This window comes from Canis aureus, chromosome 21 (genome assembly GCF_053574225.1).
Source record: "Canis aureus isolate CA01 chromosome 21, VMU_Caureus_v.1.0, whole genome shotgun sequence".
NCBI classification, from domain to species: domain Eukaryota; kingdom Metazoa; phylum Chordata; class Mammalia; order Carnivora; family Canidae; genus Canis; species Canis aureus.
The window spans coordinates 4,312,385-4,381,220 of NC_135631.1; the positions used below are offsets into that span (position 1 = coordinate 4,312,385).

General features: G+C 48.2%; 4 protein-coding genes, 1 long non-coding RNA gene and 1 other non-coding gene across 16 annotated transcripts in view; 3 read left to right on the top strand and 3 right to left on the bottom strand.

The window, feature by feature from the left end:
• The first annotated feature begins 206 nt into the window (after nucleotides 1–206).
• Nucleotides 207–10,946, top strand: SIPA1 (signal-induced proliferation-associated 1). Its single transcript, XM_077862425.1, has 16 exons — nucleotides 207–301; nucleotides 2,613–3,373; nucleotides 4,085–4,212; nucleotides 4,299–4,475; nucleotides 5,550–5,724; nucleotides 6,394–6,497; nucleotides 6,757–6,914; nucleotides 6,995–7,610; nucleotides 7,794–8,068; nucleotides 9,209–9,430; nucleotides 9,545–9,656; nucleotides 9,752–9,860; nucleotides 9,952–10,053; nucleotides 10,147–10,201; nucleotides 10,399–10,477; nucleotides 10,568–10,946. Exons 2-16 carry the CDS (start codon nucleotides 2,701–2,703, stop codon nucleotides 10,712–10,714), a joined length of 3,132 nt encoding a protein of 1,043 aa, XP_077718551.1. The 5' UTR covers nucleotides 207–301; nucleotides 2,613–2,700; the 3' UTR covers nucleotides 10,715–10,946.
• Nucleotides 10,947–12,636: 1,690 nt separating this feature from the next.
• RELA (RELA proto-oncogene, NF-kB subunit) lies at nucleotides 12,637–21,495 on the bottom strand. 5 transcript variants are annotated; one of them, XM_077862428.1, is made up of 11 exons: nucleotides 21,360–21,495; nucleotides 20,718–20,744; nucleotides 20,462–20,613; nucleotides 20,173–20,321; nucleotides 19,457–19,548; nucleotides 18,760–18,891; nucleotides 17,601–17,705; nucleotides 17,173–17,385; nucleotides 14,956–15,036; nucleotides 14,788–14,862; nucleotides 12,637–14,015 (listed from the first exon to the last, which is right to left on the bottom strand). In XM_077862428.1, the coding sequence occupies exons 1-11, from the start codon at nucleotides 21,364–21,366 to the stop codon at nucleotides 13,420–13,422; spliced, it is 1,629 nt and encodes a 542-aa protein (XP_077718554.1). In that variant the 5' UTR covers nucleotides 21,367–21,495; the 3' UTR covers nucleotides 12,637–13,419. The 5 variants fall into 5 exon arrangements, with proteins under 5 accessions (XP_077718554.1, XP_077718553.1, XP_077718555.1 ...); XM_077862427.1 differs by having other exon boundaries at nucleotides 20,462–20,634; XM_077862429.1 differs by lacking the exon at nucleotides 21,360–21,495 and adding an exon at nucleotides 21,102–21,233.
• Nucleotides 21,496–21,517: 22 nt separating this feature from the next.
• LOC144292315 (uncharacterized) lies at nucleotides 21,518–30,971 on the top strand. The gene is made up of 4 exons (XR_013359756.1): nucleotides 21,518–22,751; nucleotides 24,901–24,986; nucleotides 29,717–29,818; nucleotides 29,997–30,971. It is a non-coding gene; the product is annotated as an uncharacterized LOC144292315 (long non-coding RNA).
• Nucleotides 30,972–44,786: 13,815 nt separating this feature from the next.
• Nucleotides 44,787–44,893, bottom strand: LOC144293534 (U6 spliceosomal RNA). Its single transcript, XR_013360743.1, has one exon. It is a non-coding gene; the product is annotated as a U6 spliceosomal RNA (small nuclear RNA).
• An 18,678-nt stretch (nucleotides 44,894–63,571) lies between these two features.
• The window catches only part of KAT5 (lysine acetyltransferase 5), a 7,803-nt gene continuing 2,538 nt past the window's right edge, over nucleotides 63,572–68,836 (top strand). Inside the window, exons 1-11 of one of the 6 annotated variants that reach the window (XM_077862432.1) lie at nucleotides 63,573–63,822; nucleotides 63,922–63,988; nucleotides 64,309–64,377; nucleotides 64,468–64,604; nucleotides 64,857–65,039; nucleotides 65,129–65,203; nucleotides 65,310–65,384; nucleotides 66,256–66,504; nucleotides 66,582–66,671; nucleotides 68,051–68,191; nucleotides 68,270–68,363. In XM_077862432.1, coding sequence (XP_077718558.1) covers nucleotides 63,811–63,822; nucleotides 63,922–63,988; nucleotides 64,309–64,377; nucleotides 64,468–64,604; nucleotides 64,857–65,039; nucleotides 65,129–65,203; nucleotides 65,310–65,384; nucleotides 66,256–66,504; nucleotides 66,582–66,671; nucleotides 68,051–68,191; nucleotides 68,270–68,363 — 1,192 coding nt within the window. In that variant the 5' untranslated portion in view covers nucleotides 63,573–63,810. Of the gene's footprint in view, nucleotides 63,989–64,119; nucleotides 64,139–64,308; nucleotides 64,378–64,467; nucleotides 64,605–64,856; nucleotides 65,040–65,128; nucleotides 65,204–65,309; nucleotides 65,385–66,255; nucleotides 66,505–66,581; nucleotides 66,672–68,050; nucleotides 68,192–68,269; nucleotides 68,364–68,836 lie in introns of those variants that run through there. The other 5 variants (XM_077862433.1, XM_077862431.1, XM_077862436.1 and 2 more) reach the window with 5 other exon arrangements.
• Nucleotides 66,780–68,836, bottom strand: part of RNASEH2C (ribonuclease H2 subunit C) — a 5,924-nt gene continuing 3,867 nt past the window's right edge. For both annotated transcript variants that reach the window (XM_077862438.1, XM_077862437.1), the window contains one exon: nucleotides 66,780–68,836. This exon is cut by the window's right edge. The gene's annotated coding sequence lies outside the window, so the exon portion shown is untranslated.

Consider the following 68,836-nt stretch of genomic DNA (forward strand, 5'->3'; position numbering starts at 1 on the left):
GTAGCCCTCCCAGTTGGTCTGGAAGGCAGGTCTACGTTTTTGCGTTTCTCAGCCGACGCAGGGGACCCAACCGCGCGCTGCACTGGGCCTGGCTCGGTTCTCTTGCCCGAGTGCGCCGGGTCTGCAGTCCCCGCCCTCGGGGCTTCCCGCCGCAGACTGCTCCCAGGCCGGCCCCGCCCCCTCCGCGCGGCCCCGCCCCCCGACGAGCCCCGCCCCCGAGGCGGAGCCGGTGCTGGAGCAGCAGCGGGAGAGGCAGCGGGACCCCAGCGCGGGAGGCGGCCACCAGGCGGGAGCCCCAGAGGTACCGGCGGGAGCGGGGGAGTGGAAGCACTGCGGTCGGGCCGGACAGGGGAAAAGGCTTGGCGTGGGCCCGGGGGGTGGATGTGTGGAAGGGGGTTCCTAGCCGCGTTCGCCGCCTGCACCCTCCTAACCTCTGGGCTCCAGCTCCAGTTCCGAGTCAGCGCGTCCACTCCCCTGAGTCCGACCGGCGGCCCCCACTTCTCGGCGTGACCGCCCGGCCCGGTCCGGCCAGTGTGCGGGCGATTGGATGAGGCGGTCCCTGACTCCTCTGGGCGGCGCTGGCGGCTGCCCCTAATGCCGGCCGTGTGTGGGACGACCCCGCTGTCCCGGCGCTCCCCTTGTCGCGAGGCGGCCTCCTCCCCAGCCTTTGCGCGCCGGCCCCTAGTCTCGGGCCTGGCCTGGGAGGAAACATCTGTCGCACCCCCTGGCAGCAGAAATGGGGTCATGACCTCCAGATGTGCTGGGAAGCATCCAGCGCCTCCTCCTGGGGCAGCCAGGCCTTCCGGATCTGTGGGGGCGGGGCCGGCCCTCTCCCCCCAGTGACACAGGCTGAGAGGAATGTCCCGGCCTCAATGGACCCTGTGTGAGGCTGCCGGGTGGGGGGCAGAGCTCAAGAACACCCCCCAAGGCAGGGCCAGAGCCCAGCATTGGGCCGGAACAAGAGGCAGCTCATGGGCTGTGCACACACACATAGGCAGAGCTCAGCCCACACAGAGCAGAGGCCCACTCGGCTTCCCTCTCATGTCCCCTCCCACCCCAACACACACATCACAGCCCAGGCCGAAGAGCTCGGCCCATGGAGCGAGCGCCTGCCTCACCACCACGTCCTTAACACATGGTCAGCTTTACACTCTTGAACCTTCTTGCGGTCTCCCCATGGTGTTGGGAAAGGGCAGAAGGATTAACCCCATTTTAGAGATGAGAGAACAGAGGCTCCGGGTCCGTGGCAAAGACGGGACTCTTTCTTCTAAGAGAAACGGGAGGAGGCACTCCAAGCTTCCTGGAGGCCCACACTTGCTTGGTCCTGGAGCTTTAGATGAGGGGTACACGGAGCCCCTGCCCCCACCCTGTCCTACCCCAGCCACTCAGAGTGTCACTGGAGGATGCATGAAGACCTGCCAGCAGTTGTCTGTGTTCTTAGTGGAGCGTCCCACATCCCTTCCCTGCCTGCCCACACCTGCTGGGGTTCACTTGGGGTGGCTTCCCCTCACTTTCTCACACTACCCTTTGCACCTGCCCCTGGTCGCGACATTTCCGCATCTAGCAGGTCCCTGGGGCCTTGGGTGTCTCAGTCTTACATCCTGTGAGACTTTGAACCTCAGCCCAACCCCCACTCACCCAGCACCCACAAACAGGAGTGGGCAGGTACTGCACTGTTTAGGCCCCAAAGATTGACAGACCCCAGATCCTAGCTGTAACATGGAATTACTTCAGGAGAGAACATCCCCTTTTCTGGACCTCAGTGTGACCCTTTGTCACATGAGGTTCAGCCTTCCCTGTCAGCATCAGTGAGTCCAGGTAGGCAGAGGACCCGTGGGTCCCAGTTCCTGCAAAGGGGCTCCAGCCTTGTGACCCCTCCCCCTGCCGCCAGGCATGGCCACAGTAGCTTGCAGAGAGTGAGCCTGGGCCTGTCCTTTAGGTCAGGGTGATGGGTCCCATGACTGAGCTGGTGTGACCCCAACACCTTCCTCAGGATAAGGGGCCGGGCTCAGAGCTGGGGCCACTTCCTGTGCTGAAGGAAGTCCTCTTGCTGTTTCTGTTGCCCTGCCAGTGTCCCCTGGGAACCCCTGTGTCCTTGAGGTATTGGAGTCAGAGGGCCAGGGCACCGAGATCCAGCTTCTGGGTGCCCAGCTCCTCAGGGACCCTGGAGGAAGTGGGAGGGGCAAGTCTCTGGGGACAGGACGTCCTCCCTTTGTCAAGCGGGCAGGACCGAGACACCAGTGGCCCCATGGACAGATCATCTGTCCAACTGGGCCAGGACTTGGTGGGGACCCTTATTCTGGTCCCAGGCCAAAGCCGAGGTGTGTGAGTAGGAACCGAGGGAGCCCGGCAGCCCCAGGGCCACCCAGGTTCCCAGATCCCCAGGGCTAAGGCGAGGACAGCCCAGTCCCCAGCCCTGCCCAGCACTCCGTGGAGGAGGGGGCTGGAAACCTCAGCCTTAGGCAGACAAGGAAGTGGCCAGGAAAGCGGAAGCGGCTTTGATGGTCGCGGAGGGGGCCGGAAGCCACCCTGTGCGTGGTGGAGGACCAGGCTGGTGGCCCGGGTTCCTGTTTTCTCCCCAGGCCCCTCTGAGCAGCCCCCTCCTCCCTCAGGGCAGGAGCTGGCCTGCCACTCGGGCACCGACCACCTGTGCCCGCCAATGCGACCCGGCCCCCGGCGAGCCAGGCCCACGGCACGCCCATGTGGGCTGGCGGTGTGGGGAGCCCGCGGCGGGGCGCCGCCCCTGCGCCCACTGATGACCTCTTCGCCCGCAAGCTACGCCAGCCGGCCCGGCCCCCGCTGACCCCGCACACCTTTGAGCCACGGCCAGCCCGGGGCCCGCTCCTCCGCAGCGGCAGCGACGCTGGCGAGGCCCGGCCCCCCACACCGGCCAGCCCCCGCGCCCGTGCCCACAGCCACGAGGAGGCCGGCCGCCCCGCCGCCGGCCCTACCCGGCTCTTCACTGACCCGCTGGCCCTGCTGGGGCTGCCAGCCGAGGAGCCAGAGCCCGCCTTCCCGCCAGTGCCTGAGCCCCACTGGTTTGCCCACTATGATGTGCAGAGTCTGCTCTTTGACTGGGCTCCGAGGCCGCGGGGGACGGGGGGCCACGCAGAGTCCGCCTCTGGGACTCTGGCCTCTGCCGAGGACCGATCTGCCAGCTCGGACCTACTGCTTGAAGCGCCCGGCTTTGTGAGTGAGCTTGGGGGTGAGGGCGAGCTGGGCCTGGGTGGCGCCGTGGCCCCACCTGTGCCGCCTGCGCTGCCCAATGCGGCCGTGTCCATTCTGGAGGAGCCGCAGAACCGAACTTCAGCCTACAGCCTGGAGCATGCAGACCTGGGTGCTGGCTACTACCGCAAGTACTTCTATGGCAAAGGTAAGGGGAGGGCTTCCTGGCTGGGCAGCCGTCCCTGTCACCTGAGGAGCACACGGTAGAGCTCATGAGTTGTCCTCTCCCTGTTAAGTTCCCGGCCACATGAAGGATCAGGCTCTGCCTCTGAGGCCAAGGCTGTGCTGCGGAGCCTCGCTTTAACCACCTCCCTAAGTAAGGCCTTTGGCCTCCATCTGATTCATCCTCCTATCCCTGAGGGCTGGGGAGAGATTTCCAATCAACGTTTGTGGGAAGTGAGAACTGAGGCCTGAATACCTCTGCACCTGAGAACCTTGTTCTCGTCAGTGTCCAGAAGGGAGGGTCCAAGACATCCTGCCTCAGAATCTGGGCGTGGCGGGCACGGCCTTGCCAAGGGGGCGAGGCATGGGACCAAGCCTCCTAGGGGAGGATCTAGGCCTGGAAGCAAACAGGCATTGGTCCCCTGCGTCTGGGGCAAGGTGTGATGTGTACAGAGCCGCCAAGGCGGCTAGGCGTCGGCTGGAGTGTCAGGGAGCCTGCACGAATAGGGATTTGGCAGCAGAGGGAATGAGCCTTAGTCTAGGGTCTAGACTAGGTTGATGGTTTAGTCTCAGGAGTCATCACTAGGTGATGAAATGGGGCGTGGGCAGGGTTTAGCAATGGGTGTGGTCGAGCCCCAGTGGGACTCCCAGGGGCGCAGGACCAGTCATCCACTGCCCTGGCTCCCCTCCTCGTCAGAACACCAGAACTTCTTCGGACTGGACGAGGCCCTGGGTCCGGTGGCAGTGAGCCTGCGGCGGGAGGAGAAGGAAGGCAGCGGAGGGGGCACTCTGCACAGCTATCGAATCATTGTGCGGACCACACAGGTGGGCCAGGGTCATGGGATCAGACCGCGGATTGCCTCCTCGGAAACCTGTATGGATTCTGAGGGTCCCTACATTCCCCTCCTCAGCTCCGGACCCTCCGCGGCACCATCTCTGAGGATGTGCTGCCGCCGGGGCCCCCAAGGGGCCTGTCCCCTAGAAAGCTTCTGGAGCACGTGGCTCCGCGGCTGAGCCTGACCTGCCTGCGCCTGGGCTCAGCGTCTCCGAAGGTGCCACGCACGCTACTCACTCTGGATGAACAAGTAGTGAGTAGCCAGTGTCCCCCCACCCCCACCCTCAGCTTAACGGCTATACCTGGTTGCCATCCAGCTTGTCCAGATGGGGAGCACTGGGGAGCCATGGAAAATATGAGAGGCAGAGCAGCCCTCTGGTTGTAGTATGGGAGCCAGACTGGAGGAGCAGGGAGGCCAGGCCAAAGGCTGTTGCATTCATCCAGGCCAGACCTGGTGGTGATGATGGCAGAAGTGAAGAGGAGGTGACAGTCCAGGGATAGATAGGTGGGATGGGAGGATCCAGTGAGAAGATGAGGTGCCAAGGTGAGGAAAGGACATCTGGGCAGCTGGAGAAGGGTGTCTGGAGCTCAGAAGAAAGGTGTGGGCTGGGGGCAGAGACTGGAGTGTGTTCCCATGGAGGCAGCTCTTGCAGTCACTGAGGGCGAAGACTGTGGTAGAGAAGAGGCCCAGGCCTGAGACAACAGGGTCGCTAGGGGCTCAGGCAAAGTAAAGTTCCAGCTCCCTATGGTGAGAGTGTGCCAGGATGAAGCCATGCTGTGGGCCCTCAGGGGAAGTTGGGGTTTAGGAGCTGGAGTGGAAGTGGGGCTGCAGGGCTTAGGAGGGATGAAATGAAAGCAGGGGCTGTGCTGTAGACAGGGCCAGAGCCAGAGGGGCCAGAGCACCTAGAGCTGTGCGTGATTGACCCCAGATGAAAAGAAGCCAAAGGAGCCGAGCGCAGGGTGAGCCGAGATGGTACAGGGTCAAGGCCTCCAGGGGCTGGGCTGGGGGTGCCTGGGATTCCAGGGAGGGAAGGACAGGCTAGCCTTGAGATAAAGAGGGTGACAATGTGAACATTTATTGGGATTCAGGATCCTTTCCACCAATCACCTCCACTGTGATCATGTGAGAACTGACCGCCTCCCAGTCCCTTCCCACCTGTGACTTCACTACCTTCCTGAGCACTGGGAGCAGGCCTCTTAGGAGTAGAGACCCAGAGGCAGCATAGGGAGGGTGATGCTCAGGGCCCTGCACAGAGATAGCACAGCCACCCTGGGCATCCCCAGAAGCTGTGGGTACAGGGCCTTCTGACTGTGCCCTCCCCTGCAGCTAAGCTTCCAGCGCAAGGTGGGCATCTTGTACTGCCGCGCGGGCCAGGGCTCGGAGGAGGAGATGTACAACAACCAGGAGGCGGGACCGGCCTTCATGCAGTTTCTCACCCTGCTGGGCGACGTGGTGCGGCTCAAAGGCTTTGAGAGCTACAGGGCCCAGCTGGACACCAAAAGTGAGGCCCAGGGGCTGGGGAGTGGGGCAGACCCGTGCCGAGGGGCAGACAGCCTCCATGAGAACAAACTGCCTTGTCATTTCTCTGTCCCGCATTGTCCCGGGCCTGGGGCTGGGGTTGGAGAGCTCTTTGGGTAGGCTGAGGACGCGGGTCAAAGGCCAAGCAAGCCATAGGCTGGAAGGAGCAACTAGGGTGGTGCCCCTGCTGCCTGAGCTGCAGCCAAGGGGGTTTTGCGGGCACCACGCCTGCCCCTCAAATACACATATTCCACCAGCTCAGCTTCCTGGGGAGCGCCCCTGCCTCCCTGGTTGGAAGGGCCCCAGGGCCCCTTCTGGAGCACCGGTCTTGCCTCCCACTCTCAGCAGCTCCACACATGCTGGTGCCTGGGCCAATATCCATCCTCTCCTGGGACTTCCACCCCCTCATCCCTCATAGCAGGCCATTCCTCATTGGGTCATCATTCTCTCTCAGCAACCTCATGACCGGAGCCTGGAGGCCGGAGCCTGGTGGGGAGGGAAAGGGAGCAGCCAAATCTGAGGCCCTTAGACTTCAGGGCCTGGTGGCGTGAAGGGGTAGCCCATCTGTTGGTTGGGGTCATAGGAGCTCCAGACTGCAGGTAGAGATGGCAAGTTCAAGCAGATCCCCCCTCCTCTCCCTCTGCGGCCACAGCGGATTCCACAGGCACGCACTCCCTCTATACCACATACCAGGACCACGAGATCATGTTCCACGTGTCCACGATGCTGCCTTACACCCCCAATAACCAGCAGCAGGTGTGAGGGGGCAACGATGGGGCTGGGGGAATGCCAAGGGCTTCTGGGGGACCAGGGAGAGGTATTGTGGGGGCGGGGGCATTTGAACCTTGGCCTAAGTTCTCCTGAGCTTTAACAACCCTCCCCAAAGACAAACACCCAGACTTCACCAGGGGCAGGTCGGGGAGCCACTGATACCCAGGCTCTGCCCTGACTGAATGAGGAGGGGCCTGGGGGACAGACAGGTCCAGCTTACATCCCCCACCGTTCTAACTCCCAGCTCCTGCGCAAACGCCACATTGGGAATGACATCGTGACGATCGTGTTCCAGGAACCTGACAGCAAGCCCTTCTGCCCTACCACCATCCGCTCGCACTTCCAGCACGTGTTCCTAGTGGTGCGGGCTCACGCACCCTGCACTCCGCACACCTCCTACAGGTGGGTGCCTAAGTGCTCCTGGTTCTGCCGCTGTCAGGGATCCTCCCAGTTGCCCCTAATTCCCGCCTCCCTCCCCCCAGGGTGGCCGTGAGCCGCACCCAGGACACCCCGGCCTTTGGGCCAGCTCTGCCCCAGGGCGGAGGCCCCTTTGCCGCCAATGCCGACTTCCGTGCCTTCCTGCTGGCCAAGGCGCTCAACGGCGAGCAGGCAGCAGGCCACGCACGCCAGTTCCACGCCATGGCCACGCGCACGCGTCAGCAGTACCTGCAGGAGCTGGCCACCAACGAAGTGACCACGACGTCCCTGGACTCGGCTTCGCGCTTCGGCCTGCCCTCCCTAGGCGGGAGGCGGCGGGCGCCCCCTCGGGGCCTGGGGGCCGAGCTGCAGGCGGCGGGGGCTCTGGTGTGGGGCGTGCGAGCTGCGCCTGGGGCGCGGGGCGCGGCGGGGGCCGGGGCCGAGGCCGGCGGGCTGGACGACGCCGAGGTGCCCTGCCTGCTGGGCGTCTCGGCTGAGGCGCTGGTGCTGGTGGCGCCGCGCGACGGCCGCGTCGTCTTCAACTGCGCCTGTCGCGACGTGCTGGCCTGGACCTTCTCCGAGCAGCGGCTCGACCTGTACCACGGCCGCGGGGAGGCGATCACACTGCGGTTCGACGGGGCCCCCGGCCAAGCCGTGGGCGAGGTGGTCACGCGCCTGCAGGTGAGGCCACGCGGTGGGGGCGATAGGGCGGTAGGCGATCCGGGCCGGCCCGCCTTGGCCAAGCTGGGAAGCGGGGAGGGGGCCCGGGGCAAGTGGCGCTCTGAGCCCCAGGAGGCCCCTCTGCCTGGGACCCCGCGGGGGGCGGGGGGCTGGCGCGCCCCGCTCACGCCCCGCCGGCCCTAGGTGGTGAGCCGAGGCTGCGAGACCCGCGAGCTGGCGCTGCCCCGCGACGGCCAAGGCCGCCTGGGCTTCGAGGTGGACGCCGAGGGCTTCGTCACACACGTGGAGCGCTTCACGTTCGCAGAGACCGCGGGGCTGCGGCCCGGGGCGCGCCTGCTGCGCGTGTGCGGCCAGACGCTGCCCACGCTGGGCCCCGAGGGGGCTGCCCGGCTGCTGCGCTCGGCGCCCAAGGTCTGCGTCACCGTCCTGCCCCCCGACGAGAGCGGCCGGCCCCGCAGGTCAGGGCGGGGACGCGGGGAGGTGGGAGGAGCAGGCAGCGGCCCCCCGGAGCCTGTGCCTCCCGCGTGGCCATGAGCGTTCGCCCGAGAATACACGATCCCATGAGGAAGGCTCGCCTCCTCGGGAGAACCCCGCGTCTCTTAATCTGAGTCACATACGTGGAGTGAAGCCAATTGAGCAGGCTGTCTTCACTGCTCATTATTTAACAGCAGCCCTAACTTTTTTTTTAAGTTTAAAAAAATTATTTAGAGAGAGTGAGAGAGCGGGAGCAGGGGGAAGGGCAGAGGCAAAGGAGAGAGCCTCAAGCTGACTTCAGGCTCAGCTGAGTGCAGAGTCCACGCCAGCTGGATCTCGACCCAGAGATCACGCCCCGAGTCAAAAATCAAGACTCAGATGCTCAACAGACTGAGCCACCCAGGCGCCCCTACAACCCATCTTTTTTTTTTTTTTTAAAGGATTATCCACAGAACATACATGATTAATGACTTGCTGCCTTAAGCCAGTATATGTGAACTTTCTCTGTAAAGGGCCAGATAGTAAATATTTAGGTTTTCTGGGCTATCTGGTCTGTGCTACAGCTACACAGCTCTGCTGTAGCACAAGAGCATCCCTAGATGATTGGTAAATGCAGGAGTTGTCTTTATTCCACTAAAACTATTCGTGGACACTGAAATTTGAATTTTATTGATTTTCACATGTCATGAAATATCCTTTTTATTTCTTTCAACTATTTAACAATGTACAAACCACTCTTGGCTCACAGGAGTACAAAAATAGGCATAGCTGCTAAAACAGAAAAAGGCACAGGCTGGATTTGGTTCCCAGGCAGGTTTTAGATCTCTATACTAAGTGATTTACCTGTGTTATTATTGAAAGCTTCACAGCAAGCTATAAATCTACTCTTATCCCCATTTCACAGATGGAGAAATCAATGTTTGGAGTGAGTTGCCCAGGATACACAGGGGCAGCACTGGGTCTGGAAAAATAGCTAGTAGTCAGGCAAACATTTTCCATTGTTAGGGAGTTTGGAGAGTTCTCCTCCTGGAAGTGAGCCTCAGGCGCATTTGGGAGTAGGTTTGGAGATGCAGGACACTGGTGACTGGGGGTTCCTGCCTGACACTGCCCATTCCTCCCCGCAGGAGCTTTTCGGAGCTGTACACGCTATCTCTGCAGGAGCCCAGCCGGCGGGGGGCCCCAGAGCCGGTGCAGGATGAGGCCCTGGGGGTGGTGACCCTGCTGCCCAACACAAAGCAGCTGCTGGAAGTGTGCCTGCACGATGGTGGCATTCCCACAGGGCCTGGGGATCTGGCTGAAGAGAGGACTGAGTTCCTGCACAGCCAGAACTCACCATCACCCCACAGGTGCCGTCTTTCGGCCTTCCCTCTTCAGCCCGGTGAGGCTGGACAGGCACGGTCTGTAAAGACCAGAGCCATGGGGTGCAGCTTCTCTTGCTGAGCTATCTCTGCTCTCCCCAGCTCCCTGTCAGACGAGGCCCCAGTCCTGCCAAACACCACCCCAGACCTCCTCCTGGCCGCCACAGCCAAGCCGGCAGTACCCAGTATTGGCAGAGAGACATCCCCCACCCAGGTAAGCAGAAACAGGACTCTGGAGCCCAAAGAACAGGGGTGGGCACAGTGGTGATGGTGGACATCACTGCATCCATACTCATTAATACCGTCCAGGATGGGCCAGACAGCTCCAGTGGTTGTGAGGAGAGTGGACACCCGGCCCCCGAGCTGAGGGCCTCCTTCCTTCCACGAACCTTGTCTCTGCAGAACTCCATCAGCAAAAGTGAGTCTCAAGCAAGGTGGGGTATGGGGGTGGGGGCTCAGAGGAGCTGGCTTGGGCTTCCCTGGCTGAGCCCACCTCCTTGTGCCCATAGTCATATCCGAGGCGGGCAGTGAGACCCTGGAAGACGAGTGGCAGTCCATCTCGGAGATCGCCTCCTCTTGCAACACCATCCTGGAGTCACTGTCTCGGGATGGTAAGGCACGAGGCACTGGGGGTCAGAGCCAGGATAGGGTAGGGCTCTTTCTCCTTTTACCTACCTGCTCTAATGATCGCTGTCTCCCCACAGGACAGCCCATCCCAGAGAGTGGAGATGTGAAGGAAACTCCAAAGTCTGATGCTGAGTAAGCCTCCCTGTGGTGATCTAGCCCCTTCACTGTGCCCATGTGACCATACACGAGTTAAGCACTGTCCCAGGCAGGGCTCTGCCTTCCCCCGTATACAAGTCTGCAAACGCGCCCATCTCATTTAAGTGGGCCTGGGAGCCAGCCAGAGGTACTGCTGCCGACCTGGTCCCATGACCTGACCCTTATGTCCTCAGGCCAGAATCTGGGAGCCTGTCCGAGAAGGTCTCTCACCTGGAGTCCATGCTCTGGAAGCTGCAGGAAGACCTGGAGAAGGTGACAGGGTGGGCTGGGGGTCGGCAGGGAATTACAGGGCTGCCCTGGGAAAGGAGCCAGCGCTCTGACACACGCCTTCCACCACCCCAGGAGAAGGCAGACAGGGCAGCCCTGGAGGAGGAAGTGCGGAGCCTGCGGCACAACAACCAGAGACTGCAGGCGGAGTCGGAGAGCGCAGCCACCCGCTTGCTCCTGGCCTCCAAGCAGCTGGGCTCACCCACCACCGACCCGGTCTGAGCTGTCTGGCCCAGCTGCAGCCTGGCCACGGACCTGCTTGAAACTGCTCAGGTCATCAGGATACCTGGGCCCCCTGGGGCCCTGGGCCCTCCTCAGGAACTCTCTCTTAGCACTGCCCCCCAACTCCCCCGCTGGATACTTGGTGGTGAAGTTGCCCTTCCCCCATCCTTTGTGTGTAAATATTCTGTGGAGAAAAGGGGACTTCAGGGAGTAAAGAAGCCACTACTCTGTGTCTGTGCGGGTGTTCATGACATGACTAGGGGGAGAGGTTTTGCCCCCAGAGGCTCCAGCCAAGTCCCCAGGACCACTCAGGACAGGCCTTTGGAACACTGGCTCGGGGTTAGGTTGGCACTCACTGAGGGCTTCTCGGGTGCTAGACCACCCGTTGGCTTCTCTCACAAACACTGGTCTGTTGGGAAGCAGATGGTCACATCCCACACCTATTCTGCATTGTCGGGGGAGCCAGCCCCAGCTAGGCCCTTTTCCTGGAACCAAACGTGAGGGATGGAGATCAGGGGCAGAGGAACAGACGTGGACCTGCAGTGGACCTGCAGGGCGGGGGAGGGAGAGATGAAGTTTAGGGATGAAGGAGAGCCTGACTATGCTCGGATGTAAAGGCTCTGACTTTTTAGGCGTAGGCCCGTGCTCCCTTGGCCCCGAGAGGGGTGACTGTGACACTGGGAAAGCTAGGGAGGGGCGTGGCCTGGGCGAGAGGACGGGCTCACTCCTTCCCCTGGGGCCTTAGGCGGCGCGCACCGCTCTCGGCTGTCACCCGCTTCCTCTGGTGAGGAGCCTCCTCACCACTCGTGGTCCAGCTGCAGCCTGGCCACGGCCCGGGTGCTGGGGACCCATCGCGCCCCGCCTCTCGGGGAGCTACTCCGAAGGTTCTCAGGGGTCCTGACCTGACGACCACGCTCGGGACCGCCCATGCGCGGAAGCGCCCCAGGGCCTGGCCCCCGAGTGGCCCGCCCTACTCCAGGCCCCGCCCGTGGCTCCGCCCCCCGGGCCAGAGGCTTGGGGGACGCTCGGCGCTCCCGGCGCTCCCCGGTACCCCGACGCTCCGCGGCCCGCTGGCGTGTCCCAGGCGGCACGCTCCGTGGGAGTCCGCAGCCAGGGCCTGCTGTTCCCAGGGGACGCACTAGCTTTTGAGCAAGCTCCACTGATCACCCGCACGCCTCTGCTTCACCCTCCCACACACCCTCCTGTGCGCAGCCCAGAACTTAGATGCCGTCGGACTGTGGGTAGAGGCTTCCCCCGGGCTCCATACCGGCTTCCCCGCAGAAGGCTGTCTGCGCCTGCGCACTTGGAAGGCAGGCTAGCGGGCTGGGCCCTTTCGCGAACACGACTTTACTGCGCCTGCGTGGGGCTGAGCAGGAAGTACTAGAGCTCCGCCGCTTCGGGCTGTGGCCTGGCTTTTGTTTAGGCCTCTCTACGCTGATTTATTTCTTCGGCCCTCGCAGAACAGGATGTCAGAGCATAGACCTTTACCTGGAATCTCCTCTTCCTCAACAGATGTGGACTTTCCCTTGGCCACTCAAGAGATGAAATTCAAACCGTTTTTAAATTCAGAGTCCTTGACCTTTATAGCCTGGCCCCATCCAAGCTTTTCAAGATTGTCTCACACTGGAACGCTGGTAGCGGCTCTGTAAAGACTCTCCTGCCTCTGTTGATCTAAGACCTAAAGCTGGTATGGCCTCTGATGCCCTTCCTGAAACTACTCCATCCCCACAGCCAGTGGGCCCCACTGGGCCTTCTTCTCTATGCTGAGCCCCCACCCACATTAGTTGCCTGCCTTGACCCACGGGCTTTGATCCTCAGACTTCTAGAAGGCACTGTAAATATTCATCCAGCTCTCACTAATGTCCAGCCTGACGTGACCAGCCAAGAGTGTTCGGTTTGCTAAAAGAAGGGAAACCAACGGCCAGCTTGGCAATGAATTTATTAGTTCAGAGTAGAAAGAGCAAGAGTCCAACTGCTTTCATTCTTCAGTAAAAACCGAGCCTCTTGATTGGAGAGCTGCCAGCCTGCCCTCCCCCCTACTCTCCAAACACCTAGCCCTACTATTAAGGCACTTGAGAAAAGGGGGAACAGAAAAGTCTCGGACTGAACCTCCCTGGATCCTGGAAAGGGCCAGTGTTGTCCCACCAGTCCCCCTGGGCCACAGTTGAGCAAGGGAAGAGCTGGTAGAGACCTCTGCTGGGCCAGGGGGACAGGCCCTCAAATGCTGGTGTTAGTTTAAGGACAATGCCAGCACCACAGAGGGGCTGGTAGGGGGCATTATTTTGGCACAAGGTGAGAATGAATCCATGATTTGAGGAAGACACTTGGTGATAAGGCTCTGTGGCCTCAAAGGCCATAGCTCCAGCCCGGCCCTCTCTAGGAGAGTATTAGAAGCTGGAGGGTAGGGATGGGGGCCCCCAGAATTCCTTATAAAGAGAAGGGAGCTGAACATTAGGATAGTGGAAGAGTTTGAGTCCTCCCTGCTCCCCCCTTTCCAGAGAAGTTAATGCTTCTGCTTAAGCACCTCCAAAAAGAGAGACACTGCCAATAAAAGAATAAAATGCACCCCCCCCAAGACATCACCCAAAGAAGGTGGGGGCAGTTGGAGCACATACAACCCCCCCCGCCCCCAGAATCCGTAAGTGCTTGCTTTGGGAGGGCTTCCATCCCCTGCAACCCAGTGCTCTGAGCAGGGTAACACCCACTTAGGAGCTGATCTGACTCAGAAGGGCTGAGAAGTCCATGTCTGCAATGGAGGAGAAGTCTTCATCCCCTGAGAGGAGGCCGTTGGGGAGCCCAGAGGCCCCTACGGGAGCAGGAACTGGGTCAGGGGGCCTCTGGGACCCTGTCACCAGGCGTGTTATTGCCTCAGGGTACTCCATCAGCATGGGCTCGGCTGTGTGGGGGGCCACAGATACACCCTGGTTCAGCAGCTGCTGAAACTCAGAGTTGTCGACGGAGGCCAGGTCTGTGAACACGGCTGGGTCAGCGCTGTTGCCCAGCAGGGCCCCCAGGTCTTCATCAGCATCAAACTGCAGCTGTAGCAGGGCCTCTGTCAGCGTCCCTTCCCCGGCTTGGGTGGTCTTGGGGGCAGGGGGGGCCATGGCCTGAGCAAGGCCTGGGGCTAAGATTGGGGCAGGGGCTGGGGCTGGCGGGGCCGGGGCCAGGATTGGGGCAGGGGCAGGGGCTGATGCCAAGGCAGAGGTCTGGCTTGAGATCTGCCCCGAAGAAAAGACCATGGGGGAGAACTCCTCGAAGTTGATGGTGCTGAGGGATGGCGTAAAGGGATAGGACTGGGGAGCTGGGAGAAAGAGACAGAGAATCAGGGGCCAGAGGAAGCTGTAGAGACCCACCCCGTTGTCTGTGCCCTAGCCCCTGTGCTAGGGATTAGGATCAACACCTCCCTAGGAGCTCCCTGCCAGCACCCTCACTCCTTCCTTTTACTCCATCTGACCTGTGCAGTTCTATCCTCACCCCCTCCTGTGGGGCCCCACAAAGCTCTCCTAGCCTTTAAGAGAAAGGGATGCTGTCAGAGATCAGCTGGTAAAACTTCAAGAGACCAGGAGCCTGGACACTGAGCCCAAGTAGCATCCAGTGTCATGGCCTGAAGCAGGGCACTTTGTTACTCTTTTTTGTTACTCTGCTACCAGCTACCAGCATATACACTCTACTACATTGGAGGGGATTTTGCTTCCCTAATTCGATTGAGAGCTGAGGTCAAAGACTACATTTTTAAACTATCTCCCAAGGCATCCAATATGGGACCTAGCTGACACAGTGGCTCTCAGACCTCAGTGCTCACTAGTGCATTAGCTGCTTCCTGGGCCATGTTTCCAAAGCCTGATTGCACAGGTCAGTAAGGGGCCCGGGAATGCATGTCTTCACCACACCCCAAATGGCTCTGATGTAGTAACTAGGCCTCAAGCCCTGAGAAACATGAGCCCAACAGAGAGCAGGATTCAGACACCTGCTGGTGAAGCTGACTGCTTATCCCCCCAACCCAGAAGGTGTCTAAACCACAGGCTGAACAGATTTGAGCTTGTAGTTCTGGTGGGACAACAGGAAATCCTCACCTGGCTTGGGGACGGAAGTCGTGCTTCGGGAAGGCACAGCAATGCGCCGGGGTGGAGGCCGGGGGTCAGTGGGTCCTGTGGGGTGAGGATGGGTCAGTTCCTAGCCCCCACTTCCTCGTCCCCTTCCCCCATTGGCCACCTCTCTCATGCTCTCCACTGCCCCCTCACCATTGAAAGGACTCTTTTTCATGATGCTCTTGAAGGTCTCATATGTCCTTTTACGTTTCTCTTCAATCCGGTGACGATCATCTAGAAAAGTAATGGGGAGAAGTGGGCCTCGCTCTTTTCAGATGGATCCCCAAGGCTTTCAAAGGACCATCAGGAGGAAGAGGATGAGACAAGCTTTCCGTAAGACCCATTCTCCAAACCCACCCCACCAGGGAGAAGAGCTGCATGATACTTTGACACACAATTGTGAGACTCCCACAGCTTTCTGAGAAGGCCTGTATCAGCTGAATGTGACAGACCAAAGGCCACAGGGATGACTCCAAATGAAGCGGCCAGGCTCTAGGGAACAGGACCCCTCGTGGAGCCCTGTCTCCAGCTTCTTCTCTTACCTGCACTGCCCAGATTCTAGCTCACCCACAGCCTTGATCCAGGCCTGGCCATGATCTTTGTGCTCTGGGGAAGCTGAGGCACGACGGGCTTGCTGAAGACCAACAGAGACCCGTATTCATTTCTGATGGTTGGCTAGCTCAGTCCACAACCTCCAGGACTGCCTTTCTAAGTACTGTGGCATGTGGGGTAACCCCAAAGTACTCAACACCGTCGGTCCAAAGCCAACCTCATCATCTCACCTCAAAAACCTGGTTCTTCCTCCTCCAGTGTCCGCTCGCCACCCATCTTCCCCACCACCCGAACTAGAAACCTTGAAATCATCATCAACATCTTCCTTTCTCTCACTCCCCACTGTCCACTAACATGACACACATTCACCAAGCACCCACCCTGTGCAGGCTCCACTCTGGCCATAGAGGCTATGGCCAGGAGTAAGCAAAGCTCCTGCTCCCCCAGAAGTGGACATCCTAGCTACACGGGGCAGGGACACAACCATATACAATGATAGGAATGCTGAGGAAGAGACACAGGGTGACATAACAGAACCTGAAGTGAGGCTGGAGAGCTGAGTTTAGATGTGGCCATGGGAAGCTCATCATGTAAAGATCTGGGCCAAAGCATTCCAAATAAAGTCAAGAGCTGGAGCACAGGTCCTGAGGACGGACTGAGCTTAGTGTGTTTCAGACAAAAGGGCCTGGGGGCTCACGAGTACCTAGGGAGGACAGCAGCGGAGGGGTCCTTTGCCATCGGCTCCATGAGGTTCACAGCACTTCTCCTGAACCACTGCAGCACCTTCCACCATGGCCTTTCTGCCCTGAGTCTCTCCCTCTCAGCTCCTCTATATACTCCTGCCAGTGTGAGCTTCCAGATCCACTGATATCCCCTCCCCTTGCTTGAACCTTATGTGGCTCCCCGCTGCCTTTAGGATGAAATCTTGGATGAACGCCTCGAGTCTGACACTCAAGGCCCTCCTACCAGCGCCTGATCACTGCCCACTGACAGCTCCCACAAAGTTGCCCCCCAAACACAGTGGGCACCCTCCAACACGCCTGCACCTCCAGGTGCCTGTCCACCTGCCTGGAGAATGCACAGAATTCTGGGTCTTTCTCTACCTTAGATGCTCCCGCTCTGTGAGGCCGTCTCCAGTTCTCTGCACCACCTCCTTCCGGCTCAGGTCATTCTGTCACTTAAGAATCTGTTCTGCAGGTTTGTCTTTCTCATGTGACTGACCTTCCAGAGTGCAGGAAACACACTGCGTTCATCTTTGTATTCCCTCTACCTGCCATGGGCCTTGACACCAAGTGGGTGCTTGGTAATTATTTGTGGCAGGAAATGATGGCTGTTTCAGGGGCTGCTTTCCAAACTCTATTTGACTGCTCTGAGGGCAAGAAAACAGCCTCCGGCTAAACGATGGGCTTTGGATTGAAGATGATGCTGGCTGTTCCTAATGTGGTCAGGTGCCCAAAACCCATGATCATGATCAGATCATGACTATGTGGTAGAGACACACAGTGTGGCGACAGGACCCTAGAGCCAGAGAGCCTGGGTTTAAATACTAACTCTGCAACTATCTCTGTGACCCTGGGCCAAGTTAGATGCTATCTTCCAAAATCAGATTAATTCACTGATACGCTTGGAATAGGACCAAACAGGTAATAAGGACTCAGTAAGTCTTGGGTATTCTTCCTATCAACTGAGGCAAGAAAGAGGCAGACAGTCCCTGCCCCAGCTGCAGATATTCCTGCCCCGGCCTGGGTGTTTGACCCTCAACTACAGCCTCAGGCGTCCAGCCTGATGGCCCTGTTGCTTCCCTCCCCAGCTGTGTACCTGTGTCTGGTAAGTACTGGAATTCCATGGGCTCGCTGAGCTCCCGATCAGAAGGCCGCCGCAGCTGCATGGTGACACGCACGGGAGCCTGCAGGCTGGGGTCCGCGTAGGGAGGTGTCCGGAATACAATGGCTACTTGTCGGTGTACATCAGCTTGAGAAAAGGAGCCTCGGGCCTCCCAGCCTGGTCCCGTGAAATACACTTCAATGTCCTCTGTGGGAGATGGGGCATCAGTGTGGGTCACCACTCAACTCACACAGCTCACTGCCCCCACAATTGCCGAGACTTGTTTCCCGAGATACATCAATCTGCTGCCCCCGAGGTGTTGGTGGGGAGTGTTTAAAGCCAGCCTCCTGACACTCACCATCTCTGCTCAGCCTTGCCCCTCACCTCCTGCTCCAGAGTCTAGCCCCCTTCTGGGTGTGTACCTTTCTGCACCTTGTCACAGAGCAGGAAGATCTCATCCCCCCCGAGGCAGCTCCCAGAGTTTCGGTTCACTCGGCAGATCTTGAGCTCAGCAGTGTTGGGGGCACCTGAGGGTGTGGGGAGAAAATAAGCCCCCTTCAGAGGTCTCCAGGACCGGCCTGCAGGAGTTGCAATATTCCCTATCCATCCCACAGTCAAGGTTGTCCAGAGCTTGCTGACCATACCTCTGCAGCTGAGGTTCAACCAATCCCATGGCTCCTCACCCCCAACTTATTTGGCAACTATTTCCATACTGGTATCACTATGGACCCAGTACCATTCTAGGAACGGAGAACACGACAAAACTCAAACATCTCTGACCTCATGGAGCTTATAGTCCAGGGAAGCAGTCTGGTCACACCTCTTTCCACCAGACCCAAGCAACCTTCAAGGCCCAGTTTGTGTGGCCACAAACCCTTCCCTCCTGACCTCCACTTCATCCTGGTTTCCTGTCCTAAGGGCTCCAGAGTCCTTTTATTTTCATTCATCCTTGCTGTTTACTTGATTAAAACTACAACTGATCAACATGGGCCCAATTCATCTGTGAACTTTTTTTTTTTTTTTTAAGATTTTATTTATTCATGAGAGACATAGAGAGGCAGAGACATAGGCAGAGAGAGAAGCAGGCTCCATAGAGGGAGCCTGATGTGGGACTCCATCCCAGGATCCCAGGACTCCAGGATCATTCCCTGAGCTGAAGGCAGACGCTCAACTGCCAAGCCACCCAGGCGTCCCCATCTGTGAACTTCCTATGAGCTTCATCATTGAAGTACTACTCTGTAACATCATCTTGTTCCCGGGAGTTCATTTCCCAGAGTCGTTAGTACAGTTACGGGCACACCATCCTCCCATCACATATTCCAAGTACCTGTCTTCTATCTGACTTCCTGCCAGCCTTGAAGCTAACACCTTAAGGGCAGATCCAGGTCTTCTTTGTCTCATTAACCGCCCCCCCCCAACCCCCACCACAGCCAGCACAGAGCTGGACACAGAAGAGGTGACAAATACACTAGATGCCTGCATGAAGCCAGAGCTCCTCTAGTGGGCCATTCCCCGCCAACCCCTTCCTCCTCACAGGCTTGTCCCTCCCTCTACCCTTCCCATGGCTCCTTGGTCACTTACGGTTGTCAAAGATGGGATGGGAGAGGACAGGTGACAAGCGCAGGGGCCTGCCTGCCGGGTCCCGCACTGTCACCTGGAAGCAGAGCCGCACCGCATTCAGGTCATAGTCCCCACGCTGTTCTTCTATGGGAACTGCCACAAGAATAGACGGTCAGGGGACCGGGAGGCGTGGCAGGGGATGAGGGGGGCAGGGAGCTCTGGACCCGGGAGCATTGTCTGAGGGTGTGTCAAACAGTGGGAGTCCTAAAGGAGGAGAGAGAGAAGATTCTAGACCCATCACTGACCTGTGTGACCCACCTGTGCCCCTGGGTGTTATGCCCCCTCACTGGCTCCCAGTTTCCCCAGTGGTAAATGGGAGTGGGTACTGAATGGGCAGCAAAATTCCATCAGTACTAAGAGTCTTGGCCAATAAGGGAGGTGGCTTGGAAGAACCAGAGAGGGTGGGGGTGCTTCGGACAGGTCTCAGCCTTTGCTCCCTCAGCCCTCAACTTGTTTTTTATTTTATTTTATTTTATTTTTTAAATTTATGATAGTCAGGCAGAGAGAGAGAGAGAGGCAGAGACATAGGCAGAGGGAGAAGCAGGCTCCATGCACCGGGAGCCCGATGTGGGATTCGATCCCGGGTCTCCAGGATCGCGCCCTGGGCCAAAGGCAGGCGCCAAACCGCTGCGCCACCCAGGGATCCCTCAGCCCTCACCTTGGAAGGGGTTGTTGTTGGTCTGGATGCGCTGGCTGATGGCCTGCTCCAGGTCCCGCTTCTTTACACACTGGATCCCCAGGTTCTGGAAGCTGAGTCCCTCTCCATGTATTAGTCCCATTGTCTCTGCCCAGTCTGTTCCTCCCTCCCCTCCCCATTCACCAAATCACCACTGTGCTTCCTATTGTGCTGTAAAGAAACCCACTCTTTACCTTGGCTGACAAGCATCTGTGCCCTGCTGCCTGGGCTCCCTACCCTCAGTAACAGCCGCTTCTTTTCTGTTTCCCAAACACCCTAAACTCACCCCCACTTCAAGACCTTTGCATTTGTTCACTCTGCTTGAAATGTTTTTTCCCATGCTTCTCTGCTCTCCTCACTATTCAAGCCTTAACAGAGAGGCTTTTCCTGACCTCCAACTTGCCGACCTTCCCTCCACCAGTGGGCTATTCTTCCAACCTAACTATGTTATTTTCATCAGTGAAGTTACTTTGGGGGTTCAGAGGTTATTAGGGATCCATTCCTATCCCATGGAGCTCATATCTACTTGACAGTTGAGATGCACAGATGATTTCAAGGCAAAGAGAATCTGCTTGCAAAGCTAGGAGTGAAGAATTCTTCCCAGTGTCCAGAATGGAGTAACACTATAACAGCTACACACCCACCCAGCCTCCCGTCTCCTCACCTCACCCCCCATACCCGGCTGGTCAGGAGTTCACCTGTGGATGCAGCGGTCGGGGCAGAGCTCAGCCTCATAGAAGCCATCCCGGCAGTCTTTCCCCACAAGCTCATGGGGATGAGGCCGGTGAGGGGGGTCCTTGGTGACCAGGGAGATGCGAACTGTCCCTGGCCCCGTGTAGCCATTGATCTGTTCAAAGTACAGAGAACTTCTAGAGACTCCGGGAAGTCCAAACCTAACTCCCAGACACTGCACCCAGCCCCACCCCCCACCTGGAGGCGGCAAACCCACCCTGTGCCCCCCACACCACCACTAACAGTCATGCTGACCTTGATGGTGGGGTGGGTCTTGGTGGTGTCCGTGCTCCTCTCGCCCGGGATGCTGCCCGCTGAGCGGCCCTCGCACTTGTAGCGGAAGCGCATGCCCCGCTGCTTGGGTTGCTCGATGATCTCCACATAGGGGCCAGAGGCCTGGGCGGGCTCTGTGGCCAGACCCGGACCAGCTCCAATCAGGCGGCTGCCCTCCTCGCCCCTAACCCCAGGGCACTCCTCCCCCAATCACCGAGAGGGAAGGCGGTCCACTTACCAGCTGGGAAGATGAGGGGAAACAGGTCTGAAAGGGAGGGAGACAAGGATCAGCACAAGCCCCCTTTCCCCCTTTCCGTCCTTACCGGGGAGCGCCTGCTTCCTTACGGAGAGGACAGAGCGCCAGGCTCCCTCCCCGCCAAGGGCACTGGGGCAGGGCCCGCTCCCTGGAACCTGCGGTGAAACTAAGGGGAAGGGGTGAGGAAGGCAGAAACAGCTGTTTCCCGAGGGAAAACTGGCCAGAGCGCCTTCTCCTTACTGAGGGAAACGGAGTCAGAGGCTGTTCTACTTCCAAAAGGAAAACTACGGAGGGCACCCCCACGCCTCATCCTGAGAGCAAACGGAGTCGGATACACTTTCCCCTAACGAGGAAACGAAGTCAGACCTGCGCCCAGGGCCCCGGAGTGAAGCTGGGCCGAAGCTCCCCGCCACCCCGGAGATTACGGAGTCAAGACCCCGCCACCCAGTGGGGAAACTGAGTCAGACCCTTCAAAGCCCGCCCCGCCCCGCGCCACCATCCGGCCGGCCGCTCCCTGCGCAGCACCCGCCGGCGCAGGAAGGGGCGGAAGGCGGCGCGGGGGCTCCCGTCGCCATCCCCGCGGCCCCGACGCGCCCACCCCGCGGGGTCAGAGGGCGCCCTCACCGTCCATGGCTGGGGTCCCGGGGGCGGGGCCGGGGTCGCAGCTGGGCCCGCGGCGCGCGCTACAGCCAAGCCATTCGCCAGAGGCGGAAATGCGCCGCGCGCGCCCGCCGCCGCGTCACTGCCGGGAATCCGGCCGCGCCTGCGCGCTGCGCCACCTCCGCCGCCGCCGCCGCCGCCGCCGCAGCCCCTGCCGCTGCCGCTGCCGCCGCCACCCTGGGGCGGGGCGGGGCGGGGGGCAACTGTGCCCCGCGCCGACGACGGAGAGGCCGCGCGCCGGACGCCACGGCCCGAGGCTGGGGACAGGTTGCGCCGCTCCGGGGACTAAGAGGCTGCTCGTCCCGACGCCGCTCCGGGGCTGGCAGGGCTGCTGGGCTCCCTCCCCGGTCTGGGCTCCGTCTGGAGGGCGGGCCCGGTGATTACTCACAATGTTTTTAGGGGATTTCGGGGGCCCCCTCCCGCTGATCGGAGGAGTTTGGTGATGTCACCGGGCCCGGTCTGGAGCCCAGCCAGGACTGCTGGCTGCGGCCGCCTGCCCTGCGCAGGGAAAGGCCCGGGCCTAATTCGCCCGCAAAGGCCAGGTGACCGAACTCCACGGGGCTTCTGACCGCTAAAGGTGCCTCTTGGTGGTGGTCGCGGCATAAGCATTTTTTAATTAGCCACCCACCGCCGTGGGGGCGAAGGGGGACGACCTGATCTCTCCACCTGGCAGCGCCTGCACCGTGGGCTTTGTGGAGCCTGCTGCTCGAGGGCGACCCAGGTGGCGCCGCGTCTGCTCCCGCTGGCGAGGGGGCACCTGAGGGCTCTTAGGGTTAAGAAGCCTGTGCGTTTACGGTTCCTCCATACTGTCGGCCCTCGGGGGCGATGGATGGACAAGAGGCGCCCAGGGGTAAATCTTCGGAGCCTCGTCTCTGCAGCCAGATATCCTTCTTAGAAAGTCCGGTACTTCTGGGGCCGCCTAAACCGACAGGGTCATTCCCGCCTCCGCTCGTCTCTCCAGGGCCTACTGCTAGGGTCCAAAGCATTTCCACTAATTACCCACCAAATGACCTCTCAGCGGGTATCTTCCCCAAGGCCGAGCTCAAGGCCAGTATGCGGTGTGAGGGAGGAGGCTGGAATACCCCCCACTCCAGGCTTTTTCCTCATCCCCAAAGGAAGAAGATGCTCGGTGGCAGGCCGTATGTTCTTCCCCAGATGGAGAAAGACCGTTCTAAATTAGGGAATCATGTGGGAATTGGAAAAGACTGGAAATTCTGACTTGCTTTCCCAGGCTCTGAAAAAACAGGAAGAGAAAAGTGAAAACAGTTAACCACTCCTCCCACTCATTTCAGTTTCAACTGTGGCTGGCCCGGATTTGAAGAGTCAGCTCACTTTTTTTGAGGAGGCCGACTTCAGGTTAACAGAATGGATTAATTATAATCTTTGGTTAATGACACAATTATTAATCCTTGCGTGGTCCTCTTTTAAAAATTCACATATACTTGTGACGTAACACACTGAATTGCAGCAAACCTATTGCAAAATTTAAGGGGTTAGGTAGGTAGAACACCCCTGGGACTTGTGTCCACCCATCTGTCCTCACCTATTCATCCCCTCCTTACCCTGGTGTCCCATGTACCATCACCCAGTATTCTGTGTTATTCTCTTGACACTTCTTAAAAAAGAAAAATAATGTAATCATATACATGTCTACACAATATGTTGTTTGGTTTTGATTAGTTTTGAACTTCTAAGAAGAGAGTTATATTACTTGTCCTTCGGTATTTGCTTTTATTACTCAATATATTACTAAGATTCATCTGTTCCATAGTTCATTCACTTTTTACTGCTGTATACTATTCTGTTGTGTAAATATACAACAGTTTATTTATTCATCCTGAGAATGGCCACTTGGGTTTCTAGTTTTTTGCTATTATAAACAGTGTTATTAAGAACATCCCTTGAACGTACTCTGGTGTATGTGTATCCAGGTTTTTTTGGATATATACCCAAAAGTGGTTTATTAGGGTATAGAATTTCCCTTTAGTAATTTTCTAAATAAAGCTTTGATTCTCTAGTATCCTCGAAAATTGATCAATAGGCATTTTTTTTAAGATTTTATTTATTTATTCATGATAGTCGCACGGAGAGAGAGAGAGAGAGAGAGAGGCAGAGACACAGGCAGAGGGAGAAGCAGGCTCCATGCAGGGAGCCCAACATGGGATTCGATCCCGGGTCTCCAGGATCGCGCCCTGGGCCAAAGGCAGGCGCCAAACCGCTACGCCACCCAGGGATCCCAATCAATGGGTATTTTTAAAAAGATTTTATTTATCCACTTGAAAGAGAAAGAGCACAAGCAGGGGGAGGAGCAGAGGGAGAGGGATGAGCAGACTCTGCTCAGTGATTAGCCTGCCATGGGGCTTGATCCCATGACCCTGAAATCACAACCTGAGCTGAGATCAAGAGTCAGAGGCTCGGGCAGCCCAGGTGGCTCAGTGGTTTAGAGCCTGCCTTCAGCCCAGGGTGTGGTCCTGGGGACCTGGGATCGAGTCCCGCATCGGGCTCCCTGCATGCATGGAGCCTGCTTCTCCCTCTGCCTCTCTCTCTCTGTCTCTAAAGAATAAATAAATAAAATTAAAAAAAAAAAAAAAGTCAGAGGCTCAGGATACCTGGATGGCTCAGGGCATGACCCTAGAGTTCCTGGGATTGAGTCCCACAACGGGCTCCTTGTATGGAACCTGCTTCTCCCTCTGCCTAAGTCTCTGCCTCTCTCCTGTGTCTCTCATGAATAAATAAAATAAAATCTTAAAAAAAAAAGTCAAAAAAAATTTTTTAAAAAAATCTTAAAAAAAAAAAGTCAGAGGCTCAACTGACAGAGCCACCCAGGTGCCCCCATTTAAAAAAATCGTAATGAATACATAGATTTAAACATACCCAATGTGCTTTGACCTATTAATATTTGATCTATCGTTATTGAAGTTTGAATTGTCCCATCTTTGGCCAGTGGAAACCTTTTCAACTTTGTTAAGTCCTTTTGACACAATTCCAGAATTCTAGCATCCAAAATCTGGAATTGGAAAGCTTTGCAAGGAGTCCTGGTTCTTCTTAGTAAGAAATGGTATTTAAAGGCCACAGTCTGAGTGCTAATATCAATAAGTATTGACACTGGGTCAGTCATTGGACATCTTTTCAATAAAGAGTCTATATATATAATATGAAACTCATTAAGAGTTCACATTGAGGGATCCCTGGGTGGCGCAGCGGTTTAGCACCTGCCTTTGGCCCAGGGCGCGATCCTGGAGACCCAGGATCAAATCCCACGTCAGGCTCCCGGTGCATGGAGCCTGCTTCTCCCTCTGCCTGTGTCTCTGCCTCTCTCTCTCTCACTGTGTGCCTATCATAAATAAATAAAAATTAAAAAAAAAAAAAAAGAGTTCACATTGATCTCCTTTTCAAATTCAGGACTACAGGGTTAGTCCTATAGGGTTAAAAAAAACTTAACCTCAATCATCTTATGTATTTCTCCTGTGTTTTTTTTTTTTAAATCTCAATTCTCTTTTTACAGAAATAGAACAATCCATCTTTAAGTTCATATGCAGTCTCAAGGGACCCCGAATAGCCAAAACAATCTGGAAAAAGAAGAACAAAGTTGTAAGAGTGATACTTCTTGGTTTCAAAACTTACTACAAAAAATGCTAATCAAACCAATGTGGTACAGACATATAGATCAAAGAAATAGAATAGATAGCCCAGAAAAAGAAACTTTCACATATATGGTTGAATGATTTTTTTAAAAGATTTTATTTATTTATTCACGAAAGACCCAGAGAGAGGCAGAAACATAGGCAGAGGAAGAAGCAGGTTCCCTGCAGAGAGCCGGATGTGGAACTCGATCCCAGTACCCCGGGATCACAAACTGACCTGAGCCAATGGCAGACGCTCAACCGCTGAGCGGCCCAGGTGCCCCTGGCTGAATGAGTTTTGATAAGAGTGCTAAGACCATTCAATGAGGAAAGGACAGTCTTTTCAACAAATGGTGCTGGGAAAACTGGATATCCTTCAAAGGAATGAAGTTGGATTCTTAAACTATATACAAAAATTAACTCAAAATAGATTGAAGACTTAAAGAGCTGAAACCATAAAACTTTTTTTAAAAGAGGAGGAGAGAGTGAGGATGGGGTTGGGGGAGGGACAGAGGGAGACGGAGAGAAAGAATCTTAAGCAAAGTCCATGCCCAGTGTGGAGCCCAATGCCAGGCTCAGTCTCACAACCTTGAGATCATGATCAGAGTTGAAATCAAGAGTTGGACACTTAACCAACTGAGTCACCCAGGTTCCCCAAACCATAAAACTCTTAGAAGAAAGCAGAGGGGAAAATATTCATGACATTCATGCATTGGATTTGGCAGTGATTTTTTGGATGTGACACAACAGCACAGGGAACGAAAGAAAAATAGTTTTAAAAAATAGGTAAATTGGACTTTATCAAAACTGAAAACTTTTTTGCATCAAAAGACACTATCAACAGAGTAAAAAAGCAACCCACAGAATGGGAAGAAGTATTTACAAGGCATGATCAGCTAAGAATTAGTATCAGAATATATAATGACTCCTAAAACTCAACAACCACTCAAAAACCCAATGCAAAAGATGGGCAATGCACTTAGATTATTTCTCCAACGAAGATATGAAGTGGCCAATATGCACATAAAAAGATGCTCAACATAATACCTATCAGAGAAATGCAAATAAAACCACAATGAGGGACACCTGGGTGGCTCAGTGGTTGAGTGGCTGCCTTCCACTAAGGCTGTGATCCCGGGGTCTGGGATCAAGTTCTGCATTGGGCTCCTTGCGAGAAGCCTGCTTCTCCCTCTGCCTATGTCTCTGCCTCTCTCTGTGTGTGTCTCTTATGAATAAATAAATCTTTAAAAATAAATAAATAAATAAATAAATAAATAAATAAATAAAACCACAATGACATACCACTTCACAACCATTTAGGATGGCTGCTATTAGAGAAACAAAATAACAAGTGTTGGCAAGGATGTGGAGAAATTGGAACTCTTGTGTGTTACTGATGAGAATGTAAAATGGAGCTGTGGAGAACAGTACGGCTGTTCCTCAAAAAATTAAAAAATTAAACAGAATAGCATATATCCAGAATTCCACTTCTGGGTGTATATACAAAACAAATGAAACCAGAAACTCAAACAGGTATTTATATACCAATGTTCATAGCAGCATTACTCACAATAGCCAAAACATAGAAACAACCTAAATGTCCCCAGACAGATGAACGGATTAAAACAATGTGGTATAGACATACAATGGCATGTTCTTCAACCTTACAAAGGAGTGGAATTCTGATATATGCTACAATATAATGTGGATGAAACTTGAAGGCATTATGCTATGTGATATATGGCAGACACAAAAAGAAAAATATTGTATGATTATACTTATATGATTGTACCTAGAATTGTCATGTTCCTAGAAACAGAAAATAGAATGGTGATTACTAGGGGCTGGGGAGAGAGAGGAATGGGGAGTTAGTATTTAGTGAGTACAGAGCTTATGTTGGGAATGATGAAAAGGACTCCAGAAATGGATAGCAGTGATGGTTGCACAACAATGTAAGTGTACCTAATGCCATGGAACTATAGACTTAAAATGGTTAAAATGGTAAATTTTATACAATGCGTATTTTACCCCACTAAAAAATCTGTTCTCAGTGATCAAATCACCAAATACTCATTTGATGTGTTTTACACTATACACAAAACACTCTCAGAATAACAACTCCAACTGCGACCAATAATGTGGTTACTGAAAACAGAGAATATTCTTTGCAGTGCTTGTGCTTAGGTATATATAACCTGGGGGCACATGTCCATGATCAGGTTAAGGTAGCTCGTTTCTAGTTCTAGTTCTACTAAGAAAATGTATGGTAAATGGGTATTAATTTTCTCAAATGCTTTTCCCTCATCTACAAAGATCATATGATTTTTGTCCTTTGTCTGTCAATGTAAAGTATGATGTAGATTTCCTAACAGTAAACGATCCTGTGTTCTTGGGATAAAACTAACTTGGTCACAGTGTGTTATATTGTTGACTTTGATTCCCTGATATCTGAGGAAGGGATTTTACAACTATATTTATAAATGAAATGGCTGTGGCTTTGCCTTTTTTAAATCTTCTCCTCCTGGCCTTGTTTAATTTTGGTATCAAAGCTTAGGCACCCTGGGTGGCTCAGTGGTTTAGTGCTGCCTTCAGCCCAGGGTGTGATCCTGGAGACCTGGGATCGAGCCCCATGTCGGGCTCCCTGCATGGAGCCTGCTTCTCCCTCTGCCTGTGTCTCTGCCTCTGTCTCTGTCTCTCATGAATAGATAAATAAAATCTCTAAAAAAAAAAAAAAAAAAAAAAAAAACTGTACCAGCCTCAGAATGACTGGAGGAAAAATCCCCCTCTTCTATTCTCTTGAAGAATCCATATAAATTTGGAATGATTTACTCCCTGAAAGATAGGTAAAACACACCAGTAAAACTGGCTGTGGCTGTTATTTTTTCAGTACACTTTCTTTATTTTAACCTTTTAATCATGAACATTTTCACATGCACTCAATGTTAGAGAGAATGGCATAATTAACTCACACATACCCAGCCTTTAGCTTACATAAGTTACTGACATTCCTGTTTTTGCTCCATCTCTGTCCTCACTGTTTTAGGGGGTGGTGGAGTATTTAAAAGCCACCATTACATTAACTCATAAATACAGAATTATGTATGTCTATGTCTAAGGATTTATTGTTTTAAAAAACCAACATTTTTGTGGAAAAAAATGTTCTTTGTTTCTTCAGTATAAAGGAATCTTTAGTATTTATAGGACTATTCCACTTTTTTGAGTCAATTTTGAAGGCGTATTTTCCTAGGAATTTATCTAAATTCTTAAATCTATTGGTATTAAACTGATGACAGTTCTCTTATTATCTTTTTAACATCTGCTGTAACAATAGTTATGAGTCACCCAGGTTCCCCAAAAGAGAAAAGTTATCTCTTTTCATTCATTATGCTATTTACTTGTACATTCTATTTTTCTGTATACACCTTGCCAGAGGTTTTTGAGAATCTTTTCCTATGCTTCATATGCTTATTAGCTATCCATATATCTTTTTTAGTAAAGGATCTATGCAAATATTTGTCTATGTAAAAAAATGAGTGGATATTTTAGAATTATAAGAAGTTTTACATATTCTCTTTTTCTAAGGTTTTATTTATTTATTCATGAGAGACACAGAGAGAGAGGTAGAGACACAGGCAGAGGGAGAAGCAGGCTCCCTGCAGGGACCCTGATGTGAGACTCCATCCCAGGATCCTGGGATCATGCCCTGAGCTGAAGGCAGACGCTCAACGGCTGAGCCACCCAAGTGTCCCAGTTTTACATATTCTAAACACAAGTGCTGTTGAATGTGTTTTACAAATATTTCTCCCAGTCTGTGTCTTGCCCTTTCATTTTCTTTTTTTTTAAGATTTTATTTATTTATTCATAGACACAGAGAGAGAGAGAGACGCAGAGACACAGGCAGAGGGAGAAGCAGGCTCCATGCAGGGAACCCGATGTGGGACTCGATCCCCGGTCTCCAGCATCACACCCCAGGCTGCAGGCGGCGCCAAACCGCTGCGCCACTGGGGCTGCCCCCCCCCTCTTTTTTTTTAAAGATTTTATTTATTTATTTGAGAGAGAGAGATAGCGAGAGAGGGAGAAAGAAAGAGAGAGCAAGAGCAGGGGGTAGGGACAGAAGCAGGCTTCTCCCAGAGCAGGTAGCCCACTCTGGGCTCTGGGCTCAATCCCAGGACCCTAGGATCATGACTTAACCCGAGGGCAGATGCTTAACTCACCCAGGCGCCCCACCTTTTCATTTTCAAAACAATATTGTTTGCAGAATAAAACATTTACATTTTGCTGAAGTCCATGAAGGTATTTCATTCATTTTGGTCATATTTAAGAAATCTTTGCTAAATCCAAGGTCACTATGGTTTTCTCCAATTTTTTTTTTTAAAGATTTTATTTATTTATTCATGAGAGATACAGAGAGAGTGTGAGAGGTAGAGACACAGGCAGAGGGAGAAGCGGGCTCCATGCAGGGAGCCTGACGTGGGACTCGATCAGGGGACTCGATCTGGGGACTCATCTGGGGACTCCAGGATCACGCCCTAAGCGGAAGGCAGGCGCTAAACCACTGAGCCACCCAGGGATCCCCAGTTTTCTCCATTTTTTTTCCTAAAACATACTCAGTTTTAGCTCTTACATTTAGGTCTACGATCCATATTGGGTTATTTGAAGTAAGGGTGTACTTTCCCTTCCCCCTTTTTTTTCATACAGCTATCCAATTGTTTCAGAGCTATCTGTTGGAAAAAATTACCCTTTCTTCATCGAGTCCCTTTAGCACCATGTTGAAAACCAATTGGCCAATACATATCTCAGGTACTTTTGGATTTTCTATTATGTTATATGTGTCTTATGTTTATTTTTATGCCAGTACCACAGAGTCTTGATTATAGTAGCATTAGAATAGATCTTGAAAACAGAGTGTAAGTCCTCCAACTCTCCTCTTTTTTTACATTTCTTTCCATCTCCTTATTTTTTTATTTTTATTTTTTAGATATTATTTATTTATTGAGACACAGAGAGAGAGAGGCAGAGACACAGGCAGAGGGAGAAGCAGGCTCCACGCAGGGAACCCGACATGGGACTCGATGCCAGATCTCCAGGATCACACCCGGGCTGCAGGCGGCACCAAACCACTGTGCCACTGGGGCTGCCCTCCATCTCCTTATAAATGTTAGAATCAGCTTGTTAATTTCTATAAAACAGCACCGAATCTATAGATCACTTTGGGGAACATTGACGTCTTAATATCAAGTCTCTCAGTCCATGATTATGGTATGATCTACACTTGGTTAGGTTTTCTTTAAATTTTTATGCAATGTCATAGTTCTTAATGTTCAAGTCTTGCACATCTTTTGTCAAATTTATGTCTAGGTATTCAACATTTTATGGTATTTTAAAATTTTGATTGTTGCCAGTTTATAGAAATATTAATTAATTAATTAATTTGAGAGAGAGAGAGAGCACGTGCATGTGCACTTGCATATGGGGATTTGTGAGGGGAGGGACAGAGGGGGAGAGAGCCTTAAACAGATACTTCGTTGAGCATGGAGCCCAACATAGGGCTCAATATCATGTCCCTGAATCCATCCGGGCTGAAACCAAGAGTCAGATGCTCAACCAACTGTGCCACCCAGGTGCTCTGAAATATAATTTATTTTTGAATATTGCATCCCAGTTTGATAAACTCATATTTTGTTCTGGTAGCTTTATTGTAAATTCCTTAGGATTTTCTACATAGATGATCATGCTGCAAATAAAGTCAGTTTTGCCTTTTCCTTTTTTTTAAAAAAAGATTTTACTTATTTATTCACGAGAGATACAGAAAGGGAGGCATAGACATAGGCAGAAGGAGAGGCAGGCTCCCTGCCAGGAGTCCAATGCGGAACTTGATCCCTGTACCTGATCTCGGGACTCTGGGATCACATTCTGAGCTGAAGGTACTCAACCACTGAGCCACCCAGGTATCTCTGCCTTTTCTTTTCTTTTTTTTTTTTTTTTTTTTTTTTGCCTTTTCTTTTCTAATCTAGATGCCTTTTAATCTCTTCCTTCCTCCCTCTCTTCCTTCCTCCTTTCTTTGCTTTCTTGCTTTCTTGTTCTAGCTAGAACCTCCAGTATAAGTCTGAATAAAAGTGGTGGCAGTGGACATCTTTACTTTTTCCCAGATCTTAGGAGGAAAGCATTCTCTTTCATCAAGTAAAATGTTTGCTGCAGGTTTTTTATAGATGCCTTTAATCAGGTTAAGGACATTCCTTTCTATTACTACTTTGCTGAGAAATTTTATCATTATTATTGGATTTTGTCAAGTGCTTTTTCTACATCTATTGAGATGATCATCTTTAACTTCAAAAAGTGTTAATGTAAAACAATATCTGAACTGCCTCATTCACTTCCCTACAATAAAAAGACCTTAAAAAACTCTTTGGTTTTTTGTCTTACCCCTCACGATCAATATAGAATTGTAGCAGAATATCTCAGATTCACTTTTTGTTTTAATTACATCAGGTAGACACTATTCTTTTTTTTTTTTTTTTAGGTAGACACTATTCTTATTGCTCTAAGCATCTGTGTTTATATGGATTTAACTACATGTATGCACTTTTATAGTTGGTCATTCCTTCTCACAACTCAAGTCACCCTTCTAGGATAATTGTCTCTCCTCTTGAAACATATCTTTTAAAAGATCCTTGTACATATTTCCTGCTATTAAGCTCTTAATTTTTGATTATCTGCAAATGACTTCATTTTACCCTCATTCTTGAAAGATAATTTTGGTAAGCACACAATTCTCTCTTGGTTATCCTCTCAATATTTTACAGATTGTCTTGTGGCTCCCTTTGTTGTGTTGAGAAGGTTGTTATTATTCTAACTCTTATTTCTTTATTAGAAATCCATCCTGGGATGCCTGGGTGTCTCAGCGGTTGGGCGTCTGCCTTTGGCTCAGGGCATGATCCTGAAGTCCCCGGATTGAGTCCCACATTGGGTTCCCTGCATGGAGCCTGCTTCTCTCTCTGCCTGTGTCTCTGCCTCTCTGTGTGTGTGTCTCTCATGAATAAATAAATAAAAATCTTTTTTTCTAAGAAAAGAAATCTATCCTTTCTTTTTGGCTGATTTTAGGATCTCCTCTTTTTTTTTAAGATTTTATTTATTTATTCATGAGAGACACACACACAGAAACAAAGAGAGAGAGAGAGAGGCAGAGACACAGGCAGAGGGAGAAGCAGGCTCCATGCAGGGAGCCCGATGTAGGACTTGATTCCGGGTCTCCAGGATCACGCCCTGGGCTGAAGGCGGCGATAAACCCCAGAGCCACCGGGGCTGCCCTCCTCTTTGTCTTTGATATTCCAGTAGAATCTGTCTAGGCATTGATTTCTTTCTACTTAACTTCCTTGGGATAAATTATGTTTTTCAGATCTGTGGATTGATGTTTCTCATCAGTTTTGAAAACTTTATATCCATTATCTCTAAATATATTACCTTTCCTCTATGCTCTCTCTATATTCTTTCTGGGACTTATTAGTAAAATAACTAGATAGGCCTCAGGGGAAAAAATATTTACAACATATATAACTAAGAAGGTCCTTATACCCAGAATATATAAGTAACTCCTCAAAGCCAATGATAAAAAGAAAAACAATAAAAATGGCAAAAGAATTGAACAGAGGGCAGCCCAGGTGGCTCAGCGGTTTAGCTCCGCCTTCTGTTCAGGGTGTGATCCTGGAGTCCTGGGATCAAGTCCCCCATGGGGCTCCCTGCATGACGCCTGCTTCTCCCTCTGCCTGTTTCTCTGCCTCTCTCTGTCTCTCTCTCTGTCTCTCATGAATAAATAAATAAAATCTTTAAACAAACAAAAAAAGAATTGAACAGAAACTTCACAAAAGAACATACACAAAGAATTGTCAATAAACACACAAAAGAGTATTCATCAAGAGTCATCAAAGAATTGCAGATTAAAACTATACTAAGATACCACTATAATATATACTAAAATAAAAAAAAAACATCAAATGAGGAAGAGGATGTGAAGCAACTTGAACTCTTGCTGGTGAGAATATAAAGTGGTACAACAATTTTGGGGAACTGTTTGGCACTTGTAAAGTTAAATATACATTCACCCACTCTATGACCAGCAATTTCACTCTCATGTATTTTCCAAAAATGAATTTTAAAAAATGATTTCACAAAATATACAAGGGTGTTTAAAGCTTTTTCATAATACAAAAAAAACCCTGTAAATTACTTAAATGTCCATCAGTAATAATTTATTTGTGAATGGATAAACAAGTTGTGGAATAGTCACACGATGGACTACAGTTATTGCACCTTGCACTTTCTGCCATGGAAAAGCAGCACAGTGTCTGCTAGGCAGTTTTCTTTCTTTCTTTCTTTCTTTCTTTCTTTCTTTCTTTCTTTCTTTCTTTCTTTCTTTCTTTCTTTTTTCTTTCTTTCTTCTTTCTTTCTTTCTTTCTTTCTTTCTTCTCTCTTTCTTTCTTTCTTTCTCTTTTTTTTCTCTCTCTCTTTCTTTCTTTCTTTCTTTCTTTCTTTCTTTCTTTCTCTTTCTTTATTAAAAAGATTTTTTTAAAAGATTTATTTATTTTAAAAAAAGATTGATTTATTTATTCATCAGAGACACAGAGAGAGAGAGACACAGGCAGAGGGAGCAGCAGGCTCCCCATGGGGAGCCCAGTGCAGGACTCAATCCCAGACCCTAGGATCATGCCCTGAGCAGAAGGTTGAGGCTCAACCACTGAGCCACCACCAGGTGCCCCAGCTAGGCAGTTTTTAGATTTAGACAACAGTACATACAACATTTGGGAATTCTGTTCTGATCCATTCACTGAGCCGCTTGAAGGCTGCCAGGTTTAAGTAGAGCCCAGAGCAAGAGAGAGCTCTATGTATGTTAGGTTAAGGTACGAGGGTCTCTGCCTATCATGATCTATGAACTGTCAGCCCCACCAAATTCAGAGTGGTATATTCAAGGTTGGGCCTGCACAGATCCAAAGGGCAAATGTAAGTTTCATGACAATATGGCCTGACCTCCACCTGTATCTGTGGCATCAATACCTCTCCCTCAGCTCATGCCTATGGCCTCTTGGAGATTCTCTATTACCAGCTAACAGCAAGGAAAAACTCAGGCTTGGTTCATTGATGGGTCAGTATGATAAGCTTGACTGAACCAAAAATGGTCTGCTGCTGTTCTACAGACCTACCCAGGGTAAAAAATAGTGGTTAGGGGTAATCTTCACAGTGGGCAGAGCTTCAAGTAGTAGCCTTGGTCATCAACTTGGTGTAGAGTGAGAAATTAATGTCCTGGAATAGGGATATGTATGGATTCCCAGGCAGTGATGAACTGGTTGGTCAGGGGCCTGGAAGTAGCAAGGTTGAAAGGTTAGAGACAAGGAGATGTAGGGAAGAAGCCTATAATGGACCTATGAGAGTGGAAACAAAGTGCATAGATCTTCGTGTCTAGTGTTACTGCCTACAGCATCTGTCACAGAGAGAAAATAAACAATATGGTGGAAAAGGTGACTTGTCTCATAGACGTAAGTCAGCTTTTATTTTAGGCTACTCTAGTGTTTCTACAATGGGTTCATTAGTAGAGTACTACAGTGGCAGGGATGCACGTTACCTATGGCCCAATAATGTAGGCTCCCTTTCATCACATCTGGTGGCAAGTGAATTACATTGAGTCCTTCTGCTATGGAGCGGCTGTAATTTTTTTCCTACTAGGCTTGGCGTGCATTCTGGGTATGGATTTGCCTTCCATACATTGTAGTGCCTTGGCCAGTACCACTGTCTGAGAGCTTAAAGAGCATTTGGTCTACCAACCTGTGACCCACTTTATAGAGAATGAGATGTAATGATGGTCACATTACCACATTACAGAATCCTCTAGTGCTACCATATACTGCATCACCCAGGAGTTAGACCTGAGAGAATGCTAGAATGACCTCTGAAAGTTAGTTAATGTACCAGCTTGGGAATGACACTGCCTTCAAGGTGTAGTATATGGCCATAACATAGCTTCAAAGGGAATATGCTTTTACCAAGAACATAAAGTTCCACCAAACCTAAAGCTATGGTTAACACTCAGTCATGTTGTGCTCCTGGTGCCAGTAAGCCAGCAGCCAAAGAAAGGAATTCCTATGCTGACAGAGGTAACTAAACCTATTATGAGAAGGTAAGGTTCTTTTTTTTTTTTTAAGATTTTATTTATTCATTCATGAAAGACAGACAGAGAGAGAGGCAGAGACACAGGCACAGGGAGAAGCAGGCTCCATGCAGGGAGCCTGATGTGGGACTCGATCCCGGGTCCCCAGGATCAGGCCCTGGGCTGAAGGTGGCGCTAAACCGCTGAGCAACCGGGGCTGCCTGGGTTCTTTTATATAAGGGGCGGGGGGTGGGGGGTGTGGGGACAGTGGAAACATCGCTGAAACTCAAGAGATTCACTGACATGCCTCTTGGTGTTTCCATGCCTATCGATAAGTATGTATGGGCAACTTCAGCAGCCACAGTGTGACAAAGATGAGGTTAAGCCACTGAACTAGCAAACACGTTCATGGATTGGAAGATTCAGTACTGCTATCAATTCTCCTCAAATTTATCTATTGAATTAGTGCACTCTCAATTAAAACACTGGTAGAATCTATCATAGAAATTGACAAACTGATTTTAAAATTTATATGGAAATACAAAGGACCTATAATAGCCAAACATCTTTGAAAAAGAATAAAGTTAGAAGAATTGCATTACTTGATTTCAAATTTATTTTATTTATTTTTAAGATTTTATTTATTTATTTATTTATTTGAGAGAGAGAGAGAGAGAGAGAGAGAGAGGACAAGCAGGGAGGAGAAGGAGAAGCAGGCCCCCCATGAACAGGGAGCCTGGTCCCAGGGCCTGGCATCACAACCTGAGCCAAAGGCAGATGCTCAACTGGCTGAGCCACCTAAATGCCCCTCAAATTTATTTTAAAACTGTACATTGGACTTTGATTAAATAAGATTTCTTGAAATTAAAAGAAAAAGCTGTAATAAACAAGAAAGTGTGATATTAGTGTAAGGAGAGAATATAGATAAATGGAACAAATTAGAGAGACCAGAAAGAGATCTACTCATATACATACATGATCAATTGATTTTCAAAAGTGGGACCAAGGCAATTCAATGGGGAAAGGTTAATCTTTTCAAGAAGTGGTGCTGGAATAATGAGACAGGGGGTGGGGTGGGAAGGAAAGAAACTTAATCCTTACTTCATACCATATACAATAAGTGGTTTCTTGTCTCTGCTGAGATTTACTGCTAGTAGTATACATTCACATGTTTGGTGGTGGTTTGAGAAATCAAACAATAGTCCTGTAGGCTTAACTTGAGAAAGCTTCCCTAATTCAGCCTTTCTTGTGAGTTTAGCTCTACCTGGAAGTCTCAAAATCAGTATTTTATCTTTGTTCTTGTTCTGAGAATTTAAGAGTACGGCCTAATGTTAATTGTGTTTGCTAAATACTGCAATTTTATTGTTCTATTGATAAAATCATTGTTTCTACAAATGACTGACACAAAATTTAACACAAAGATTAGCACAAATATGAACAGAGGAGCTTAATAAAACAATGTAAATATTGTCTATGAAACCATCTAAATAGTTTTCTTGTTGGAGCTGGTTGTTGTATTGTTTTTAAGTAGGTTCCATGCTCAGCATGGAGCCCAACATAGGGCTCGAACTTATGACCCTGAGATTGAGACCTGAGCTGAAATCAAGAGTCGGGCTCTTAACCGACTGTACCACCCAGGTATCCTGTTGTTGTCTTTTAAGTACGCTCCATGTCCAATGTGGGGCTTGAGCTCATGACTGTGAGATCAAGAGTCACATGCTCTACCAACTGAGCCAGGTAAACACCTATGGAGTTGCTTGTTCTAATAAAGAAGAGCAGAACTAGTACTTTTTAAAAAATTTTTTTTATTTATTCACTCATGAGAGACACAGAGAGAGGCAGAGACACAGGCAGAGGGAGGAGAAGCAGGCTCCATGCAGGAGCCTGATGCAGGACTTGATTTTGGAACCCTGGGACCACCTCCCTGAGCTGAAGGCAGACGTTTCACCGCTGAGCCACCCAGATGTCCCAGAACTAGTCCTTAAGCCTTCTAGTTTACTAATTTATTTTTTTAAGTTGTATTTATTTATTTGTGAGGGGAAGGGGCAGACGGGGAGAGAATCTTAAGCAGAGTCCATGCTTAGCATGGAGCTGGCATGTGGGGCTTGACAGGGGGCTCAATCTCATGACACTGAGATAATGATCTGAACCAAAACCAAGAGTCAGACACTCAACTGATTGCACCACCCAGGCACTCCTATTTATTTGTTTTTTAAAATATTTTATTTTTAAGTAATCTCTATGCCCAACATGGGACTTGAACTCACAACCCCAAGATCAAGAGTCAGATGCTGTACTGACTGAGCAGGCCAAGCACCTCAAACCTTCCAGTTTAAGTAAGGGACTTAGAACCAGGTTAACTGTCAGTTTTTCTGACATATATGAGAAATATCTATACCAGTTATGGATTTAGTATCTGTTTCTATTAAATCTCCTAAAAATGGCGTCTTCCCTATCTCTTGGTATTGTCCTCCCAGTGGTAATTTGGGGATGTATGAATCATAACTATATCAAACTAAAAAAGTACACCTAGATATTTAAAGAAATCACTGCCTTGCACCTCTCTGGCTGCCAACCAGTTGATTTATTTTACATGTGACTTGTCTTAGTTCACTGGGCCCTGGGAACTAGCTCCCCTGGCCCATTTCCAGCATTGTAACAATAGCTAACATTGAGAATTGGTTGTGTGCCAGATATTGCACTAAATGCTGTACATGGGTAGTCACTTGAATCTAATGCTCACAGCCAGTCTTTGAGGTAGGTGTTGCACCATTCATCTCCACATTACATGTGAAGTAGCAGGTTCAAAGACATTGGTAACATGCCTAAGGTAACACAGCTTCTGGAAAAGCCAAGATTAAAACCCAGTTCTGTCTGACTTGAAAGCTGACATTTTGTTGCAATTACCTTCCACAGCGTATGTGACCATGGCCAAATTCCAGATGCAGTGGCGGGAAGGACCCTTGGGGCCCTTCAGGTCTGCCTTGAAGCGAGTCATCTTCCCTAGTGTCCCTCCATGTTTACTTTTGGCTCCAATATGGTTAGTTCAAGCAACATGATGCTCAAAGTAGCTCTGGGTTTTCAAAGTCCTTTCTGATATAAAGTCAAAATCTGCCTCCTTTTGGCTTCCATTAGATGGTCAGCCTTTTGCCTTATGGGGCCTTATAGAAGACATAAATCTAGTCCCCATCCTAGGGAATCCCCTCAGATCTCGACTCATTCATTTACCAGATTTTTACTGTGTACCCACAATGTGCCTGGGACAGAGCACTGAGCAAGACAAAGTTGTAGCCCTGGTGGAGCTGGCATTTTAAAAGGGGAGATAGACAATAAGTTCCTTATTGTCTCTCTCTCTCTCCCTCCCTCCCTCTCTCTTTCTCTCTCTCTCTCTCTCTCTCTCTCACACACACACACACACACACACACACACACACTTCTAGTCTCTCTGGATTATTCCAGCTTTCCAAATTTAAGATCCTTTGAAAATGTGGTCCCAAATTAGGTAGCAATACAAAGAGCAAGGCCATTGGGCTGGCTCTAATGAGCCCACATAAGAAGCTCTGGCTTATTTCTGGGGTTTGGAGGGGCCATAGGTCCAGGGTAATCCCAAAGCTTTATTCTGTCCAAATTCTGGCAAAAAAGGAAAGAAAATCTTGTCTCCATATACCAAACAAGCAAGCAGCAAACAAGCCCAATTCACTGGCCTCCCTACCTTCTCCCAAACTCCAGAGTTCCCACTCCTACCACTGCCAACTATCTCCTACACCTGTCCCCAGCTCCTCTCCTAGCCAGAAAGCATGGGCACTTCTGACTAAACTCACATTCTGCTCTTCTTCAGCCCAAAGCTTCTTTGCCTGTTCTCACTGCCTCCCACTCCCTGTCTCAGTCCTCTTTACCCTCCCCCAGGCTTCTGGCCTCTTCCGCCTCCCAAATCTCTCTATTTCAGCCATGCCCCAAGATCAAGTGTTGGCACTGTTCCCTCAGACTTACATCCTTCCTTTTCACCTCCCCAACCCTACTCCAACAGATAGTTGGAATAGGAGAACATCTGAGATAGTATCACAGGTCAAACACACACACACACACACACACACTTCCTTTTATCCTGTGACTCTCTGGTCACTGACTCAGGGCACAGTGGAACAAAAGAACTCATGATGTTGGTTTCAGTGTCATAACAATAGATTTGGAAGAATGAATGCCTACCGAAGGGAATCATGAGACAATGAGGAGTAGAGATGACAGGAACAGCAGAGGTTTCAGGAAGGATTCAAAAAGTTGGGGTGTCCCCCTGTATCCCAGGCCCCCCCCAACCAATCCCCACCCTGGCTGAGGTACAGAAATAAAAATAGGACCCAGAGAGATTGGGTTGCTGACAGCCCCATGTCTGTGTCATGTTTCTGGGCTGGAGCCAAGGTCAAGGATATCTTCAAGGATGATGGTCACTGGGAGCCCCTGTGATTTGACGGGACTCAGAGTCCCTGGGCTTCAAGAGGGATGGGGCACAGAAGGGTTCTCCTGCCACCAAGAGTTGTATGGCTTTGGCATCAAGAGTTGGTAGACCTGGAATGGCCCTGCCTTCATGGCAGGGAGGGCCAAGATGCAGAAGGGACCAAGTAGACTTCCCATAGGTGCCAGCAGGGGCTGGAAGCCCTCCCCCAATAATATTACCTAGCCTTTGTGGAGTGCTCACAACATGACACTTCATGTGAATGGACCTCATCTACATCTCAAAACAACCTTGTGAGATACTATTATTCCCATTTTACAGATGAACAAATTGAAGCACAGAAAAGTGAAGACACCCACTCAAGGACACAGTACACGAGTGGCAGGGCAGGTATTTTCACTTAAAGAATCAATTTTAGGGCAGCTCTGGTGGCTCAGCAGTTTAGCGCAACGTTCAGCCCAGGGTGTGATCCTGGAGACAGGGGATTGAGTCCCACATCAGGCTCCCTGCATGGAGCCTGCTTCTCCCTCTGCCTGTGTCTCTGCCTCTATCTCTCTCTCTGTGTCTCTCGTGAATAAATAAATAAAATATTTTTTGAAAAATCAATTTTATTAAGACATATGCATACAATAAATGCATATATTTTGAGTGTGCAGTTTGATGAATTTTGACAAACATAAATGTCCATCACCACAATCAAGACATAGAACACTTCCATTTTTCCAAAATGTTCCCTTGTGCCTCTTCCCAGTCAATCTCCATACCCATTCCATGCTCCAGGCATCAGGTGATCTGCTTTCTGATACTATTAATTCAATTAGTCTTTCCTAAAATTTCATAAAATGTAATTATACAATACAATCAGTACTCTTTTATATCTGGCTTCATATATCCTCTATTGTGAAGTTTCCATTCAAGTTTTTTGCTCTGTATTTGTTTTGAGTTTTTAGGGTTCTTTATATGTCTGAATACAAGTCTGAATACTTGTATTGCAAATAGTTTCTTCCAGGCTGTGGTTTGCCTTTTCATTTTGCAAATGATGTCTAAGGGTCGATTTTTATTTTTTATTATTTATTTATTTATTTATTTATTTATTTATTTTTTAATTTTTATTTACTTATGATAGGCACACAGTGAGAGAGAGAGGCAGAGACACAGGCAGAGGGAGAAGCAGGCTCCATGCACCGGGAGCCCGACGTGGGATTCGATCCCGGGTCTCCAGGATGGCGCCCTGGGCCAAAGGCAGGCGCCAAACCGCTGCGCCACCCAGGGATCCCTAAGGGTCGATTTTTATTTATCGATTTTTTCTTTTATGGTTCGTGCTTGTTATGTCCTATCAAAGACCCCTAAGGTCACAAAAAATTTCTCTTACATTGTCTTCTAGAAGTTTTATTTATTTATTTATTTATTATTAATTAATTTATTTATTTTAAAAAGATATGTATTTATTTATGAGAGACAGAGAGAGAGAGAGAGAGAGAAGCAGAGACACAGACAGAGGGAGAAGCAGGCTCCATGCAGGGAGCCTGATGGGGGACTCGATCCCAGGACTCCAGGATCACACCCTAAATGGAAGGCGGCGCTACACTGCTGAGCCACCTGGGCTGCCCTCTCGAAGTTTTGTAGTTATAGTTTATACCTTATTAGTTTTAGTTTTGCATTTAGGTTATATGATCTATTTTGAATTAGTTTTTGTATAGGTTAAGAATGAAGGATCAAAGTTCCTCCTCCCCCTCCCCCACCAATGGATATACAGCTGGTCCAGCTTCATTTGTTAAAAAGCCTATCCATTCCTCATTAACTTATCCTGACTCCTTTGTCTCAAATCAATTGACTGAATATGTGAGGATCTATTTCTGGACCCTATTCTGTTCCATAGATACGTTTTGATATATATTTATGTTTTTTTTTTAAAGATTTTATTTATTTACTCATAGAGACACAGAGAGAATGAGAGGCAGAGACCCAGGCAGAGGGAGAAGCAGGCTCCATGCAGAGAGCCCGACGGGGGACTCGATCCAGGGTCTCCAGGATCACGCCCTAGGCTGCAGGTGGTGCTAAACCGCTGCGCCACCGGGGCTGCCCATATATTTATATTCTTATGCTAATATTACACTGCACTGTATGTCCTCTGATCTCATTCTTCTTTTTCAAAAATTATATTGGCTATTCCAGGTCCTTTGAATTTCTGAATTCATTTTATTCATTCTTTTTTTTTTTTTTAAGATTTTATTTATTTATTCATGAGAGACACAGAGACACAGGCAGAGGGAGAACCAGGTTCCCCGAAGAAAGCCCAATGTGGGACTCAATCACAGGATCACAACCTGAGCTGAAGGCAAATGCTCAAGTCACTGAGCCACCCAGGTGCCCCTGTATTCATTTTATTTTTTTTTTAAGATTTTATTTATTTACGAGAGAGAGAGAGAGAGAGAGAGAGAGAGAGCAGAGACACAGGCAGAGGGAGAAGCAGGGCCCATGCAGGGAGCCTGATGTGGGACTCGATCCCGATCCCGGGTCTCCAGCATCACTCCCTGGACTGAAGGCGGCGCTAAATCGCTGAGCTACCCAGGCTGCCCCTGTATTCATTTGAGAATCAGCTTCTCAATTTCTACCCATAAAGCCTGCTGAGATTTTGACTGATTTACTTTTTTGAGTCTATAAAATTGAATCTCATTCTCAAAATGAAAAGGCTGCTTAGAAACAGTATACTCTTTAATCAAATTTCTAGGATATACAATTATTAACTGTAGCCATCAAACTTAATGTTTAATTAATCTGAATAATTATTAAATTTAAATCCTTATTAAAAAATAAGTGTGAGGACATGGAGAAATGGGAACTTTTATGCATTGCTGGTGAGGATGTAAAGTGGTACAGGCACTATGGAAAACAGTTCCCAGATTCTTCAGAAAGTTAAACATAGAACTAGCATATGATCTATCCAGCAATTCCACTCCTAGGCATATATCCAAAAAAAAAAAAAAAAAGGAAAGAAGGGACCCAAACAGATAGGTGTACACCAATGTCTATAATAGCATTATTCACAGTAGCCAAAAGGCAGAAATAACCCAAATATCCATCAACAGGGGGATCCCTGGGTGGCTCGGTGGTTTGGCGCCTGCCTTTGGCCTGGGGCGCAATCCTGGAGTCCCGGGATCGAGTCCTGCGTCGGGCTCCCGGCATGGAGCCTGCTTCTCCCTCTGCCTGTGTCTCTGCCTCTCTCTCTCTCTCTCTCTCTATCATGGATAAATAAATAAATAAACTTTAAAAACAAAAACAAATATCCATCAACAGATGCATGTGTAAACAAAATGTGGTCTATACATACAATGGAATTTTTTGGGTATATTTTTTAATTGAGTTCAATTTGCCAACATATAGCATAACACCCAGTACGCATCCCGTCAAGTGCCCCCCTCAGTGTCCATCACCCAGTCACCCCAACCCCCCACCCACCTCCCCTTCCACTACCCGTTGTTCATTTCCCAGAACATTTCTGTCACCCTCTCTGATATTTCCCACTCATTTTCTCTCCTTTCCCCTTATTCCCTTTCACTATTTTTTATAGTGAAATGAAATGAATGAAACCATATAATGTTTGTCCTTCTCCGATTGACTTACTTCACTCAGCATATACCCTCCAGTTCCATCCACGTTGAAGCAAATGGTGGGTATTTGTCTTTCCTTTTTTTTTTTTTTTTTTTGGTATTTGTCTTTCCAATGGCTGAGTAATATTCCATTGTATACATATACCACATCTTTACAATGGAGTTTTTAAAAAATATTTTATATATTTATTCATGAAAGAGACAGAGAGGGAGGCTCTCCAGAGGAGAACCCGGCGTGGACTCAATCCCAGGAACTCAGGATCATGACCTGAGCCACCCAGATGTCCCCATACAATGGAATTTCATTCAACCATAAAAAGGAAGGAAGTTCTGACACATACTACAACATGGATGTACCTTGAAGACACTATGGCTAAATGATGTAAGCTAGACACAAAAGGACAAATATTGTATGATTTCACTTATATGAGGACCTAGAATAAGGAAATTCATAAAGACAGGAAGCAGACTAGAGGTTACCGGGAGTGCAAAAGGGAAATGGTGAATTATTGTTTGTAATACAGAGATTATGTTGGGGATGATGAAAAAGATATATAGCAGTGATAGTTACACGACATTGTGAATGCATTTAATGCCATTCGATTGTACATTTACAAATGGTTATAATGATAAATATTATGCTATATTTTACCAAAATAAAAACTAAATCTTTATTAATGAACCAATGGCATATACCTAGTTACATTTAAAAATGGAATAGTAAAAAAAATAAAAAATAAAAAATAAAGAATAAAAATGGAATAGTATTCCCAGGGCGCCTGGTGGCTCAGTCATTTAAGCATCTGCCTTTCGCTCAGATCATGATCCTAGGGTCCTGGGATTGAGCTGTACATCAGGCTCCTTGCTCAGTGGGGACTTTGCTTTTCCCTCTGCTTGTGCTCTCTCTCAAATAAATGAATAATCTTTTTAAAAATGGAAGTGTGGGCCAGGACTGGGGTTCCTCATTTTAATCTTTTTAAAATGTGTCCCATTATCTTCCTTTGTACTTGAGCTCACAAGGGCAACAATGTGTCTCTTGAAATCACCTGGGAATTCATCTCTTAATCAGTCAACAGATATTTATTTAGCATCTAGTATTGGTCAAGCACTGTTCTAAATTCTGGGATGGTGGTATGGAGAGAATGGCCATGAACAAAACAAAGTCCTTGCACTCAGGGAACTTATATTCTACTTGGAAGATACAGGTAATATATCAAGTACAGTAGCAATATATCAAGTAGAGATACATGTAATGGAGAGAAGGGATTATCTGATAATATTTTGTTAAAGAATTTTGTGTCTATATTCATGCCAGATACTGATCCATGTATTCTCTCCTTGTGATAGCCATGGCTTTGAAGGCAAGGTAATGCTGGCCTTATAAAACAAGCTGGGATGTGTCTTCTCTTCTGTTTCCAAAAGAATTTGTGTAGGGTTGGTATTATTTCTTCTTTAACTTTGGTAGAATTCACCAGTGAACCAACAGGACCTAGCATTCCCTTTGTGGGAAGGTTTTATGAATTCAATTTCTTTTTTTTTTTTTTTTTTTTTTTTTTTTTTTTTTTTTTTTTTTTAAATATGGAACGCTTCACGAATTTGCGTGTCATCCTTGCGCAGGGGCCATGCTAATCTTCTCTGTATCGTTCCAATTTTAGTATATGTGCTGCCGAAGCGAGCACCAATTTCTTTAATAGACATAGGACTATTCTGTATTTTTTACTTCTTGAATCAGTTCTAGTCATTTGTGTCTCAAAGAATTTGTCCATTTCACATAGATTACTGAATATATTAACATAATGTTAAAAATATTTACTTGTTACCCTTTTTTATCTTTTAAAAAAGTTTAAGTAGGAGCATGTGGGTGGCTCAGTTGGTTGGGCATCTGCCTTCAGTTCAGATCATGATCTCAAGATTCTTGGGTCAAGCCCTGAGCTGGGCTCCCAGCTCAGTAGGAACCCTACTTCTCCCTCTCCCTCTGCTGCTCCCCCTGCTTGTGTATGCTCTCTCTCTCAATAAATCAATAAACAAATCAATAAATTTTAAAAAAGATTTAAATAATAATTAAAAATCTTATATTTTTATTCACATAGTTACCATTTTTGGTGTACTTCATTGCTTTTTGTAGACCCACACTTTCATCTGATGTCATTTTCCTTCCACTTAAAAGGCTTAACTTTTTTTTCCCTAACATTTCTTATGGTGTGAATTTCATTTCTTTAAAAATCTTTATTTGTCATCATTTGCTGGGTACAGAATTCTACTATACCGACAGCTTTTCTGTTTCAACACTTTAAAGATATTGCTTCACTGTCTTCTTGCTTGCATTGTTACCAGTGAGAAATCTGCTGCCATACTTATCTTTATTTGTATATAACAAATTACTTTTTTCCTGACTGCTTCCAAGCTTTTCTGTTAATCACTGGCTTTGAACAATGTGATTATAATCTGTCTTGATTTGGGGTTTTTTCGCCTCATGTTTCTGGTGCTTGAAGTAAATTGAACTTCTTGGATCTGTGGGTTTACAGTTCTCATCAAATTTAGAAAATCTTTAGCTATTATTTCTCCAAATATTTTTTGTCCCACTCCCCTCATTCAAGGACTCCAATCACACACATCTCAGGCCACTTGAGGTTGTCTCACAGCTCACTGATACACTTCAGTTTTTGTATTCTTTTTCTGTTTCATTTAGATAATTTCTTTGATATATCTTCAAGTTCATTAATCTTTTCTTCTGCAGTGTTTTTTTAAAAAAGATTTTATTTATTTATTCATGAGAGACACAGAGAGATAGGGAGAGAGGCAGAGACACAGGCAGAGGGAGAAGCAGGCTCCATGCAGGGAGCCTGACATGGGACTCAATCCCGGGTCTTCAGGATCACGCCCTGGACTGAAGGTGGCACTAAACTGCTGAGCCACCAGGGCTGCCCTCTTCTGCAGTGTTTAATCTAGTAATCCCATTCAGCATATTTTTCATCTCTGATATTGTAGTTCTCATCCCAGGAAATTTGATATGGGAATTTTTATATCTTACATGTCTCTTCTTAGCTTTTTTTTTTTTTTAAAGATTTTATTTATTTATTCATGAGAGACACAGAGACAAAGGCAGAGACAGAGGCAGAGGGAGATGCAGACTCCCTGCGGGGAGCCTGATGCGGGACTGGATCCCAGGATCATGACCTGAGCCAAAGGCAGACACTCAACCACTGAGCCACCCAGGTGCCCCTCTTATTAGTTTTTTAAACATATAGAATAGTTATATTTTTAAGTATCCTTATCTGTCAATTCTAACATCTGTTAATTCTGGGTCAGTTTTAATTGATTGATTTTTTTCTTTTCTCTATGGGTCCTTTTTCCTACATTTTTGCATGTTTGTAATCTTTTGTTGGATGCCAGGCATTATGAATTTTGCCTTTTGGTAGACTAGAATATTTTTGTATACCTATAAATATTCTTGAACTTGTGTTTTGGGGCACAGTTAAATTACTTTAAAATGGTTTGATCCTTTTGAGTCTTGCTTTTAAGATTTTGAAAGTTTTTTTCCCTCACACCAACCAGTTCTCTGGCCCCAACTGAATATCCAACTATTCATTTCAGTTCTGATACTATTTGTATTTAGCACAGCCTTTACAGGATAAGGGGTTAGTCTCACAAGACTAAGTTCACTTCAGATGCCAATTTCAGATGGGATGCCCAAACTACCCACATTTCTGCCTGGTGTTCTACAAATTTGGAGGTTTCCCATGCCCCGCCCCCCCCCCCCCCCCCAGGTTCAATAATTTAGTACAACTCACAGAGCTCAGGAAAATGCTTTACTTAGAATTACTGGTGTATTAAAAAGGACATAACTCAAGAACAGCCAAATAGAAGAGATGTGTAAGGGAGGGTATGGGGGTTACAGAGCTTCCATGCATTCTCTGGACTCACCAACACCTTCTGACTGTGTAGATGTTCACCACTCTAGAAGAACTCCGCATCCTATTGTTTAGGAGTTTTTATGGAGATCTCCTTATGTAGGCATGATTGATTAAATCATTAGCCATTGGTAATTAACTCATTGGCTATTGGTAATTAATTCAATCTTTAGTCCCTCTCCCTTCTTTCAGGATTGGGGGTGGGGTTAACAGTTCTAACCCTCTAATCACATGGCTGGCTCCTCTGGCTACCAGTTCCCATCCTGAATCTATTAAGGGGCCCACCAACAGTCACCTTATAGCACAAATTTGAGTATCACTTTAAGGAGCTTACTATGAATAACAAAAGACATTCCTATCATTCAGTAAATTCCAAGGGTTTTATGAGCTCTGTGCCAGGAACCAAGACAAAGACTAAATGTATATTTTTTATTATAACACAGATCTATTAGGTGGGACCAGAGCAACATTTAGTTTGGCTAATTATTCCTCACTACTGAGGCAAGACCCATCTAGGACCGATGTATTATGAAGTCTTTCATTCCGACTGGTGGGAACAGAGACTATTTTTGGCCCATAAATATCAGTTAGGTCAAGGTGGTTAATAGTGTTACCAGGTCTTCTATATACCGAATGCTATTTTCTGTACTGTTTTTATCAATTCCTGAGAGATGAGTGCTAATGTTTCTATGCATTTTTCTGTTTATCCTTTTGGTTCTGTCAGTTTTTGCTTCATGAATTTAGAAACTTTTATTGAATACACACACTTAGGACTTCTATATTTTCTTGATGCTATACCCCTTTCACAACTATAAAATGTCTCTCTTTATCCCTGGTAATATATTTTCTTCCAAAGAGAGTTATAGCATTCAACTATCAGGTCAAATGACCAATACCATGGCTCCACGTTAGGCCCTTTTCTCTCCATCTCTACCATAGATTCAAGACCACATCACAAAAATTACTAAGATTAGTTCCCCCACCCTCCAGGCATGGTGGATCCCAAGGCAGAGATGAAGCTGAGTTATGGAAAAAATAAAGATTCTCTGCTTTCTCAACAGTGTTGTGACTACTGCACAGATAGAAGGATTGATGGATAGATGGATGGATGCTCCTTATTTTTTTTTTTTTAAGATTTTATTTATTTATTCATGAGAGACACAGAAAGAGAGAGAGGCAAAGACACAGGCAGAGGGAGAAGCAGGTTCCATGCAGGGAGCCCAACATGGGACTTGCTCCAGGATCAGGCCCTGGGCCGAAGGCGGGGCTAAACTGCTGAGCCACCAGGGCTGCCCAAGGATGCATGTTCTTTTTTTTTTTTTTTTTTTTTAAAGAAACTATTTTTTTTTTTTAAGTTTTATTTATTTATGATAGTCACAGAGAGAGAGAGAAAGAGAGAGAGAGAGGCAGAGACATAGGCAGAGGGGGAAGCAGGCTCCATGCACCAGGAGCCTGACGTGGGATTCGATCCCGGGTCTCCAGGATCGCGCCCTGGGCCAAAGGCAGGCGCCAAACCGCTGCGCCACCCAGGGATCCCGGATGCATGTTCTTTAATGTCACAAAGTCCATCTATTCTTCCTTTGTTCCCTGTTAGTCAACCTACTCCACAGCAGCAGCTTCTTTCTTGAATTCTAAACCACTCTTTTTGTTTTTTAAAGATTTAATTTATTTATTCATGAGAGACCCAAAGAGAGGCAGAGACATAGGCAGAGGGAGAAGCAGGCTCCCTGCAGGGAGCCTGATGTGGGGCTTGATCCCAGGACCCCAGGATCATAACCTGAGCTGAAGGTAGACGCTCAACCACTGAGCCACCCAGGAGTCCCTAAACAACTCTTAACCAGCAATTCTCCCAGATTCTCTTGCACATCCTCTTCCATCCAGGTCCTCCACACTCTGCCCAGCAATGTTCCTGCTCCCTTTGATCCATCTTCTAAGGACACCAGAAGCCCCCTGACTGTTAAAGTGAAGTCATTTTTCATCCTGTTCTTAGCCCATCCCTTGGGCAGTTCCCTCTCCAGTTCTTATTGTCAACTACTCCAAACCCAAACCTCTTTTGCCTCTACACTCATGCACATCCTCAACAAAGCACCTGGTTAACCACTCCCCCCAAAAAAGATACCAAGGAAGGGTTCTCAAACTCAAAAGACCTCACCAGTGCTAAGGCCCCATGATATCACAAACTAAACATGCCTTAATTCAACAAAACTTATTTTAGCTACTATGATTGTGTACTTATGCTACTGAGATCTTTACATTCAATAGTTATTTATCTGTCACAACCACCAACGGAAAGAGGTGTAATTATTCACACCTTATACATTAGGAAATTGAGGCCCAGAGAAGTTAAATTACTTGTCCAATCAGATAGCTAGTAAGTGGCAAAGCAAGGGTTCTTTCTGTAACATCACTTTTACTCTCAATAGTACATTAAAACATTAAAATAGATAAGATTTATTTTAAACAAAAAAATAAAAGTAAAAAAAGTAATAACACAAAATAAATTCAAACCATAATGTAACATTGACAGATTATAAGCTAAGTATATCATTCATTATACAAAACGTGGGGGGACTGAAATGCTTACTATAAAAGGTAAATTACCAGATTAGGTTAAAAAAAAAAAAAACAGCCAAAAGTAGTATAATTCTGGCAGTCCAAAAATAGACATATGGACTGGTTGGAATAGAATGGAGACCCCAGAGGGACTCCTGAGTGGTCCAGTCAGTTAAGTGTCCAACTCCTGATTTTAGCTCAGGTTGTGATCTCAGGGATCATGGGATAGAGCCCCAACCTGGGCTCCACGCTCAGCTCAGTATAGACTCTGCTGGAGATTCTCTCTTTCCTCTCCCGCTGCTCCTCCCTGTGCACTCTCTCTCTCAAATAAAAAAATCTTTAAAAAAAATTGAGACCCCAGAAAAAACTCTTGCATATAGGGGGTACCTGGTGGCTGAGTCCCTTAAACATTATCTGACTTTGGCTCAAGTTCATGATCCCAGGGTCCTGGGATGGACCCTCACATTGGGCTCCCTGCTCTGTGGGGAGCCTGCTTCTCTCTCTCCCTCTGCCTGCTGCTCTCCCTGCTTGTGCTCACTCATTCTCTCTGTCAAAAAAACCCCCACAACTTTCACATATGTGGACAATGGATTTTCAACAAGAGTACAAAGACCATTCAATGGGGGAAACGACAGTCTTTACAACAGATAGTATCAAGGAAGCGGAATATCCACATGCAAAAGAATGAAGTAGGACCCTTGACTTACATCATATACAAAAATTAACTCAAAATGGATCAAAGATAAATCTAAATTTTTAAGGAAAGCATGTAGCAATATGAACAGAACTATAATATCACATTGAAAGACACTTTAAAAATGCAAACCTGGGGGGCTTAGTTGGTTGGACATCTAACTCTTGATTTTAGCTCAGGTCAGGATCTCAGGGTGTGAGATTGAGTCCCACATCAGGCTGTGCACTGGGCATGGAGCCTCTGCTTAAGATTCTCTCCTCTTCTCTCTGCCTCCACCCCCTCACCCCACTCATGCATGCATTTACACTTTCTCTCCAAAAAAAAAAAAAAAAAAGAACAAATAGGTATCTCAGGTTTTGACATGGCTAGACAAAATAGCATTAGCATAAAGTAGTCATGTGTTGCCAAATTAGTAGATATATTTCACACAATTTAAATTAGAATTCAAGGGATGCCTGAGTGGCTCAGCAGTTGAGTGCCTTCCTTTGGTCCAGGGCGTGATCCTGGAGCCCTGGGATCGAGTCCCACATCTGGCTCCCTGTGTGGAGACTGCTCCTCTCTCTACCTGTGTCTCTGTCTCTCTCTGTGTGTCTCTCATGAATAAATAAATTAAATAAATAAATAAATTAGAATTCTAACAAGTTTTCTCTTTTAAATGGTTTAAATGATCCTAATTCTTAACCTGAAAAATACTAAGCCTGGGAATAGTCAAAATATATAGAAAAGAATAATGCGGGGCCTTGCCTACCCAGAAAGAAGCCATTATAAGGACACTATGACACAATCAATATAGAATTTGCAAAGAAGCAGACAAACAAACTTATGGAGCCAAATCAGGGACATAATATTGGGTTCCAGCTGGGATATCTGGGTGGCTCAGCGGTTGAGCATCTGCCTGTGGCTCAGGGTGTGATCCCGGATTTCTGGGATCGAGTCCCGCATCGGGCTCCTTGCATGAAGCCTGCTTCTCCTCCTTCTGCCTGTGTCTCTGGCTTTTTTTCTGTGTCTCTCATGAATAAATAAATAAAATCTTAAAAAAATATATTGGGTTCAAATCCATTTTATTAGGATTAATATATGACACATAGAGTATTTTGATTCAGCAGGAAAGAGCTGAATTATGTAATGAAAGGTACTGGCACACAGCTCACTGTTAATCTGGAAGAAAATACAGTTGGGTCAGTCTCTTACACCTGTTTCCCAAATAAATTCCAGAAGGATCAAACACTTAAATGTTAAAAATAGCATAATAAAAATCTCATGAGAAACTTGAAAAAAATGAGAAGACTGTCTTTTTTTTTTTTTTAAGATTTTACTTATTTATTCACAACAGAGAAAGGCAGAGACACAGGCAGAGGGAGAAGCAGGCTCCATGCAGGGAGCCGGACGTGGGACTCGATCCCGGGTCTCCAGGATCACGCCCCTGGGCTGAAGGCAGCGCTAAACCACTGAGCCACCCGGGCTGCCCCAGAAGACTGTCTTAATCAAGCCTGCAAACCCAGAAGTTATCATGGGAAGGATTGCCATCTCTGACTTAAATTAAAAAAACCTTCAATGTACACATGCCACAGATGCCAGCCACAAAGCAAAGAGACAAAGGATAGATTTAGAAAAGATATTTGCAAAGCAAAATTTCTACCATCAAGGTGGGACAAACAACATAGCAGAAAATGAGCTAAGCATATAGAAAGGCAACTCACAGAAGAGAAGCTCAGTGGCCAACAAACAGAAGGAAAGATGCTAACCTGACAAAAGGCCACAACATGCAAATTAAAGTTATGCTACTCCATCACTTTACCCATCAATCTGGCAGAAATTAAAAAGGCCTCTAACACCTGTTGCTGATGGGGATATAGGGAAATAGGAATTTTCACACATTTTTCATTGCTTTTTTTTATTTTTTTATTTTTATTTATGATAGTCACAGAGAGAGAGAGAGAGAGAGGCAGAGACACAGGCAGAGGGAGAAGCAGGCTCCATGCACCGGGAGCCCGACGTGGGATTCAATCCCGGGTCTCCGGGATCGCGCCCTGGGCCAAAGGCAGGCGCCAAACCACTGCGCCACCCAGGGATCCCACATTTTTCATTGCTTAAAAAAAAAAATCCCACTCACTTAGCTAGTAATGAGTTTAACTGAAAAATCTTTCAAACCCAGCAATCCCACTCATGGAAACCCATCCCTTAGACTCAGGGATTTACTGTAGCTGTGTTCATGTTGGCATAAAACCAAGAGCAAAGCAAAAGGCCCCAGAGAGCTGACTTCCACCTGTGGAATATTATAGGCATTAAAGAATGAAGCAGGACTTGAACACCTGGCTTTGAGGGGGGTCCCACGAGGTATTGCTGAGTGAGGAAAGTACATTTGGTCCAAGCACTAAGAGTGACTAAGAAACCAAATGAAAACATATCCTGTGTATAAACATTTGCACATATTTACAATCCTACATAGGCGTAAAAACACATGTGTTATGGCCACTAATTCATCAGGTTCTCCAGAGAAACAAACCCAACAGAATGGTAACACTGAGGGTAGACCAGGTGTTGTAATGGTTGTCTATAATCAAAGAATAGAAATAGTTTTTAAAACTTAAGAATAGAAATATTTTTAAGCAAAAAGTATATTGAGGGTGAAATAAAACTTAAAAAAATTAATTTGAGAGAGAGAGTGTGTGTGTGTGCATACTCACGCAGAGGGGAGGAGCAAAGGGTGAAAGAGAGACTCCTCAGCAGACTCCATGCTGGGCGTGGAGCCTGACATGGGGCTTGATCCCAGGACCCTGAGATCATGACATGAGCCGGAACCAAGAGTTGGACGCTTAACTAATCTACCCAGGTACCCCATGAGGTAAAATAAAACTTGTGAAAAGCCTTCCTGAACCCTCCATCTTCAGGATGATTCTAGGCAGAGCCCTACTCAACCTTACGATTCAGAAAACTACCTGATGTGCAGAAGTGTGTTTATTAGGACAAACAGAGCAAGCACCAGATGAATGCTACCTAGTAACAACAATAATGAAAAAACAACACAATGAAAGCCCACTCCTTTAAATTCAAATTTAAAAATCTCAGATAAACTTTAAGATTACTCACAGTACCTAAAGGATCTCCTGCCCAGCAGTCACTGTTGTAGCCACTCAGACCACACCCTGGGTTTCTCTGCTGAGGTGGGGGATCTGTGCTCCCAGGGTCCCTGCCCATCGGCTCTGGGTTTCCTGGAGCAGGGCTGGCAGTAGGTGCGATAGTGGATTGGAAGGTAGGGTCTGTGTCCAAATGATGTCTCTGCTAATCCTTGGTTCTATGGCTTGGTTAAGTCCCCAAAGCTCCGAGCTTTTGTGGCTTATCCATTTATGGATAACTGTGGAGTCAGATTCATTTCTCCAGTAAATGTTCACTGAGAGCCTCCTTTGTGCAGGTGCCATGCTGGCACTGGGGAAATTGGGATGGACGATGCAGAAATGTCCCTGGTTCCACAGAGCCTGAGTTTGGGAAGGTGGGGAAAGAAATTGACATGTTACCAGATGACAAGCAACCTGGGCTGGGAGGCCCAGAGGAAGAGTCATCTGAGCTGAGAAAGCATTTTCACACTGTCGAGGGGGCAAATAGGAAGAGCAGTAAAAGGTCAGAAGGAGGGCTCCAGGGATCCCTGGGTGGCGCGGCGGTTTGGCGCCTGCCTTTGCCCCAGGGCGTGATCCTGGAGACCCGGGATCGAGTCCCACATCGGGCTCCCGGTGCATGGAGCCTGCTTCTCCCTGCCTGTGTCTCTGCCTCTCTCTCTCTCTGTATCTGTCATAAATAAATAAAATATTAAAAAAAAAAAAAAAAAAAAAAAGAAGGAGGGCTCCAGATGGGAAGGGAAGTGTCCTGGATCTCCTGTGAGAGGCATCAGCTCTGGTCTGTCTCCAGCCTCTAGGGGGCCTCTCTCTCCCCCAACACCCTCCTCTTACCTATGTATTCCCCATGCCCCATGTATGATCCTACCAAGTGCACAAGTTATTTTGTATCTTTCACAATATTTTATGTATTTTTAAATAAAAATGACTGAACATAAACATTGAGTCATTTTCCTGTAATAGACTTGTACTAAGAATTTCAGAGCTTTCTATAAAAAGATATAGTAATTGAAAGGTTTATCAGGGCATCCCCAGTGGCACAGCGGCTAAGTGCTGCCTGCGGTCTAGGGTGTGATCCTGGAGACCCAGGATCGAGTCCCACGTCAGGCTCTCTGCAGGGAGCCTGCTTCTCCCTCTGCCTGTGTCTCTGCTTCTCTCTCTCTCTATGAATAAATAAATAAATTATCTTTAAAAAAAAGAAAGGTTTATCATTATGAACCAATATCACAAGACTATATATGTCAATGACAACTAAAAATAATCTCTAATTCAGACATTTGATTACAGAAAAGATTAAAAGAAGAGAAATGAAGGGCCCCTGGGTGGTACAGTCGGTTAAGCACCCAACTCTTGGTTTTGGCTCAGGTCATGACCACAGGGTCATGGGATGGAGCCCCAAGTGGGATTCAGTGCAGAGTCTGCTTGAGATTCTCTCTCCCTCTCCCTCTGCCCCTCCTGCTGTGCACTCTCTCTCTCAAATAAATAAATAAATAAATAAATACAATTTTTTAAAAAAGGAGATGAATAAGTTCAATGCCAATTAAAAGCCAATTATCAAGAAATAAATATAATGAGTACTTAATTTTTAGAGGTTACCACTTCTTAAAACGAAAACATAGAACATACAAAATATTAACTGGCCTACCTGATAGTCCTGATAATTGTTTTGTGACAAATATTCTAGATGTAAAAACCTCCCTTTCATTTTTCATTGACCTTGATCAAATTGTTGAAAAGGTGTCCACAAGCAACTTCAACTTGGGCATATATCCTTCATGTAAACCCATTTCCTTTTTTAAATTTTTTTTTCTTTTTTAAATTTTTTAAAAGATTTTATTTATTTATTTATTCATGAGAGACAAAAAGAGAGAAAAGCAGAGACACAGGCGGAGGGAGAAGAAGGCTCCATGCAGGGAAGAAAATACAAATGTTCATTATTCAAATACCACCTAAGAATGTTCACTGGAGTATTCCAGCATTTAAGTATCAGCTGTAGGTGGGGTGCCTGGCTGGCTCGATCCCGGGTCCCCAGAATCACACCCTGGGCTGAAGGCAGCACTAAACTGCTGAGCGACCCAGACTGCCCTGTATATTTTTTTATTGGAGTTCGACTTGCCAACATATAGGATAACACCAGTGCTCATCCCGTCAAGTGGCCCCCTCAGTGCCCGTCACCCAGTCACCCCAACCCCCCACCCACCTCCCCTTCCACTACCCCTTGTTCGTTTCCCAGAGTTAGGAGGCTCTCATGTTCTGTCACCCTCACTGATATTTCCCACTCATTTTGTCTCCATTCCCCTTTAATCCCTTTCACTATTTTTTATATTCCCCAAATGAATGAAACCATGTTTGTCCTTCTCTGATTGACTTACTTCACTCAGCATAATACCCTCCAGTTCTATCCATGTTGAAGCATCATTTCCTTTTTTTAATGAGGAGTATCTTTTGTCTGCTTGTCCTGATTTTGGTTTTGTTGTTGAAATCAATATTGTTAATTCAGATTTCAGACCAGTTTCTGCTTTCCTGTTGCCAGTATTTCACCACATTCACATCTTCTTCATCTCCTTGGATTTCTCCTCTTGAAGTTTTTGCAACAGCTGTAGCCTACAGCTAATATATGTATCTTTTAATTTTTAATTTTATTTTAAGCAGGTTCCGCACCCAACGTGGGGCTCAAACACAACCCCAAGATCAAGAGTTGCATGCTCTACTGCCTGAGCCAGCCAGGCACCCCACCTACAGCTGATACTTAAATGCTGGAATATTCCAGTGAACATTCTTAGGTGGTATTTGAATAATGAACATTTGTATCTTCTAGCAAGATGTACAGTATTACACTGCCATGTAATGGCATGGAATGCCATGTCAAAATAATCAATTTAAGGACTTATTGTACTTCCAAAAGGTGTTAGATCTTGGAACACTATTCATAGGATTTGTATAAAGGATACTTTGCATATAGACTTATTAGTATGTGAGTTGCAAGAAGGATTCACTGATGTGGTCTATCCATGAAATAGAATGTTATTCAGCCTTAAAAAAAATGAAATTCTGACACACGCTACAGCACGCATGAATCTTAAAAACATTATTTAAGTGAAGTAAACTAGCTACAAAAAGATGGATATTGTAGGATTCCACTTACATCAGTTACCAAGAGCAATTCAATTCTTAGAGAGAGAGTAGAACAGTGGTTCCCAGAGGCTGAGGAAAGAAGAGAATGGGGAGTTATTGGGTAATAGGTACAGAGTCATGTTGGAGATGATGAAAAATATTCTGGAGATGGATGGTGGTGATGGTTACACAAAAATGTAAATGTACTTAATACCACTGAACTGTACACTTATAAATGGTTAGAATGTTAAATTTTAGGTTATGTATATTTGGGGATGTCTGGGTAGCTCAGTGGTTGAATATGCCTTTGGCTCAGGGCATGATCCTGGGATTGAGTCCCATATCAGGTTCCCCACAGGGAACCTGCTTCTCCTTCTGCCTATGTGTCTGCCTCTGTCTCTCTCATGAATAAACAAGTAAAATCTTCAAAAAACAAATAAATTTTAAGTTATGTATATTTTACCAGAATTAATTTTAAAAAACGATGCCTCACTGTTAGAAGAAATAGGACTATGAGAACCCACACTTGCAAATGGAAACAACTAAAGGCAAAACTAATTTCATCACGATGACTTCTCCCTTATGTACTCCTATTTCTGCATTTGCTGTCAACCTGGCATCAGTGAGTTAACGATTGCCCACTAAGCATTAATGTGTCCACGTTGACTGCTAAGCTTTAACTATTGTAGAATTGTAAGATTTTTTTCCCCCCTGATTTTGGTGAGTGGAGAGAAGGAGAGAGAGAATCTTAAGCAGGTTCCATGTCCAACATGATGTGGGGCTTGATCTCACTACCCTGAGATCATGACCTAAACCAAAATCAAGAGTTGGACACTTAACCGAATGAGCCACCCAGGCACCCCACAGCTAAGATTTTTATAATTTTCTTCCATTTTTCACTTAAGCTTCTCTAACATTTCAAATTCAAACTACCCTAAAGGGGTGTCTGCTGCTTCCACTTCCTCAATCCTTTCACATACTAGCTTTCACCTAACGCCACCTCTGCAAAGAGCCCCCCCGAAATCTACACTGGCCACTCTACTGAGTCCAGTGGGCATTTTCTTGGCCTTGCTGCTGTCTAGGCTGGGGATTCCCAGACCTAAGCCTTCAGCCTAGGACCCCATGCCAAGCATCCTTTATCCTCACTTTGAGTTCAGCAAGCATTCCAATGGATTGGGATCTTATTAGGCATAGCTGCAGTGCATGCTTTTGGAAAATACAAGTCCATGTTAATTTTTTCTGAAGAGATAAGCTCTTGGAATAAGTATTCTCCTCCTGCAGGATCTGAGACCCCCCCCAGAGTTTTGGGGCCTGGGTGGAGAACCACAAGCTCCCCCAACAGGATCAGGACCCCTGTCCCTCTGCCCTGCCAGGCAGGGACTTTTCTCTCACCATGCTTGGGCTACACCTCAGTCTGCAGGCAGCTTCAGTCCCTGCCCATGGCAGTAAGAACCAGCTGCATTCAGTCTGCTACTTGTGTGTTGTGTCTTCAACAACATTCTTTCCCTCAGTCATCTTTTAAAACTTCAATCAGGGCAGCCCCGGTGGTGCAGCGGCTAAGCGCTGCCTGCAGCCTGGGGTGTGATCCTGGAGACCCTGGATCGAGTCCCACGTCAGGCTCTCTGCGTAGTGCCTGCTTCTCCCTCTGCCTGTGTCTCTGCCTCTCTCTCTCTCTCTCTCTCTCTCTCTCTCTCTGCATCTCTATGAATAAATAAATAAAATATTTTAAAAAATAAAATAAAATAAAACTTCAATCAGACACTTTGGTTTCTTATTCCAAATTCTTCAATGGCTTCCCACTGCACTTAAAGCAAAATCTGACTTCCTTACACATGTGCCATGAAAGGCTCCGTGACTGGGCCCTGCTAGCTCTCTGACTCCTGGAACATCAACCCCCCTACTCACACTGGCTTCTCTTCCCCGCTGAAGCTGACCTCCTTACTTGCCATTCCTGCTGCTTGAAACACATGTCCTCCAGATCTTCTAAGGGTGCCTTTACTTTTTAAAAATTTTTTAATTCCAGTATAGTTAACCTATGGTGTTATATTATTTTCAGGGGTACAATATAGTGATTCAACAATTCTATGCACGACTCACTGCTCATTGTGAGAAGCGTATTCTTAATCCGCTGCACCTATTTCACCCAGTCCCCACACCCCTCCCCTTTGGTAACCATGTTTGTTCTCTGTATTTAAGAGTCAAGGTTTTTGTCTCTTTTTCTCTTTGTCCATTTGTTGTTTTTGTTTTTTAAGATATTATTTATTTATTTATTTTGAGAGACAGCGAGAGAGAGACACAGAGAGAGAGCCAAGAGCATGCATGCACACAAACAGGGGGTAGGGGCAGGAGGAGAGGGAGAGGGAGAAGACTCCTCACTGAGCAGGGAGCCTGATGTGAGACTTGATCCTAGGAACCTGGTATCCTGACCTGAGCTGAAGGCAGACACTTTACCAACTGAGCCACCCAGGTGCCCTGTTCATTTGTTTTTTGTCTTAAGTTCCGCATGAGTGAAATTGTATGGTATTTGTCTTTTCTGACTTATTTTGCTTAGCATTATACTCTCTAGCTCCATCCATGTTGTTGCAAATGGCAAGATTTCATTATTTTTATGGCTGAGTAACGTTCCATTGTATGTTTGTACCCCATCTTCTTTGTCCACTCATCTACCTCTTTGTTCAGGTCTCAGGTCATGGGTCAGCTTCTGCAGTGGCCATCCTGGCCACCTCAACAGCTGTTCTAACCTCTCCCCGCTCCAGCTGCTGTGCTGCTTGGATGGACGGACCCTGCTTTGTCCAAACCGGTGGAATTCCATCCCCTCACCAGAGGTATTGGCTGAGGCAGAGGCACATGCCCTAAAATGGTTCACCCTGAGGGAAGCCCAGGACTTCCCTTCAGTAGGTGGGTAAGATATTTTTCTCCTTGGCTGTGGCCTCAAACACATGTAGGCCTGAAAGCTAGGGGTAGCTGTCCTGTGATCATGAGAGGAACCCACCATGATGTAGGAGGAAGGTAATCATGACAAAGGTGCAGTGGAAAGACATGAACTTCGTTGTTGATGACACTGACAATGAAGCCATCCTGAATTCAGCCCTGTAGGCCTTCGGGCCACCTGGGCCAAGACATTCGACCAGTTGGAAGCAAGGCATTGTGAGACTCTGGGTGGTAGAGATCCTGACTGGCTGCCCTCAGAGAAGCCCACACTGACCAGTACCTCAATCTCAGCCAGCTCTCACTGTTTTATCACTGACACTCTCCACATGGATTATTTTTGTTTTGTTTTGTGAACTGCTCATGTCTATCCCCCTCAAACAGGGGCCTCCTTTGTTTTCACTCAAGTTGCTCCTGCATGGTATGGCATACGGTTGGTGCTCAATTAATGTTGCTGAATGCCTTTTGCCCTGTTCAACAGCTGTTCCTTTTCTCCTTTTTTACCCTCTTTGCAATTGCCGTCCTCACTTCCTGGGATGTCCCCAAGTCCTTCCTCTGGCCAACAGTCATCCTCTAAACTGCAGGTCAGATCTCAGCTGCTCTGGGATCCCTTCCTGGATCTGTCTTCTCTGAGCCCTAGCTTTCCTTTCCATCTTACAAGACCAATCACTCTCTATAGTAAGTATCAGTTCACATCTCTGGCTCACTGGGGAGACCATGTACTTAATCCATTTGACGGTAGGCACGATTCTAGAAGCTGGGAAAACAGCACTGAAAAGAAGCACTACAAAACAACACGGACAAAACAATATAAACACTGTGTCCAGAGATCTTATATTCTAGTGAGAGAAAGACAGTTAACAAGTGAATAAGCAAAATATATGGTTCAACAGCTAATCAATGCCATGTAGGACAATGAAGCAAAGGAAGGGGGGTGGGGAATGAGGTGGGTGGGGGATGGGCAGACCTACCTGGGGAGGTCAAAGGTGGCATCACTGAGAAGGTGACATTTGAACCAAGGCTTGAATGAGGTAGGAGATTAAGCCAAGTGGATAAATGGAGAGAAAATGTTGTACGTAGGAAGCAGCAAAGGACCAGAGAAAGGAACTTCCTGCTATGTCCTGGAAACATGGCGAGGCAGTGTGGATAGAGTGTAGTGAGTAAGGTAACAGAAGAACAAGAAGCAGAGTGGTAATGGGGCTGGATTTATACAGGGATTTTGGGTTTTACTCTGAGTAAATGACAAACCACTGGTGGACTTTGATCATCAGGGTGACATGGTATGAATTATATACATATAATGTTTAGAATTTTTATTTGAGAGAGAAAGAGAGCACAGCACAAGCAGGAGGAACAGAGGGAGAACCAGACTCCCTGATAAGGGGCTCGATCCCAGTGCCCTGAGATCATGACCTGAGCTGAAGTCAGATGCTTAACTGACTGACCCACCCAGGTGTGAATTATATTTTTGAATGATCCCTCTTGTTTCTATGTATGAGGCTATTGCAATAGTTCTGGGAGGAGATGGTGGTAGCTTGCAGCAGAGTAGCAGTGTTGAAGGCAGAGAGAAATGATAGAGCCTAGAATATCTGCTGACTGGTTGAGTGAAAGATAAAGTGAGATGACTTCAAGATTCTTGGTGTGAGAAACTGGATGGATAAATCATCACTAGCAGGGACAAGAAAGATAGTGGGAGGGGCGCTTGGGTGGCCTTGATGGTTGGGCGTCTGCCTTTGGCTCAGGTCGTCATCCTGGGATCGAGCCCCGTGTCGGGCTCCCTGTTCAGTATGGAGCATACTTTTCCCTCTGCCTCTGCCTCTGCCCGTGCTGTGCTCTTTCTCTCTTAAATACAAATAAAATCTTTAAAAAAATAAAGATAAATCAATCCCATAGCTGTTTCTTGATCCACTTGTCAGTGGCATTTGGCATGGTTGGTCATTCTCTCATCCTTGAAACACTGTTGTCCTTGTTTCCAGGATACCAGACCCTCCTGGTTCCCATCCAACTTCTGTGGCTGTGCCTTATCTCCTTTGCTTGTTCCTCTTCCTGTCCATGACTGCTAAATGTCCACGGAGCCCAGGTTCAGTCCTGGACTTCACGTCTGTTTCCACTCCCTTCATGATCCCCTTACAGGCTCATGGCTTTAAATACCATTCACATGCCAAGGTTTCCCAAATTCCTATCTTCAGCTTAGATTTCTCCCCACCAAACTCAGCTGAGGGTGCCGTTGAGCGGTGGTTGGGCTGCAGACAGGAGCTGGAGGAGAGCAGCAGCCATGGGATTGACAGGGGGGTCACTGGTGACTTTGACAAGGCAGCAGGGACTGAACCTGTACTAACTGTGATACATATCAGCCCCTGGATAAACATTTACTGATTTATTAGTGAACAGTCAATTTTGACAATCTTCTGATTGGTTCTGTTCTGGTTTTCAACCCAAGGACAGTGCCACCAGGGTGATCTTTTCAAAATGCAGATAAAATCATTCCCCCACTTATATCTTCAATGCAAATCATGCTGGGATGAATAGCTGGAAAGTTGTATAAGGAAGGATGCTGTTTGTAGTACTATGTAATAAGGGAAAATCAGAAGTAACTTGGAGTATTCAACAACTGGAAACCGGTTATGGTGGCTAACATGCATCTAAACAACAAAACACTACATACCCATTGAAGTACTGCTGAAGAGTAGTGACAAGTGTTCCATTTATGTTGCTAAGCAAATGAGTTGGGAACAGCATAACATACACGATCAAGAATATCCTTTTGTACTGAACAGACAACACAACAGTCTATAAAGCAGAGGTTGCCAAACATTTTCTGCAAGGCACCAGAGAGTAAAAAATTTAGGTTTTATGGGACATATCCCAAGCACAATCATCCAATCTTAATGTGAAGGCTTCATAAATAAAATGTAAACGAGGAGTATTTGAACACATAACTTTCATGTATCACAAAATATTATTTTCGATGTTTCCACAACCATTAACAAATACAAAACCATCCCACTGGCTTTAAAAAAAACCAGCAGAGGGCTGGATTTGGCCCACCAGCTTAGTTTGCCCACCTCAGGTCTCCAAGACAATCAAACAAAACGTTCACTGCAGGTATTTTCTTGTGATGATCTGAGATTATACTTTTCTCCCCTTTATTGTGGTGTTTTTTTGGGGACAGTTTCCTCCCAGATACCTGCATGGCTCATCCCTTCGGCCCTCTAAAGCTTTGCTCAAGTACTCCATTCCAGTCAGGCTTGCCCTGAGCACTCTATTTAAAACTGCAACCAACCCACCTACCCATCTCCTTTGGCCTGCATTGTTTTGGGGGAGGGGGGTTGTTTTCATAATATGTATCACTTCTTCATATACTAAATAATTTAATTTTATTTTTTAAAAATATTTTATTTATTTATTCATAGAGACACAGAGAGAGAGAGAGAGGCAGAGATACAGGCAGAGGGAGAAGCAGGCTCCATGCAGAGAGCCCAACGCAGGACTCGATCCAGGGCCTCCAGGATCACGCCCTGGACTGCAGGCGGCGCTAAACCGCTGCGCCACCGGGGCTGCCCTAAGTAATTTAATTTTAAATACACTTATTATCTATGCCCCTTTTCCTCCCAATCCCCAAGACTGTAAGCTCCATGAGATCAGGCTTATTATATTTAGTGTAGTAGAAGCTCCTAGAATAATGCCTGGTACATGCTAGATCACCAAATATCTGTTGAATGTATGCATGAGTATTATTTTTAAAATTAAAAACATACAAAACAAGCCTGAGTATTTGAATCCCAACCCTAAGGAAGAAGTCCACAAAACGCCAGGCACAAGGTCCGTTTGCAGTGCTCCCCCTTCTCCAGCTTCCCAAGTCCCCCCAGGACACCTCCCCCAACTCCCCGCCCCCGGGGCCAACCACGCGCAGCTGCTCCCGGCGACGCCTCCTGCTGCCACTAGGAGACGCGCGAGCCGGGCCGTCCTCGAAGCACAAACCTAGTTGCACGTGACCCGCGCCGCATCCACGTGACCGGCGTCGCACCCGGTGGGCGTCACGTGACGGACTCAGCTTTCCGCCAATCGAGCGCGTTTCGGGGATTCTGCCCAGGACTCGGGCCGAAACTTAAAACGCCCCACTCTCCCGCCAGCCAAACGGCGCGGCTGCCTGCTTCCAGGGTAGCCGCGGTGTCTCTCGAAAGTCTTCTTCTAAAGCGGCTTGAGGAGGCACGGGCCTACAGCGCGTTCAGTCCCGGAAGTGACGTCTCCCAGAGGGGCCGGAAGTGGCAGTGGAGGGAGGGAAGATGGCGGAGGTGGTGAGTCCGGTGCCCGGGGCGGGGCGGAGGGAGCCAGGGGAGGTGGGTAGAACCCGAGGCCCCCCAGTAGCCGACCCTGGCGCCGCGCTGTCTCCCCAGGGGGAGATAATCGAGGGCTGCCGCCTGCCCGTGCTTCGGCGGAACCAGGACAACGAAGATGAGTGGCGTGAGTGACGTCGGGGGGCGGGGTTAAGGAACCTGAGGGCGAGGGGCGGGAGTCAACGGAACCCTCGGGAGGGGGTGGGGCCTCTATAATCCTGGGGCGGGCGGGGCGCCGATACCCAGGAGGGGCGTGGCCTTCTGCCGCTCCGAATGGGTAGGGCGGGGCTTGGAAAGGGGGCGGCACTTGGTGATTGAAGGGGGTTTGGGCGAAAGCCTCCAAGTCCTGGGGCTTAGGTATCGGCCTGACGGTGGAGATCAGGTCTTAGGAGGGTGAATTCTCCTCGCCTGGCTCCTCTAAGGCTCCTGCCTGTGTTGTTTCCACAGCCCTGGCCGAGATCCTGAGCGTGAAGGACATCAGTGGCCGCAAGCTTTTCTACGTCCATTACATTGACTGTGAGTCCTGGGCTGGGTGAGGTAGGGCTGCGGGGAGGGGTTGGGAAACAGTCTCTGGCATTCCTTCCTGAGCCATCCCCACTGCTACAGTCAACAAACGCCTGGATGAATGGGTGACCCACGAGCGGCTGGACCTAAAGAAGATCCAGTTCCCCAAGAAAGAGGCCAAGACCCCCACCAAGAACGGACTTCCTGGGTCTCGCCCCGGCTCTCCAGAGAGAGAGGTGGTGAGTAGGTCCCCTGCTTCACCTTTTCTCTCCTGCCTCCTACTTTTCTCATCTCTTGGCCTCAGGGGTTTTTGGATGGGTAGAAGTCTGCACCCTTCTACTCTGGCTTTAGCTTGCAAAAGGATGGGGGCCAAATTGTAGCTTCCAGAGTCCAGTAGCTGTTCCTGTGTCCTTGAGAGGGCAGAGGGTGGGACTTGATCATGCTGAGGGGCCCTACTCCCCTTTCCCATCCCACCACCATCCCCACCCTAGAGGAAGACCCTGGACCTATCTCTACAGCCGGCCTCCGCCCAGGCCAGCGGGAAGACCTTGCCAATCCCGGTCCAGATCACACTCCGCTTCAACCTGCCCAAGGAGCGGGAGGCCATTCCCGGTGGCGAGCCTGACCAGCCGCTCTCCTCCAGCTCCTGCCTGCAGCCCAACCACCGCTCAACGGTACCCTCAGCAATTCCAGGGACCTTGCTTTCCTCTGAGGTCCCACCTTCTCTACCGTCTGACCCACCTTTCTTGGTTTCTCTCTACAGAAACGGAAGGTGGAGGTGGTTTCACCAGCAACTCCAGTGCCCAGCGAGACAGCCCCAGCTTCAGTTTTTCCCCAGGTGAGTTCCCCAAACCCTTTTTTTCTTCCTCTTGTCTACTCTCTGGCAGCCCCGATCAGGCTCCTCTCACAACCCTCCTTTCTTGTTCTCATTATTTTACCTACAGAATGGATCGGCCCGTAGGGCAGTGGCAGCTCAACCAGGACGGAAGCGAAAATCAAATTGCTTGGGCACTGACGAGGTAGGTCTGAGGAAGAGGGAAGCTAGGTGAAAAGGAGGAAATATAGGTAGCACAGAGAGTTTACTGATGGGTTTAAAAATAAACAAGAAGGGGCACCTGGCTGAGTCAGAAGAGTATGCCACTCTCGATCTTGGGGTTGTGAGTTCGAGCCCCACCTTGGGTGGAGATTATTAAAAAATAAATAAACTCGGGCAGTCCCGATGGCCCAGCGGTTTGGCGCCGCCTTTATCCCGCGGTATGACCCTGGAGACCCAGGATCGAGTCCCACGTCGGGTTCCCTGCATGGAGCCCGCTTCTCCCACTGCCTGTGTGTCTGCCTCTCTCTCTCTCTGTCTGTCATGAATAAATAAATAAAATCTTTAAAAATAGGGCAGCCCGAGTGGCTCAGCGGTTTAGCACTGTCTTCAGCCCAGGGTGTGATCCTGGAGACCGGGATCAAGTGCCATGTCGGGCTCCCTACATGGAGCCTGCTTCTCCCTCTGCCTATGTCTCTGCTTGTCTCTCTGTCTCATGAATAAATAAAATCTTAAAGAAAAAAAAAACTTTAAAAATACATAAATAAGTAAACTTAAAAAAATAAACACGAGGTGGTAGGCAGTGATGGTTTTTGGCAGGATTAGGAGCCAGGCAAAGCTGATTCAGATCAGTCATTGGTGATCTTTTTCAAAGTGCAATTGATAATTTACCTAGTTTCCCTTCCCTTATCTGGAAAGTGGAGAATACAATGTAGTACCAGCCTTTTTCTTCCTCTGCCATAGAGTTGTTGTTACACTTTGAAAATAAGGAAAGCTATGTAAGGGTTGTGTGAGCTGTCGGGTGTCCTGCTTGAGCTGTCTTCTGTAACCTGGTGTTTTCCACTGGGCCTGGGCAGGATTCCCAGGACAGCTCAGATGGAATACCGTCCGCTCCACGCATGACTGGCAGCTTGGTGTCTGACCGCAGCCACGACGACATTGTCACCCGGATGAAGAACATTGAGTGTATCGAGCTGGGCCGGCACCGCCTGAAGCCGTGGTACTTCTCCCCATACCCACAGGAACTTACCACATTGCCCGTCCTCTACCTCTGCGAGTTCTGCCTCAAATACGGCCGTAGTCTCAAGTGTCTGCAGCGTCACTTGGTATGAAGGGTCCAAGGAGGTTGCTTTACTACCATCCCCCACACTGTCCCTGCCTCTGATCCTCCTCTCTTCCTCAGACCAAGTGTGACCTGCGACACCCCCCAGGCAATGAGATTTACCGCAAGGGTACCATCTCTTTCTTTGAGATTGATGGACGGAAGAACAAGGTCTGTGGCTGAGGGGCAGTGGGGAGTCATTGGCACTGGTGGTCTGGGGGAAGTTAAACGAGCAGCTTTTTCCTGCTCAGGAAAATACTAGGCAGTCTGGCCAACAGATTAGCTCATTCCATTTTTATTGAGTTTCTGCTGTGAGGTAGTTAGTGGGAGGTATAAAGATGACCAGTAATTAGAATCTTTGAGTTCACAGTTCATGGCAAAAACAGATCTGCCAACATCCACTCAGATCCCAGGGATAAGTGTCATGAAACAAAGGATGGGTTATCAGGACCCAGAGGTAGCCAGCAGTTTCACATAGGAGATGATCTTTGATCCTTAACATGAAGGATAAGATAGGTAAGGGAAGCCCAAGGAGTGGGGTTCTGAAGGGCAGTCGTGGATGTACAGATGGTGGGAAAGGTAAAGATCATTCTGGCTGAGAAGCAGAGAGGATGAGGCAAGGCTGTTCCAAGATACAGAGCTCAGGTGGGGAGAAGGTGGCCAGTTGGGGGAGGAGTAGGGGTCACTGCAGGTTTTGGGCTTCAAACCTGCCTTAGTCTGTGGGAAGGAAGAAGGGAGTAATCTGGACCGTTAAGACTGTGGGACCATTCCTGGGGCAAAGAGGGGGCAGTAAGGGAGAAGCAGGGCATCTTGAATTACAGGGTAGAGCTCTGGCCTGGGTGCTGAGGAAGCTCAAGGGAAGGAGGCTGCTTTCACTACTGTTCTGTGTGGACTTGGGCATCCTGATGGCCCAGCATCTGGCTAAAAAGTCATGCCTCATATGCAGAAAATGTGTATAGAGGTAAAGCAAAGCAGCAAGATGAATCCTTTTGGTGGGGAGACCCCTAAGGCAGTTACTTTCAGTTTCAGAACACCTGATCTCCATTGTAGGTTAGGAGATCAGTCTCCAGTATGTGTGACTGGAGGCGGGAGAGTTTTGTGGTTTTTATTTTTTATTTTTTTATTTTTTTTATTTTTATTTTTTTAGTTTTGTGGTTTTTAAAAGGTAGATTCCTAAGACTGTCACCAGGGTAGAGGTCCTCTCCTAAGCCTTGGCAGTGTCTTTCTAGACATGCCACAACCTACTGACTTTTGTTACTGCAGCAGAGAGCAGTGGAAACCCCCCAGACAAGACTTAGGGGGAGGTATGGGGAACAGGGGTAAACTTGCCCAGCTCACCAGCAAGACAGGAGGTCAGACACTATCACAGAGCTGGTACATGGGCTCCTTGACTCTGAGAATTAGCTCTGCCTGAGTAGGAGGGACAGCCTAATAGAACGGGTCAGGCGCCAGGGAGGAAGACTCATCATCTATCAGCCCTGGGTAAAGAAACCAAATGACCACATTTAAGACAGGGTACCCAGAGTGGTGACACGCCTTTTCCTTTGCAGAGTTATTCCCAGAACCTGTGTCTTTTGGCCAAGTGTTTCCTCGACCACAAGACATTGTACTATGATACAGATCCCTTCCTCTTCTATGTCATGACAGAGTATGATTGCAAGGGCTTCCACATCGTCGGCTACTTCTCCAAGGTGAGTGCTCATCCAGATCATCTCTTGGCCCTGCCCTGAGCTGTGTCCCCTCCTCACTCACCTTCCTCCCCTTTCCAGGAAAAGGAATCCACAGAAGACTACAATGTGGCCTGCATCCTGACCCTGCCTCCCTACCAGCGCCGGGGCTACGGCAAGCTGCTGATCGAGTTCAGTGAGTAGTACCTTTGCTCCCAGCCAGGGGCCCCGGGGTGGGTACATGCGGGCCCAGGCTCAGTGCCAGTGCTGCCATTGTGCCTCCCTTGTAGACAAGCTAGGTTGCTATGATTGTTAACCCTGCTGTCACCAGGGTAGCTGGCCAGAAATAAAGGTGGGACTCTCCCAAGGCTTTCTCCATTCTCAGGGCAACTACCCTGCTTGTCTGGGCTAGGTTTTCAGCTCCTCACTCTTCCTTGGGTGAGGTTCTAAGCACCACCCAACTTTTCACAAATCTGACTCATATGCTCCCATCCAGGGAGCCATCAGCAGAAACCAGGTGAGCCACTGTTGCTCATCTGCCTGGTTCTGTGCCACCATAGAAATTCCTAAGTGAGGACCAGTGCTTCATATGCCACCATACAAATTCCTGAGTGAGGACCAGTGCTTCATTATCCCAGCTGTCACCTGAGCCTTGCAGATAGTGGATGC

Excerpts from the sequence above, each read along its gene's own strand:
- SIPA1 (XM_077862425.1), top strand. The coding sequence starts at position 2,701 with ATGTGGGCTGGCGGTGTGGGGAGCCCGCGGCGGGGCGCCGCCCCTGCG. Across the intron at positions 7,611-7,793 it reads AGGTGGTCACGCGCCTGCAG|GTGGTGAGCCGAGGCTGCGA; the intron begins GTGAGGCCACGC and ends CGCCGGCCCTAG. Across the intron at positions 10,202-10,398 it reads ACTCCAAAGTCTGATGCTGA|GCCAGAATCTGGGAGCCTGT; the intron begins GTAAGCCTCCCT and ends TTATGTCCTCAG.
- RELA (XM_077862426.1), bottom strand. The coding sequence starts at position 21,045 with ATGAGGCGTGGGGGTGCCCTCCGTAGTTTTCCTTTTGGAAGTAGAACA. Across the intron at positions 17,386-17,600 it reads CTGTGACAAGGTGCAGAAAG|AGGACATTGAAGTGTATTTC; the intron begins GTACACACCCAG and ends CATCTCCCACAG. Across the intron at positions 15,037-17,172 it reads CCAGTACTTACCAGACACAG|ATGATCGTCACCGGATTGAA; the intron begins GTACACAGCTGG and ends TTACTTTTCTAG.